This window comes from Aulostomus chinensis, chromosome 16, assembly GCF_037954235.1.
Source record: "Aulostomus chinensis isolate RoL2024-O1b breed Wild chromosome 16, RoL_Achi_v1.0, whole genome shotgun sequence".
Taxonomy (NCBI): domain Eukaryota; kingdom Metazoa; phylum Chordata; class Actinopteri; order Syngnathiformes; family Aulostomidae; genus Aulostomus; species Aulostomus chinensis.
Window position 1 is genome coordinate 18,012,001 of NC_141335.1, and position 72,089 is coordinate 18,084,089.

At 40.3% G+C, this 72,089-nt stretch overlaps 1 pseudogene; it reads left to right on the top strand.

Annotated features, from left to right (window-relative positions):
* Positions 1–51,508: 51,508 nt before the first annotated feature.
* On the top strand, positions 51,509–55,499 carry LOC147247721 (uncharacterized; annotated as a pseudogene).
* The last annotated feature ends 16,590 nt before the right edge of the window (positions 55,500–72,089 follow it).

The following is a 72,089-nucleotide window of genomic DNA, read 5'->3' on the forward strand; positions in this document are numbered from 1 at the left end:
AATGAGCAAATTTCCTGTAGAAATTGTATCTGTACATTAACATTACAGGGGGCACGGCTCAGAGGTAGAGTGGCTGTCTAGCAACTGAAGGGTCGCTGGTTCCATCCTCACTTCCCCTGGTGACCATGTCGAAGTATCCTTGAACAAGATACTGAACCCCTAATTGCTCCTGATGGTTCAGGAACAGACTGGCAACCCGTCCAGGGTGAACCCCGCCTCCAATGTCAGCTGGGATAGGCTCCAGCCCCAGCCCGCGACCCTTAACAGTTAAGCTGTATGGAAAATCAATGCATGGATGAGCATAAACATTACATTACAGTAATGATACTGAGGTAATATGTGTTGGTGCTGGTCCATGGGTGCATCAAGTCAAGATTGGGTATTCAAATAATCCAGATGTGCCAATGAAAATCGGGGAAAAGAGAGGAAGAGTAGGAGTAGAGGATAAAAGTGCCAGCAGAGCTGTAGAGGAAGGAGAGAAAATGGAAACGAAAAAGGAAAAAAGAGGGCAGTGGTACAGAGGAAGGGGTGCAAGAAATTACAACTACTTGGTGATGGAATGAAACTGGTTGTGACACATGTCAGCATGCCAACTTTATGCTTTCTGGTACTTAGTGGTCATTTCTTGTTTATTGCATGAGTAACCCTTATTTTGATGTGTTTCACTGAGTGATGTATTGCATTCAGTGGACAAATTTAAATGCAGATGGCCTCATGTTTCCACAAAAAAATACTCTATACAATCAGCACTTTTAAAAGAATATATATTTATGTACAAAGGTTTTTCGTAGCAACTTTAATTCCAAAATTTCAGGCTTGTAAAATTTTGTTCATATTTATTGTTTAGCCTAATTTTAAGAGTTTTGTGTCTATAATGTGAATTTCATTTATGTTCAGTGCTCCTCTTGATATTTTCAACTTAACATGATTGCAGCAAGGCAACTTGGTGGTGCAGTGGTTAGCACTGTCGTCTCATAGCAAGAAGTTTGCATGTTCTCCCTGTTCCTGTGTGGGTTCTCTCAGGGTACTCTGGCTTCTTCCCACAGTCCAAAGACATGCAAATGGGGACGAGGCTGATTGAATACTCTAAACTGACCGTAGGTATGAATGTGAGTGTGAATGGTTGTCTGTCTATATGTGTTGGCCCTGCGATGGACTGGCGACCTGTTCAGGGTGCACCCCGCCTCTCACCTGTAGCCGCTGGGATAGGCTCCAGCCCCCCTGCGATCCTTAACAGGATTAGTGGAAGAAAATGGATGGACTTTCTGTGTCTTGTTAGGTTCTTAACTCTGTTCCCCTGATATTACAGGACCTGTTAGAGTCCTAGGGCTCTGACAATCCCTAGGTGGCATTTTCAGCAATTTCTGTTCATTCAAATTTTAAGTGATGTTCTTATAGGCCCTGTCAGTAAAACCATTCGGCAACATTTTTGTATACATTTTTGTTGCTACTGGCACAACATGATCAGTGGTGGAGCGTTCTATCCCCCCATTCTCTCTCTATGCACTGTTACAGTGATGACAAAGACTAACAGTCCTTTCTTCCATACATGCTTTACTCTTTTCTAGTCACTTCCTCTCTTGATGCTGCCTTTTCACCCCCTACTCCTCTCTCTCCCTTTCTCTCTGTCCAATGCTGTGATCCTGCTGTGTTTCCTCTTTATTTACCACAGGAACTGGTGAGTTTTCCTGCAGGCCCTGACACTTTAGGCCCTGATGGATAGGCCTGCCAGCGCACAAGTGTGATAAATGGTAAGATGATGGATAGATCTGCTGGGGTGCTGGAGACATCAAAAAGCAGATTCACAGTTTTTCAGCTGCTTGCCAGGCAGCAAATAAGCCTGAGGGCAGCCATTTTGTGCCAAAAGACAGCCCACTAATGCAGGATGATTAGACAACCTAAAGAAAGGGGAGGGAGGAATGGACTGGTGTGACTGTATCAGAGTAGTCCAGAAACCCAGCAAAACTCTGATATTTATGAGGTTGTTTCTGATGGATTTGACCACTGCTATTTTCTTTACTTGAATATATTTTGACCTTGTGGTAGATTGCATATCAGTTCTGCTCTTGTGGTGTGTCAAAAATAGTCCTAATTGAAAAAGTAAAAGCAAGTGCAAAAATAAGATGTGAGTCACATTTTTATACCCTCTGAAATGATGAAAAAAAAAAATCAGTCATCACTTTTTTTTAATTACCAAAGAATTATGGTTTGGGAATGTAGAGGGTAGTCACCACACCGTTGTCTTGGACCAAATTTCTTTTCCCAGTGGTGAAGTGAAGATAGCCAGTTCACAGAATTAGAATTACAACTAGAAAAAGCACTTCCTTTTGAAAAAGGCATGAGAATTCTACAAACCGTTGCTCGACTGCAATACTGACTTGAAAAGTTGAATAAATTGAATAATGTATCAAAGATTTGGTTCCAAATGAAGGAAATTTAGCTGAAAAGAAGATGCCAAAATGCAATGCTGATTAAAATGTTAAAATGTGTTTAATGCCTCAAAATTTTCATCATGTCTGAATGAAAAATAAACAGACCCAAACAACATTTTGAAAAAATGTAAAATTTTGAAGATGACTTAAAAAGTGTCAATAATTGGATGTTTGAAAAATAGTCTAATAAGTGCAAGTTGTTCTGAAAAGTTGTATAAGTCAGAAAATGTATGAAAGTTATGAAAATAGTGTGTAGAGACTCTCTTGCTGAGAAAATGATTACTTAGGCCTAATAACAATCCAAAATTACAACAATGCAGTTGTAATCGCCATCAAATTTGCCTGTTATCATTGAATCTTTCCTTGTAATTTGAATAAATTCCCTGAAGACATCCCTGTGGCATCTATTTGGAATCAGGGTGAGCTCAAAACATTGTGGAGGTCAAAGCTAAAGGTCACCCCTCACGACTGCAATATTTGTTTCAAATTTGAGGAAATTCCTGGAATATCACAAATGTTTGAGGAGACAGTGGCATTTGACCTTCACCCCTAAACTTTTTTTGCCTATTTGAGTAGATTTATTAATGTTATATGTGACAGTTATGGTGTTTCCATAGTAAACCCTGACACTGCAGTTAGTTTGGAGCCAGAATGACAAAGCACCTGTCAAGTCATACAAGAGACTCAGTTAGGCTCAGAGCTCTTGACCGGTGCCCCTTTTCATCCAAACCATATCCGGTACTGAATCTGCTCCATTTTGTTCTTGTTTGAATACAAGCGCCTCCTGAATGCACCAAACTAGCCTACTTTATTGTGGGATCAAACTTATACTTATGGAGAGTAATAAAACAATTGGCATTTAGCTTTTGAGTCTGCAGTGCCAAGATTGGCTCCTCCTGCCACTTGGAGGCTCATCCAGAAAAATGTGTGACAATCCCAGTGTAAATAGTTACAACTGTGGGAACAATGAGAAGTTCTCCTGTGGTTATTATTATTTATTATGAATTATGTATATTGTATATGATAATTGCAAATGTAGTGGAGCAGTTACTTTTAGCCACAATTTATGAGCCAGCATTTCACTTAATGTCATATTGATAAAGAAATGAAAGACAAAAAAACAAGACCATCGACATGGCATATTATTATAAATGTTAACATAATATAAAAATTTGCATTCATGACAATGAGAAAATCTACCCAATATTGTTTTTAAACTAGAAATCCATCTGCACACACTAATAAAGTTGGAAACTCTAAAAAAATACTGACTGAAACAAACTGATTTCTTGGAAACAGAGTTGGACAGCAATTTCCCATCATGTCCTTAATGAGCTGAACATTTCCATATTGCCACTTTCTTAAAATAATTGCTTCATTTTTTGTCCATTTTTTGTGTGTGCCAAAAACAACTTCTTATGACGTTTTGTCTCCAGTTTTTTGTGTTTTCTGAAAAAAACGACTAGGCGATTATTTTAAGAAGGTGACAATATTTGAGTGATTTCTCTTCCTCAAAGTAGGAAGGAGTTGAAATATAAGGCAGGAAAAGTTTACCATTCAGACATTTTCTGATTTGATTTCTTATCTGTTTACAGTGGGGGGTGGGGGGGCTATCCGAGTTGACATCAGGCAAGAGGCCTGGACAGACTGCCTGTCCGTAGCAGGGCCAACACATATAGACAAACATTCACACTCACAGCCACACCTAGGATCAATTTAGAGTCGCCAACAACCTAACTTGTACGTCTTCGGATTGTGTGAGGAAGCCAGAGTACTGAGAGAGAAACCACGCAGGCACAGAACATGCAAACTCCACACAGAAAGACCCCAGGCTCAAACTGATGCTCGAACCCAGAACGTTCTTGCTGTCAGGAGACAGTACTAACCACTGCATCACTGTGCTGGAAAAAAACTTACCAAATTTTGAAAAAAAAAAGTTTTCAACATGTATAAAATTTACAATATCCAGAATGCACATTCATCAAGAAACAACCGTTCCAAATACTACAAGGCAATAAAGAGTTGAAAATGACTGAGGATAAACATGCAGAGGTTGGTGCAGATTATGGTGGAAACACCATGAACACCCATCCATCCATTTTCTACTGCTTATCCTGTTAAGGGTCACGGTGGGGGGGTGGGGATGGGGGTGTTGGAGCCTTTCCCAGCAGCCTTTGGACGTGTGGTGGGGTACACCCAACATATCTAGATAGACAACCATTCATACTCACAGATACACCTACGGTCAATTTAGAGTATTCAATTAGCCTAGTCCTCATGAGCATGTCTTTGGATTGTGGGAGGAAGCTGGAGTACCAGAGAGAACCCACGCAGGCACAGGGAGAACATGCAAACTCCACACAGAAAGATCCCGTGCCTGAGCTGGGATGCAAACCCGAAACCTTCTTCTGTCACCATGACCACTCCAACTGTGTCATCCCTTTTTTAATTCAAATATGTCATGGAGCAGAAAAAGAATGGGTGTGAGACCTTCTCAACACAGATGTCTGACAAGCGTGTTGACACTGACACAAGAATTGTTTGTCACAAGAAGACTCAGATCATGAGGGGGCCAGATGTTGACCAAAAAAAAAATCTGTCAAACTTAATGTTGATTCAATTTTTTTTTCAATTGCCAACTCAAGCATGACACAAACATACAGTGCTTGTGATATAGTTTTGCACTGAAAATGTATGAAAATGCACATCTACACAAATAGCAATCAGTTACCAACTTCAGTTTTTGATCTCACAATACTAATAGAGTAGTTTTGTAGAGAGTCCTTGAAAATGAACGACAAATTATGAAATTGCCTTGCCTTTTGAACTCAAATTCAGTCGTATACACTGTACACATTTATAAATCAAGGATTCTAGACACAAACAGCTGTATATTTACAAGTGCCCTTTTCAAGAATGTTCCTTAAAAGGTACAATTATTACCTCAAAAGTACAATTTTAGTTTTGAAGAAGTGCATCTTTGATTAAAAAGGTGTAAGTTGAACTGAAGGTTAACTTCAATATAACTTAATGCATGACTGACAACCCAGTGTGCAGACATAACACATAGCTATTTACATTCGTAGCAAAGTTGAACAAACTCTGGGAAAAACTGTCAAGGTTGTGACAAATTAAGGTCTTTCTGTTGGCACATGAATCAACACAAAGGGTGAAAGGTGAATAAGGTGGTGACTTATCTTCTTGTCAGGAGGTAAAAAAAATCCCTCTGTAAAGTTTTTGGTAAAGTCAAAACTTAAGTCATTCGATACAAATTATTCAATCATGTGACTTAAAAACTATTCAAGTTTAATGCATATGCAACTGCCGTGGTTATTATAAGTGTATGTAATAATGACAATTTGTCTGTCCTTTGTTTTCTGCATTTTAAAAAAAATGATTTCTCTTCGCCATAATCTGTCATTCAGGCAATGTCCTTGCCACTCCAGCCTTCACAGTTTCATTTTTATCCTCAAATTCAGGAAGAAAAATGTTGAACAGAATTAAAATCAAGACTTTGCCATGAATGAAATATCAATTTGGTTTGCTTCAATTTGTATCTATCTGTGTACCTCTTCCAGCTAGTTGCATTTACATTAAATGTCCAGAAGAGATCACTCTTGTCATGCATTTGGCCTGAATTTCTGGCCGCGTAATCACCTCACACATCACTCACTGTGTCTTGCTGCACATTTTATTCCAGATTTATGAGGGTACAAGAGCAATGAGATTGACAAAAAATGTCACTACAAGCAGGTGAGCAACTTACTTGTCAGTATTTAAAACCAGAGCTAAAATTTGATTCTGTTGTAACCTTCCAGGCTCTGGAATAAAAAGCCACTTATAATGACAATTTATACATGATAAATATCTTTCAGTGGAGCAGTATTTCACTGAGATATTGAGGAAATGTTTCTCCACTAATAAAACATCTTTGCAATATTCTAAAATAATCAAATCAGAACAACGAAAGCTCAAATTGAAATGCTGTACCTGATTTTCACATAAAAGTCAGTGAGACGCGGAAAATAATTTAAAGCTCAGTAGGTCTAGCAGCTCAGATTTGATGTAGAGACCACAATTTCTTAATAAACCATCACTATTTTGTGGAAAGAGGTGTCACTCAACATATTTATACATCCTCAACTCCTCCTATAAAGAGTCACTTTTCCAAACACTATGCTGATATCATTCTTACCACTATGGATCACTTATGAGATTGCTAATATCTAATAGCTCTTTTTACGTGTGACAGTCATAAACATGTCAGTCACATCAGATTTAATGTGATGATAACTTGGCTGCTGTGATAGGGAACTACAGTATTATCATCATCACCTTGCTGCAAAATGCTGCTGGATTCATGCTCTCAGCTGGCCACTTTAGTAAATGACTGTCAGAGGAACAGTAACCTCCTCCTGCACAGTTACTAAAGTTTCACATACTGATGAACAATTAAAAAAGTGAGTTAAAGAGTGAGAAATCAATAAAAATAAAACTAGAGAGTGCTAACAGTTAACAATTCATACACAGAAATCCTTGCTGATCTACATCCAAATATTTCTCTCAATCACATAATTCTCAAATTATGCAGGCAGAACGCACTGCACATACATTTTGATGACATGCGAACTAATAAGTCAGTCCTTCCAGAAAAATGCTTTTTTTGTGTGATTGTTGCAGGCAAAAATCTTTGATTATGTGGCATGTTTTCTTTAAAAATGGAATGGAAATGGAATATGTGGGATTTTTATGCAATGAAATTGAGTGAATTTGCAAAAATTGCGGGAACTTGCAAAAACTGCAGTTTGATGAATACGAGAAAAAAGTGATTTCCCAACACTGTTCTCACTAGGCTACTGCCTTAATGTAAAGAGTCGTTTCTAATGACTCCCTATGATAAACTAGCATACTACATTGCAGTAAGTGCTGGGAATAATTAAGTTCTTATCTTGTTTTATTTCAGACCTCAAAAACCACATGGCTCACACTTACAACACCTTGATGAGTCAAACAAGTTCCAAGCTTGTTTTTGTTGGCAAATGAGATAGATTTTCGACAGTTTCCCGATGACATCACTTCACAATGTTCCCAAGCAACAGGAGGAAAATGGCTGCTCTTGTGTGAAGTAAACTCAATATTTTTCAACTTTCTTTGAAGATATGTGATTTTTTGCATTGAAACTGCAAATCATGCAAGCCCCGCATATTTCACACATATTGGTTAATTATGTGTTGAAATATGAGATAGCATAATCACGTTTTTCTGGAGGGACTGATAAATTGAGGTCAGTAAGCAAGCATATTTCTCCAAATACTTCTATTAATATAAGGTTAGATGATAGTAAGAGCATTTACATGCACACAGTAATCCAATCATTGTTGATAATCCATTTATGGCTTCCATGTGTTTACTTTGATAATATGACATCTAAAAAATGCAAATGCAGACTAAGGCTAATTGGATACTCTAAATTGACCGTGGCTATGAGTATGAATGGTTGTCTGTCTATATATGTTGGCCCTGCAATGGACTGGCGACCTGTCCAGGGTGAACCTCGCCTCTCACCCGTAGCCGCTGGGATAGGCTCCAGCCCCCCCGTGACCCTTAACAGGAATAAGTGGAAGAAAATGGATGGATGGATGGATGGACATCTAAAAAAAAAAAACCTGTTTAAGTCAAGGCTCAGATTTCTCAAAAAAAAAAAAAGGTACAAATAATAAGCCTTAATGTCATGTTTCCAGTTATTTGTTTAACATCTGGCGAGTTTTTCACATTCTTCAACTTTGTTAGCATGAAGTTTGTCTCTTCTCGACATTTTAATGTTGCTGCTCACCATTAGAATTTCAACATTTGCTTTGTATCTCTTCTTCAATTCCAACAGCATGTCCACCCATGAGCAGATTCTTTTTTTTTTTTTTGCTGGTAATAAATCACATCTATCCATGTACTCAATTTGGGCTGAATAAAATTATCAGGCCTTTATGCCATACGAACTACTGAACTATTTACATGACCACTTAAATAATCCAGTATCTCCAAAAATCATGGCTTGATCAGTTTATTAGTGTTATTATACAAATGCACCCAGTTTTTTTTAATGTCTTTAATCACAGTTTTACATGAGAATGTTTGGATCATTTTGGAAATTTTCCATCTAAATTGAAATATACTATAAATACACCGGAAAGACGTTGGTGAGGATTCTTGGCAATCCAGGTCATCGTATTTCTGAAGTGCTGTCTTGTAGTCTTGTAGCAGCTTCAGTTTCCTTGAAGACATTTCGCCTCTCATTCAAGAGGCTTCTTCAGACTACAACACATCACTTAAGGTATACCAGATAGATAATCCCACCAGACACCTTTCTTTTAGTTTTCTTTCTGTCATGTTTATTCTTTTCATCTTTTTTTCCACCACATACCCCTTCCCCCACACGAGCGCTTTAGGACTGATCAGACACCCACAGAGAAATTCTGTCTCAAACACATACGCACACACACACCTACACACACTCACACACACATACATGCACGCTGTGTGTGATGAGGAGGTAACTTTTTTGTGGTGGCTCGATGTGAAAGGAGCCGCCTAATTAAAAAGATCATGAATATTCATGAGACACTTGTACTGCTGCAGCTAATTACATATTCAGAGAGTTTTGGTCGCCGGCGCAAGGGTAAGTGGTCTGATTCAACTCTGACACACTGACAACTCAATAAAGCACAACCAGCAGTGTTGAAACACTCTACAGATCAGCATCTGGACACAAATGACTCCCCAGGTGTTAATGTATTTGTAAATGTGTGGCATGCTAATTGGAGTTGGAGAAAACAAGAAATCAAAATGTACCTGAGTAATACCAGTCATTCCTGAAAACCAAACAAATACAGAGGCTTCAATTCAACCAAAGTACGACACTAAAATGTAATTATTGAACCTACGAATGCCTTTACATATTTGATATTTTGGTCAGTTGGGGGCCAAAGGCCCTCATAAGAATGCTGTTTGATTATCATGCTTTGCGAAGGTTTTTAGTCTGCCCAACCACTCGTTTCATGGAATGACAAGACATTCATATTTTTCTCTTTACTATAGTAAATAGAAATACTTTTGATGAGTTACTAGCAAATAAAAATTTATTCCATATTTGGACTGTTATGAAGTCCATCTGATGTCTGAAGTCAGAACTTGTGCTCAAACTGGTTTGCCAATGTGCATACAGTACTGAGTACTGTGTGTGTGTGTGTGTGTGTGTGTGTGTGTGTGTGTGTGTGTGTGTGACTGCAGTTAAAAGCCTATTGTTAACATTATTTCTTCTCATATATTAACTTTTCACTTGTGTGACTTCAAAGATACCAACAAATCTGAGGAAAATTGTTTTTTTTAACCTATAAAATGATCACTTGGTTTACAAACGTGATGTTATTATTAAATGAATATGTAAATGCATGACTATCAATAAATGTAAAACAAAGAATCGCTTGACATCGCGATTCATTTAACACAAAAAATTGTTTCTTCAAAGCACTAAAAATGATTCTTTTAAAATGTCTTTTTGAGATGAAATTTAACTTTGCTTGAGCAACTGGTCTATATGATGTTGACTGTGTTAAAGATCAGGGCACAATTCATCCATCCATTGTCTTCCTCTTATCCTGTCAAGGGTCGCTGGGGGCTGGAGCCTATCCCAGCAGCTCTCAGGCGAGAGGCAGGGTTCACCCTGGACGGGTCGCCAGTCCATCGCAGGGCCAACATAGAGACAGACAACCATTCACACCCACATTCATACCTACGGTCAATTGAGAGTATCCAGCTAGCCTTAGTCTATCAAATAGAAGAAACATTATAGAACATCATCATAGAAGAAACAACAAACTCATAACTAGCAAGCTACATAGCTGTTACCTTGCTAAATGGTGAAAATAATGAGGATCAGGGAAAAAAGTAGCTTGTTGTGTTATTTTTTCATTGAATAGTTTTGAAGAAATGATAATGAAGTTGACATTCAGTCCGAAGTCATGTTTTTGATTTATAGCCATAATGAATGAATTCTTTAATTATACATTTTTGTTTATATTTCTATGTAGTTTTTACTCAATTATTTCAATTGTATTCAAGATAGATATAGGACACATGGATTGATTCTATGATTTTATTGTTATATTTTAGTAATACAAAAACAGACATAGAGTTTCATTTTTCTGAGCCATTTTCACAGCATACATTTGGACATGAAATGATTTGTAAATACTAATGTTATCAATTCTGCAGCCAAGGGTTCTGTTTCATTAGGGTCAAATAATCGGAAGCTATTGTGCATGTTGGCTCACTGGAAAGGCTCTGTGATACTAAATAGAATGTATTTATTTGACCAAATATTTTATTTCAAAATGAAAAATGTTTCAAGTGACTAGTGTGTATGTGTATTTTTAGTGGCATTTAGCAGTGAGTTTGGAGAATAAAAAAAATCAAAATACGCCTCCTCTTATGATATAGCAACATTCTCTTGAATCACTTGTTTTGGTGAAGTGTCATCAGCTCAAAAGTAAATCTATTATCCATCCATTCATTCTCTATAATGCTTATCCATTAAGGGTTGAGGTGGGGGTGGAGCCTTTCCCAGCTGACATTGGACAAGAGGCAAGGTACACCCTGGATGGGTCCCCAGTCTGTCACAGGTCCATCAGGAGCAATTAAGGGCTCTGTATCTTGCTCAGGGATACATCAACAAGGTCACTGGGGGAAGTGGGGGAAGTGGGGATTGAACCAGTGACCCATCGGTTGCTAGACATACACTCTACCTCCAAGCCAGGCTGCCCCCTTATATAGTATTATTTGTAGTTTTATCTGAAAAAAGTTTATATAAAGTAATGTACTTGCTGTTTGTTTTAATCCACTTGAATTGTTTCAATGTATTTTATATCTACGGTGACAAAAATTCCTATTTGCTTGTCAGTGTTGTTATAATATTTCATTATTTAATATTTGTTTGAAATTTTTTTTTTCCTGTTGGAAAATGTTTTAAATTTAAACACGCCAAAATCTTTCTCTTGACTCCTGTTTAAGTTCATTTGAGTTTTATGACATGGTCAGAAAAAAATAAAAACCCTCACCCAATCAATCAAACAAACAAACCAATTTGAAATCTTTAAAATCATACATAAACACCTTAGTTTAACACAAAACAGTAAAGTACTTAACAGCACAAATTTCACAAAATCCAACCCCATCTCAAAAGCGTATTTTCATCATCAGCTTGAAATTAAAACCATTTTATTATAAATCACACGTCCACACAGTTGGTAAGACAATTAGGCAGCAATTCTCCTGACTGCTATTTTCAAAGCTGTGTGAAATACAAGGGCAGCCTGCTGATAGCCAAATGTGTGTACAAAGTAATAAAGATTGTAAAAATAAAAACACAAAAAAAGCAATTTTTATACTTTGTCATTATGTATGTTGAAGCGAAACATACTAGCACTCATTTAGATGACTACTATTAAAAAAGTTTAAGTTAATAAGCATAGAAAACTCATTCACTTTGTGAAGGAGGGATGAAGAGAAGGAAAAAAGAGGCAGTAATTTCATATAGCACAGAGAGGACAGAGGTAGGCATAAAGAGAATAAAAGAAGGAAAAATGAAAGAAGCATTAATGGGAATTACATTGCACAATCTGATGGGTCGGCTAATCACCACTTTGCCCTGCCTAATGTGGAGCCCCTGTGGCAACAGAGCATGTTTTATTCACTAACTTATTACATCCAAGTCCACACACTGATACAATAGTTCGCATTCAGCAGTTTGTGGTTAGCACAAGATAGTACTGGTGCCATTGCAGGAACATTTATTTTTACATAATAACACTTAAATACAAATGGGAGCCTTTAGATGCATACTGTGTAGTGCAATGAATACTACGGAGAGCTGTAAAGGCTAGAGCAGTAGTAAAACCACATCAGACACAATTTTCTAAACTACAAAGAGTATTTGTCAGCGGAGAAAAACAACAGATAGGAACATACATTATTATGCTACTAATATAAGTAAATTGTGTTGTTTTGCACGTATAATACTAAAATAGACACTATGAATTCTTTAAATAACAGTATCTTGATAGCCTTGGAGCAAGTAAAACTTTATGCAGAGCAAATAGGCAAGGGCCAATCAGTGCTCCAAGTTTGCCTTAAACTCTTTCTACAAGACACTCTTTCCAAGGGAATGTTTGTATGACAACCTTTGCTATACATGGTTGTGTATTGTTGGGATGAGGCTGGACAAGTCTATCTATGTTCAGTTACTATTAAGGGCTGTCAATTGCCGATTATAAAAGTGACACCTTGTATCTACACATGAGTCATCTAAAGTTTTACTCAGTAGTTTTCATAAACATAAGAGAGTAAGTAAGAGAAAACACAGCATAGTGTAAGAACTGGGGGGTTCTACACCATTCAAGGGATGGAGACATCGTTGGTCTTTGCTCTTTTTGTGGAGAACGCACGTTACAGCTCTTTAGCTCGCATTTCCTGGCAAAAAGTTCCTTTTTGACAGAAAACCTGGAGAAAGTTTTCTGTTAGAAAGCAAATTTCTCCTTTGTGGCCTATTCCTTTTACATAATCTGTCAAACACAAATCATTCCTGTCATGCACCCCCATCATGTTTAGGAACATTATTTCTCCTTTAACGTCATCAGTGATGGACAAAAATAGTTGGATCAATGCTAATGAATCCCAGTTGCTCTTAATGAGATCAAACTTCCTCATTTGAGACAACAGCACTTGAAAAGATCGATGGCACCAATAAATATCAGTGTTGTTGGCCTGACTGGGATGTTGGACACATTGGGGAGCTTTTTTGCACTTACAGTAAGGTCATCTCATGGGTTGTCATCCACTTGGGAAGTTTTGTTTTTCTCTTGTCATCTCATATCTCTGTGCTACACTAAAACACTTCACATCTACATATGTTTATGTCTGTGTGTTTCACTCACCGTGGGGTTTGTGTATGTGAGAAGACAACATTACCCAAGTAGATGACAACTCATGACATGGCTTTAAGTGCATAAAAGCTCCCCAATAAGTGACTAACATCCCAGTTAGAGGAAACATTGTTTTGTCTTTTGTTACTCACATGTGAAACTGAGCAGCCAGTACCATGTGCTTTAATTGCTCTGGGAAATAGCCTGCTCCTCACAGATACCTACAGAGCTTTCTACTATTGCTTCTTACCGTGAAGACTCCGTCAAACAAAAATGAAGATCTTATAGAAACATATCTAATCTAAATGGCAGACATAGTAAAGAAAGGCTCAGGAACTGACACTGGGCTTTAAAGAAACTAAGGCGAAATAAATGGTTGACAAAAATCTTCTTTTTAAAAAAAAAATCCCTTGCAAGAAAGATGCCAATGAAAAAAGTCCCAGAGCGAGCAAAAATGTGTGGGACAGAACAAAAGATGAAAATTGTAATTTAAGATGAGTCCCTTCTAAGTGATTCCCCTTTTTTTTTGAGCATGCACTAATTATTTTTGCTGTGTGTGTGTGTGTGTGTGTGTGTGTGTGTGTGTGTGTCAGAATGTGTACTCATTGGGCATTTTGAGGGGGACATGCTGGCCATATGGAAAAGACAATGAAGCAGAGTAATTAAAACAGAACAAAGAAGAGAAGCACTGGCACCATAATTAGAACACTGATTAATCAGCTGATAATTTTATCTTGATTAATGTGACTGATTTTCTCTTCATTTTGACCCTAGCCAGTCAGGCCCAGTCCAATTAAATTTAAATTATGCGTCGGAATCTGTCCGATCCACCCCCTCTCCTCCCTCCTCCCCAAACACACGGCCTCCTCAGCACACACATGCACACAACTGCATCAACGATACACACCCTCATACTTGAGTGCATGCGTTCATCCTCACACATACGCATACACTGTTTCTTTTGAATATTTGTTAAATTCCAACTCAAATGAAATCTGCAACTGACACATACAAACTGTACATCAAGTTGTACAGTGCGGTCATAGCTATCAAGTTTATTTTTGTTCTCAAACTATGCTGAACTCAAATTTGCAAAAAAATTGGCAAAAGAAGACAATTGGCCAGAATCCAGTAGTGGCCAGCTTATAAAGGGTGCATGTACACTAAAGAACCCCACCTGCAACAAGGTTTGATTCAGAGTCTGCAGGCTTGGTGAATTGTTTTTTTTTTTTTTTTTGTTTTTAAAATGCTTGATGCTTCAACTAAGTATAGAAATTGAGTTTTATTTTGTTCTAGTTTGAAATGAAATACAAAAATTTATTTTTTTCTTTCCTAATGGGTGATTTCATCAAAAATTCATACTTCTACACCATCCAAATGTAAAAGGGGAAGAGTTCCTCATAATGAAATAAAAAAGAGATACAAAGACATGCAAGAGTGATGGTCTGACACAAGGAAGGACCAGTTCATATGTCTGACAATATCAGCAATTATACGTTATCATTAGAGGCCACTCATATTGGGTCACACTGTTGCAGTCTTTAGACAGAAAATGTGGTGCAACATGTGAAATGAACATGATACATTTTCTCATTTTATTTCTGACTTTAATCAGCTTTTTGTTTCTAACTTGTGGTAGAACAACAACTTTGTAGGACAAACCTACGGACCTCACCTGCACCCTCACAGTCCAGCAGGTGGTGACAGTGTGACAAAAATGAGCAGCAATTGCAGAGTCCAATCAACAAGTTCAAAATGGAGTGTGAATGTCAACCCGTCCAGGGTGTACCCCACCACTCGTCCAATGTCAGCTGGGATAGGCTCCAGCCCTCCCCCCCACACACACACACACACACGCGCGCGCGCGCACACACACACCTCCCACCCCCACCCTTAATGGATAAGTGGTATAGAAAATGGATGGATGGATAGAATGTGAGTGTGTTATATTGTTCTGTTAATCCATCTATCTATTTTCTACAGCTTATCCTGTTCAGGGTCGCGAGGAGGTCTATCCCAGCAGGTACACCTTGGACAGATTGCCAGTTCATCGCAGGGCCAAAGAGACAGACAACCATTCACACTCACAGCCACACCTACGGTCAATTTAGAGTATCTGGTTAGCCTAGTCCCCTCTTGTATGTCAAGCTGGGGCTCGACCCCAGAACCTTTTTGCTGTGAGGCAACAGTGCTAACCACTGCACCACCGTGCTGCCTTGCACTGTTAATGTTAATTGTAAAAATTCAAGCATAATGCAGTGCAAGAAGCTTTTGTGTTTCAACTTATTGACTGGCTGGAGCCTTTCTGTGTGAAATTTATAGTTTCTCCCTATGTTCCTGGAGGTTCTCGCATGCCAGTCAGTTTCATTTTGGGCAATAAATTTCCCATAGATTTTGAACATTTTTCTCCATATATATGTCAGCCCTGTGATGGGCTGGCAAGCTGTCTAGGTCATGGATGTACCTCATCTAGCCTCCAACTCTCTGCAAGCCTGTGCAGCACGAGCACTATGGACAATGCATAAATTCAAACAAATACAAAATATTTTGTGTTGGTTTTGTTGGTGTTGATTGTTTGAATGCATGGTGAAAAAGATTCTATTAAATACAAGCTGAACTGGACGGAAGAGTATCAGGGCCACCCATGAGAGAAAAAAAAATGAGAGGAAGTAGTTTTTTTCCTCATGTTCTTTGAGGAAAAAGTGGAAATGTCAAGAAAAAAGTCAAAATACAATGTTGAGAATAAAGTCGACCTTATGAGACTATGACAACCAGCGCATGTGACAGCTTCTACAAAATGCCATGCAGGCAGTTAGATGAACTGGTGAAACTATACTTCGGACTCAGCTTTTGTAACAAAGAAAAACTTTTATCTTTTAGCTAACACAATGAGTTATCAGTATTAGGACTTCGAAGAGACTGTGCTGAAAACTGCGACTGTTCCAAAGGATAAATCACGCAAGCTTTCGACTTATTTCTGGAAGTGTGGGATGAAAAAAATCAACCTCTCTCATTTTTCATCTCACAGGCAGCATAAATACTCTTCCGTAGAACTGTTTAGTGGACTGTGCATGTTTGTAACAGTCATTCATAGTTGTTGTCAAAACCAAGTTAGACAACAATATTTTTAGTATTAAAGCAGTAAATCCCAATGCCCGTGGTCCCTTCCATGTAAATAATCACCAGCTGCAGCTACCACCAAAGTCACTATGCATTTCAGAGACGAACACATTAATTAACTACTTTGATACTTCCTCATTTTTAGGTAACAAAAGCAAAACATTGTTTTGGAAGCATCTAGAGATGCCACTGACAGCAAAACACAACTCAGTCAAGACAAGACATGATGGAATATGGTCATGAAGGAGGAGTTAAATATAAGTCTTGATGTAACAAATATGTGAATGAGTGTATGATATCATTAGGCAACATTTACTGACTTTTTGATCTGGTTTGATTGGTACTTTCTGGTTAAAGTAGCAACACAAGTAGGCAAACAATGACATTTCTGCAGGTCCACATTAGTTGGAAAGTCCACCGACAATCTTGAGTTTACATTCAGACGTGACGAACACGAGCTGGCTGTGGTAATCAATTTAGCATCAGAAAGACTTCAAATTAACATTTTAGTTGACAACAATCTGACTGACAAAAACTGAAAATAATAGCAGATGGATACCGGCCAGGGATTGTGTCTTAATGAGATATTTGGATGATTACTTTATTTTACAACAATTTATTTAATCTAAAACTGACAAAATAACTGCACTTGCTGTCTTCAATATTTACGTTAAACTGACCTCAGGATTAGAGGTTTTGTGGGTTCTTCCTTGGCCTGTGATTCTAGACTTATTTGAATTGCATGATACTGTTATATTATACTACAGACAAACAACTGGCCCCAAAAACAAAACCTTCTTGGTGGAGTTAATACAAGTTTTCAACTTAAGAAAATTAAGCACAGACAAATATGCTGAATTCTGAGATTAACCAAAATTTGGATGCTTCTATTTTGCCAGCTGTCATTTAGTTAGAGAGCTATTACAAGTTTAAGAGGGATAGAAAGCCAATATCACTAAGGAGGAATCACAAATTCATTTGCTTTTTGACATGATACCTTTTCATCACACTGGTTGCCAATTCTCTGTTTGCGTGGTCTACTTGGCATGAACTCCAATCATTTCTAAACATGTGGTTCAATTGTAATTACACATTTTGCAGTATCTTCAAATCAGCATCAGTGTTAGTTCACATTTTTAAAAGAAGCCAACATTTATGTAATAAATTACACACATGGTGAGTTGACAGCTATCTAATTCAAGAGGTTAAGATAATTTTTTGCATGTAGAAACAAGACTCAGGCAGAAAAGATTTGCAACTCTGCCATCAAGAAAATCAAGTCTGTTTAAACTCACTATAACTCACTTCTGACTAAATCAAGTGCACATTTAAGCATTTGCTTAAGAGTAAAAAACTAAATAAGGATTACACAGTAAGGGTTTGACCCTTGCTTTGTGCTCTTTCCTCCAATGTTCCCCCTCTGGTGTCTCTCTACAGGCAGCAAAACTCATTTCTGTGATGCCCCATAATGGCAGGTGCATTTATTCTGTCAATTAGAAGGAGAGGGAGAAAACAGTTGGTCGACTAAATGAAAGAGGAAATGCTGCTCTTCTTTTATCTCTCCTCATCTGTCTCTTGTTCCCTCCCTTCCTCTCTAGCTGTCTTTTTATTTCTGGCCTTGGCTCATCTGACTGGCTCCATGCCAGAGCCAGCCGAGTGACTTTGGGCGTGGCTGCCAATGCAAAAGAGCCTGTGCCACCCAGTCCTACTGAGCCCATCCTCATGTGCCAGCACTTGCAGGGGCACTGTGGGTAGAGGGCAACGCTGTGATTCACCCATGACCCAGATCCCATGGGAGACAGTAGACAGGGTGAAGGTGTTAATGCTTTCAGATCTGGTTAAGAACAGGGTGACAGCTCTGTTACCTGGGTGGAATGGGGAGGGGGGGGGAGTTGATGAGGATAGTAAAGGGCATTTACTTCCCTTCCCAAACTCAGGCAACCCACACAAAACATCACTCATATGAACACATATTTCTTCAACAGACTTTGAAGGAATGGACAGACGTTGAATACAAATACTTGGACATTACTGATGTAAATGTTTTTTTATGTTAAAAAGTGAGTGTAATGTAAAGTTATAAATCAAACTTCAAATTAGGAGTTGATATACTGCAAGATTACAATTTTCTAATGTTCCTAACTTCGATGTGATGTTTTTTTCATTGACAAATTTACAAGAAATTGTAATGCCTGTAAAAAGTCCAAATTTACAATTCTGAATAAATTCTATGATGCTTTTTTATACTTAGAGGATGAATGAGTTGTTCATCCATCCATGCATTTTCTTCCGCTATCTTGTTAAGGGTTGCAGAGGCGCTGGAGCCTATCCCAGCGGCTTTTGGGTGAGAGGTGGGGTTCACCCTGGACAGGTCGCCAGTCCATCACAGGGCCAACATATATAGACAAACAACCATTCACACTCACATTCATACCGACAGTCAGTTTAGAGTATCAATTAGCCTCGTCCCCAATTGGATGTCTTTGAGACTGTGGGAGGAAGCTGGAGTACCCGGAGAGAACCCACGCAGGCACAGGGAGAACATGCAGACTCCACACAGAAAGATCCCGTGCCCGAGCCGGGACTCAAACATGGAACGTTCCTGCTGTGAGGCGACAGTGCTAACCACTGCACCACCACCCTAAATCAGTTTTTTGTTTTTTTTAAGTACTGGCCCTATTTCCAATATTTTGTGTTCTACATGATTTATGGAAACAAATATTATATTAGGCCTTTGTTTATGTCCAAGCCTACCCACTAGAAGTGCTGTCATAGAAATGTGGGATATTGTTTTGTTGTCACAACTTGGACAAACACATACACTAGTTTTTGTTTTTTTTATCATGGAAAGCTTCAAATTCTACACTTCCCTCTTGTCTTTCCTTCTCCCAACTGTCCAACAACACACCACTCATACGACTTAAACACAAGACTTTTCTGTGAGGGAGTCGTCTGTGACATTTTACTTCCAGAGATCCTTTCAGTCTACCAGGTTTAATCCAAAAGAATTGGCCTTTAATGAAACCATGAAGAACCCATTACAAAATGAATTTACTGGAGTCAAAGGTGAATTTATTGAATGTATTAGTGTTTCAATTCATCATATGACCTTGTTGCACAAAAATACATAATTAAGTAGCACAGATTCCTAAACTTCTTCAACTGTGTGAAGATATCACATGTCCGATTTGGTGCCAGTGCCATTTTTACAGTTGTGCATGCATATTGTTCCGTTTTTGTGTGTATTCATTCTCTGTCTGATATTATGTGTCTTGTCTTTAAAATCTCAACACCTCAAATTTGTACTAAAATCATTATCAAACTAGAACAAAAACACATGTTTAAAAGGGGCGGTGAACTGTAATTGGTAAACCGCTTTATTAATCCAGGTAATGATTTAAGGATAACTTATGAGCCAATAAGAGGGGAAGCTTTTAAAGACCAGTGTCCCAGGATGGACTCAAATATGCCTGTTAGCTTGGCTATACATTACACTACTTAGCAAAAGACAAGCAGAATTTAAGCAACAAACTGACTGCAAAGTGTTTGTCAAGAGAAACTGCATGTTCTACGGCCAAGAGTCAAGCAGCAGCACATGCTTGGGATAAATAACTCATGCACAATGAGGTGGAGAATTGGGATAGTGTCACATCTTTCAATTCACATGCATTTCCACTTATGTAATTATTATTTGGCACATTTAAATAAACTTAGATGTATGTTGAAAAAAGGACTTTTGAACCAACCTCCAGATCTGTGTATGTCTACTTCTCTGTCTAGTTTCTGCATATCATTTGCTAGTGATTTTTACTGGAGTGTATCACCTCTGAAACTCAGGAAACTTAAGTCCCTTGGTTTATTGTCAGTTCAAGTCTCTGAATAGCAAAGACAACACAGTTATTTAGAGTTGGATGCATTTTAATTTATTAGAAAACCTCAGATTGAACTTTATACTTATTTGAATATTCACTCAACAACTTAAAAATGAATAATTAGTTCTATCTATGTGAAATTTTATGTAATTCATGACTCAACACATCCAATCCACCAAACTTTTTCCTGCTAAAGAGCATCTAGTGTATAGTTGTTTCATGGGGCAAAAGTTTATATTTGGAATGGCTTGTGCAGTGCCCTTATTTGAAGGTCTGGGCCATTGGTTGTGTAATGTCACAAAACCTCTCTGGCAGACACTGGCACTCACTGGCACTCACTCACTTTGATCACTGACATACATACTGAACATACATACAGACAGGGAGACAGAAAGGCAACATCAAAGCTGACCAGAATCCTGTCATCTTAGCCATTCTTACTGTCATCTCCTTCGCTCCAGAAGTCATCTCAAATCCCAAATATTTGTCCATGTTACAAAAAAGGGCCTGATGGATCCTTAAAACAAAGGATGTTTTGTAGTATCAGATGCTAAGTTTCCATTAATGGACAGACAAATTCCATTTGGTCAGCTCAAAAATATATACATATGTCAAGCAGCTAAACTATTCCCTATTTCATTTTATGCACAATGGTTTTAAAGTGAAAGGAAAAAGAAAGATGTATCTTTTGCTTCCATCACTGTTGGTGGTCAGCAGATTTTCCAGACATAATGTTGTTTTCTGTCAGTCTCTCGATGCTTATGGTCCAAGGTTCTTCTGTTGGTACCAGCCTGGCTGGGCGATAAATAAATGATGAAATGTGAAATGAATAAAAACATGAAGGACTGTGGCGATGACACTGTGTGACAGCTCAGACATGGGAATTAGAAGCCAAGTGCCTCTAAAGCTGGGTTATTGGGCAGGGGCCCTGCTAACGAGCCGTGAGATTGAGTTTGACATGTCAAAGAACAGGTGCTCGTTTATTCTCATTTATTATAAAAGGACTGTGCCAATGTGTTGCCCAACAACCTGCCTGTCCAAAAGTAAATAACATTGTAGAGCCTTAAACTGTTAAGGTTTTGTGATATTAAAACATCTCAATTAAAAAAGAAAACGTTTCTTCAGCACTAGTTGTTTTCATGTATCTGGCCATATAATCCAGCTTGATGCTATCCGTGACATTCTTCAGATGTTGTCAGACACCTTCCGGCGCCATACCGGCATTTTGCCGGGCGCAGGTGTGGCAGCATAGGCAATAACAAGCACTGAGTAATTACCACAGCCATATCCATAACAGCCCTAAACCCCCAAAGTGTGCTCAGGGTGCCCCTCTACCCCTCATCTCCTTTACCACCTACCGCCAACCTCCCCTCTCCTTCTATCTCCAGCTAAATCATTGAACTGGGCTCCGGTCCAGAGGCCTCGCTGCAACTGCCCCACTTCTGCTGGGGAGGGAAATAAAGCTGGACGGGCCTCTTGGGATCCTCTAATGTCTGCGTTAATTGTGAGTTATGGGGAAACATGGCGAGAGCTCAGGGGTCAGGCCTGTCAACAATCACACTTTTCAGGCGGAATTTACCACAACGCTTCCTGTTTATCCCCTTATCAATGGGGATGAATGTGAGGAAATTAGCATTAGCATGCCAATCTGTTTTCATTCCCCCCAAATGCCACTCCCTTTACTTTCCTTCTGTGTATCCACCTCTCTTTATCTTGCGATGTCACCCTCTTGGTTACAGCACAGTACAGGAAGTGGACCACAGTTTGAGAAGGAGTCCTTTTATTTCAGCAGCTTTGGGAAATATAAGATATTGTAACACCTCGGAACACTGCAATCTAGTGATGATATTCATTTAATGAGAAAAACAAAACTTCCTGACTCAAAGGCGGTATGAGAGCAATAACAGTTCTCATGATGGGCAATTTTTCTCAATGAGTCATTGCACAGTCTGAATATGGTGTCAGGGTCCCAGTATCTCATTAGAGTGTCAATATAAAGCCAGATTAGCTAAAACAGACGGTATCAGACTGTGGAGAGAGCCAGTGCTCAAAGCCATTAGGATGAAAGCCAGTTAAAAACACGATAAGGGAGGACTAATACCTGTTCAAATTAAAAATCAAAGCAAAGAGTGGTAGAAATGATAAAAGGGATCAGTGTTAGTTTGGCTCTGAACAATATACTGCTATTATAATTTATGTTTTAAGTGGTGTCATTGCTTTGGTTATATGGAATGACAGAAACATTCCATGAATTGAATGTTCTTTGGCTTCTCACTATTCCAAGAAGAAAAAGTTTGATGTTAAATTATTACAACATTTCGGCCTCTTGGTGGCAGTAGAATAAGTTGAATGAGTGTAAAATGAATAAGAGGTTGCTGGGGAAGTGAAATTGAGTCTAGAAGGACTGTATTTAGGGCATTCTGATGGGGTGAACAGCAATCGCCATAGGAAGTCCAGTAAGAACTAGAAGACATCCAATGTCCCAGTGCAGGTGGGTTTATACACACACATGCCCCTCATAAGTGATAATGAAAGTCAATCAAAAACAACAGAAGGGAACAGAAATATCAAAACATTGAGTACTTTTACATATGCATCCCCATCAGTATCACTGTATTAACAAGTTACCTGTGTCTAACACAAAATAAATAAATAAATAAATAGATAAGTGACATTGACGCATGCACATTGTGTAAATGGAATTAACAATACACTGGCAAATACATTAAAGTGAACGAGGTATCTGAATGTAGTGCTAAGCAGGAGTAATTACTGAGAGACATAATACCAGAAGAGATAACACAGACGAATAACTCTGAGCTAGGAACAGCAGAGCCAACCAAGTATAAAACAACCATGAAAATAAACAATTTACAGACACAATGATAATGACAGGAACTCACTTTTATTGGACACACAGTGGTGTTAGTTGCTGTGCTGAACAGCTGCCCCCAACTTGTTGTCTTTGATGTTAATAGGATATGTCCTGTGAGAGGGCTGGAAGTGTGATGAGTCGGCAATGGGTCAAGTGTATGTCCAATCCTTTACCTGGATCCAATGCAGTCCATACTCTGCTTTTGGCTGCTCTGGAGTGACTATTGTAATGTTTCCCACTGGCCATAGGGCATATGGAAGCTCCTGGTTGATGATCATGATGATGATGCCAACTTTGAGGTCATCCTTCTCCTCTTGCCATTTCCAGCGAGTCTGAAGTGAGGGCAGATAGTGCCTGATGAACCAGGCTCAGAACTGATCGGCAAAGGCTTGGCAATGTCTCCACCTGCAACGACTTAGGAGCTCAGTGCCTGAGTAGATGATGATGATGTAGCATGGTTAGTCTCGCCCACCCATCAGCAACATATTGGGAGTGATAGGATTAGCGTCTGTGATGTCTGATGAAGCGTAACCAAGGGGCTTTGAGTTGATGATGCCCTATACCTCAATGAACAGTCATCAGCACTTCCTCTGTGACAGTCTGCACTCTCAGGATGGTGTGGAGACAAGATTTAATTGAGCAAATCTCCCATTCCCAGGAACCACCAAGTGTGGGGTATTTGGATATCTGGACAGCAAAGCAATTCACGGGGCTTGCCTTGACAAGCAATGAAACACTGTAGCAGGATTAAAGTGTCATGCTGCCTTGCTAAGACCCTAATATAGATGCTGTGCATAGTGGGCTTGGGATGCTCTGTGAGGCTGGGCCAATTGGTGACGGTGTCAGACATGCAGTGCCAGATAGGCCCTAGTGTTCCCTCTTGTGGATCCACCACATCATGTGAAAGCCAGAGCACAAAGCTCTCTGTTCTGATGTCTGCAGGCATGTGACTGATGATGCCTGGCACATTGGTGACCCACTGGTGTAGCTCAGATCTAGTAAAGAGGAGGAGCAGCTACAGCTTGTTGATGGTTGTTTGACTTCTCATACTGATTTTAACACTTGAAGACAATGATGTTCTTGCAAGTATGATGGACCATATGATGGAGAATGTATCATGTACTGCTGCTTAATTGGACTGTGGCTGGATTAAGGCTGTTAACCATTTTCAGCATCCAGCAATTTCTTGATCTCATGGCAGTTTTACTCTGCTCTGGCTGGATCTAGAGATTGCCATTTCTCTGTCCCACATAAGTGGCCCAGAACTTTTGTCTTGGGTGCCCCAAGTGGTGGTATGTTGTCCTTCCACAGGAGGGGAGTTGCATACAGATATCCTTCAGTTGCCTGAAACTGGTTTGACCATGTGATGAGCCCCCCCTCTTGGGGTAGGGCATCCATCTGTCAGAGCTTAGACATGTGCTGGAGTAGTTCTGCAGACAGCAACAGAGTCCTGGCGAATAGACACTGAGATGTGGAGGACTGGTGTGGAAGGACTTTAGATGGGCTCTGAAATGTTCTCAGTGCAGTTGGCCTAACTGGAGGGTCTAAGTGCACTGGCACCACTTGAGTGACTAAGTGAGGGTAGTCCAAACCAATAAGCAGCAGTGGCTTGATAAAATTAGTGAAGAGGCACTCCCCTGAGGTGGTGGTAGGTCCTCAACTGAACTGAGTTGTCAAGCCCAGTTCTGCTGAAGTGAATGGCCGCTGTATCCAGTACTGCTCCTTTAGGTGATTGACTGAGATTGACTTTCCTGGCACTACTCTGAGGTCCTGGCAGATGATTCTACTTGCCAGGTCCTCACTCTCTCCCTGAAGGCCCAGCTCCTACGCAGTATGGTGAATGATGATGGTGTGATTTGACCCTTCCACCAAGATAGCAAAGGTCTCTTACTTCTTACTTCCATGATGACGACACATCTTCACCGTCGATGAGCAGCACACAACTGCAGGTAACATGTTACCGGCTGACTGTATGTGGGTGCTCTGTTGTCTGCCTTGGTGGGGCTGTTCACCTTGTGCAGAACCTTGAGATGAATACACTTGCATTTCTGGTAGCTGGCCTTGAGGTTACACTGCACTGCCTGCATTGCTTTCCAGCCTTAATAGTGGACAGCTTCCTGAATGCTGTGTTTGACTGAGGCTGGATGTCACTGTAGAGACAGTACTTCTTGGGCTTCTCTGTCCTGTTTTTCTTTGGGATTTTTGCTTGTTTAGTGGTGGTGGGCTCTGCTTGCTTGGCAGGGGGTCAAACAGAAGGACAAAGTGGACGGCTGGAGTCTGGTTTGCTCAAATGCTCTTCTGTCTATCTGCCCAATTTTCTGCCAATGCTGGAGGATGTCCAACTGTGACATCATCCCCCCACATTTGATTTTCATACTGCAGCCTCTTAGCAAAGTCCTGCATGGCCTATGAAGTTGGGGTGCAGGAATTTGTAGATTTAAGTGGCTCTTTCTGAACAGTATTAACCTCCTGAGACCCCAACAAAATTGAGCGATGCATTTTTGATTCCTTCTAGTTGTTTGGGATTATTAGAACCTAAGAAGTGTTAAAAAAAAGTATTATTAATATACCTGTTGTAGTTTTCTTAAAAAGTGATGTCCTCATATGAGGACGTTAGGAATTCATTTTACGAAAGTGGACAAAATATACACAATGATAAAACCATTGTGTGGCAACTAAGAACAATTTATTCGTCAAACTAGCAAAACATAAGAGCAAAAAGTGCAATCAAAAAAGTGCAATGAACATAGGAGCAAAAAGTGCAATCAAAAAAGTGCAAATAAACGTTTGTTATTCAGAGGGTATCACACAAAAAACAAAGAAAAAACATTGCACATGCTCAGAGATCTTTCAGTGCATATTTTTTTTGACAAATCTGGTATCAATTTTGAATAGATTTTGTTCTCTGCAACTTATTTTGACAATGTTATTTTAATTTTGAACACTACAACAATCCCCACACTCAAGTGTGTATTCATTTGAACTGATCAGTCTTTCATTTGAACACTTTGTTACTCTTCTGAACACTTTCACAGTCCCCACACTCAAGTGTGTATTCTACTTCTTAGCCATTTGTACTTCTGAACATGGTATTGATTCCTCATGTTGATTCTTTTGACACAGCCACAGTTTTTTACTTGGAGTGGAATGCTGCATAACAGTTGCGGCTAGTTTGTAAGCAAAGGTACACGTTGCAAGTGACACACCGGACACAAGACTTCCCAGTGCACTCCTTTATTCTGCAACTCATTGGATTCTTCAGGTCGACCATCTCCGGAAGATGTCCAGCAGAGGCAATGCGGACTGAAAGGGGGAAGTGGAGTGAAGCTACGGTCCGTGTGTGGTTCATCACCTTCCTGCTCCTGTTGGACTTCATCGCAGCCCTGCTTGGCTAAGTATGCGCTAGCCACTTCCATGCGGAACTCAAGGAACTGCATGATTCGCTTTTCTGGTTCTCGGCGTTGACGTTGGTCTTTGCGATACAAAAGCCAGCTATTGGCTAAGGCGAGATCAGTGAAGTGCATGGTCATTCGAAGTGGCCACTTCCTGGTTCGGGTCTTCATTCGGTGGTAGCTTATCATCCTGTCATTCAGGTCTACTCCACCCATCTTGGCATTGTACTCTCGCACTATGCTCGGTCGTATGACAGGTATATACCACCCCTCCTTTTTGCACCATCGCCGGCAGGTGTCTTGTGCCTCTTTAGCATGGACAGTGGAAAGCATCATGACTGGTTTGTTGTCATACTACTTCAGGAGACATGCCTTCCCGTCTTTCCTGGTAACATATGCAGTGGTGCCTCTTCCCTGTCGTTTCATGGTTTTGTCACTTGGTAGCTTCTTTGCAGCTGCTCTGATCCGGTTCTTCATTACTGTACCAGTGACGTACATCTTCTTCTCCAGCATACTATCCAGGGTTTTCACACTTGTGAAGAACCGATCACAGTAGACTTTTGTACCAGCAGGCAGAGTTTTAGCAAGATGTTCAACAACCAAGCTTCCCAAACCCAGTCTAGAGTCCTGGACCTGAGCAGCCAGTGCAGGTGCCCCTTGATAGACATCAAAGTCCAGTATGATGCCATCCGGTGAAGCCACCACAAAGTTCTTCAGGCCAACTGGATTGGGCTTTAGTGACACATACTGTCGATATGGACAAGCACCTGTGAATGGGATCATCTGCTCATTGATGGACACACTCTCTGGTCGATCCTGACGTAAGCAGCCATTGAGAATGCGAACCATAAAAGGCCTCACCTTCCAGAACGCATCGGCTTTTCTCTCCTCTTCGGAAATGTCATTATCAAAGACCACCTTCAGATTTTGCCTGAGTTTGAAGAATCTGTCACATGTCATTTTGTCACTAATGATGGTGAGTTTGAAAGCATTGGACCAGTACATTCGCACATGTGGGTAAGGCACACAAGACATGAAAATTGAGGCACCAAAGAAATGATAGAGCTCATCAGGGGAGGTGTTGAGATTTTTTCCGGTTCTTTTTAGGTACACAGCGTTTGACTTGTCAGCCAAGACTTTCATCAACTCTGTATCGATGTATTGCTCCATATAGTCCAGCGGTTGCCAGTCTTCTCGCTCCTCTTCCCCAATACCATCATCATCATCTTGAGCTGCAAACTTGACTAAGTTGGGAGTAAATTCCGCATTCGTCCAGACGTCTTGACGTCCAGGGCTGCTGGGTGGTGGACTGTCTTGTGGCTCACTTTCAGCAGACTCCATCTCATCCTCTTCTGGTGTCTCAGAGGGAACATAATCTTCATCACTTTCAGTTTCTCCATCTCCTTGTTCCACTCCTGGCTGAGTGCCATCATTGCTTGGTCCTGGCCCATCCTCATCACTTTCACGCCATGGACGTTTCCGTCCACGTCCACCACGCCCTTGTCCACTTGTTCCTGCCCTCCTCTGTCCTCTCCCACGTGCTCTGGCTCTACGTCCCCGTCCTCTGGACACAGATCTCGGCGGCTCAAAATCTTCATCACTGCTCTTCTGACCACTACTTTCACCGGGAGAAGATTCACCGTCACTGCTCTGCTAAGCAGCATCTTCTTTCTCGGAATCCTCCCTCTCTGGTAGGACAGGATCTCCTGTGTTTTGAGAATCCTCACCATCTGATAGGTCCTCCAGATCAGAGTTGCCGTCAGCAATGGCATTGAGCATTCGCTCACATTTTGAGAACCCTGAAACTGTAATTAGACATCTACTGCTAGTAATTTGATAATTCTTTGTTTTGCAAGAATTAAGTCCCCCAGTCCTCATGCGAGTACTTCCTGTTTAGCATTGTCGTAGCTAACAATACAAGCTAACTACAAGTTGAGACCTTGTGTCCTCATACGAGTACTGCAAGTTTACAAACCTCTCAGCTTTTACCTATTGCAAATATTTCTCAAAACATGGTTTCATTTTGAAGTTTAGATGCTTATCAACATAAATAAACAGGTTTCAACCATCCAATTCTACCATTACCCGTACCTTGGTGACGTTTAGTCAGGGAGCTTCCATAGAAGCATTTGGATGACATCTCTGCCATTTTGTGAGTGCAGCATGAGTTGTTTGGGTAAATATTCACCACTAGATGGATGCACCAGTCCTCCCCTGAGGACAGGAGGTCTTGGAGTAGAGCTAAATTACTTTGTTTGGTTTAGGGAAGTCAAAGAAGTATGTCCCCATATGTGACCCCAGGGTCCCAGGAGTGTAAACATGATTTAAAACTGATGTGGTGAACATTTAAGGAAACATCTGCCTTTTTGCATGTCCTGCTGACATAGAAAAACATACAACTTGAATTTGACTCGAGGAAGATGGTATACGCGAGGCTCTGTTCAAACCTGGCACCAACATGCAGTATAGGTAATCCGATCACTTTCATATTAACTGACACTAATTTAGTAGAACAGGGTCTGCTCCAGCTGCTTACAGGTGCATTACAATAAAATGTAGTTTTCTTTGTCTGTACCTGGAACATGCATATTTGTCATGTCATTGGAGCAGAGTAGGGTTTTTAAGCTGTTACACTGCATCTGTTGGTTTAGACCATCCCACAGCACAAATCCAGCCTTTTCCATTAGATAATGTCATTTTAAACTGATTACAGATGGAAAAATAAATGTGCCACTAGCTAATATTCTGGAGTCACAAATAAGTGATGCAGGAAGGAATAAGTCTTATCAAGGTTCAGGCAGGGAGGACTCAACACAGCAGACTGACACAAGGACTAAAGCTCAGGTCATTTGCAAAAGTCAGTACATGGTATGTCAGTCAGACAAGGCAAAGGTATCCAAAACATTGTATAAACACAGGTCAAAAATACTCACAGTCATAATTAAAACTGCACTAGAAAACACTCAGAAGAAAGGGTGCTGGAAAAAAAGGATGCTGGAGGACTGAGGTGTAACAAGGGTAACCACAGAAGAGGGAACAAGAATGAAGGGAGGAGGTAAACATTGCAACATAAGGGAAGACAACACTATCATCAAAATTAAACAGGAAGCAGAAAACACAGACAGTCATAAGCAGACTAACAGGACATGACCATTTGCTTCAGGTGGAAGGGTGTTGGGAGCACAAGCAGCAGAGACCAGTTTGTGACTCCTGATTGATGTGCTTCATCTGTCTGTTGGTTTCAGGGTGGTGACCAGAAGTAAGGCTGATAGAGGCACTGGTGAAGGTGTAGAAAGCAGTCCAGAATCTCACTGCAAGCTGGGGCCCCCGGGTAGACAGAATGTTTTTTGGGAATCCATGGATACAGAACACATCATGGAGCATAACCTCTGCTGATTCTTTGTGAAAAGGGTAGTTTGATCAACAGAATGAAATGAGCCATCTTAGAAAATCTGGTGACAACAATCACAATAGTGGTGTTACATCTGATGGGGGCAAATCAGAGACAAAGTCCAGGGATATGTCTTACCAAAGGTAATGAGGAACCAGCAAAGGTTGCAGCAATCCAGCTGGGGGTCTGTGTGGAGTCTTCTGCACAGCACAAACAGGGCAGGCAGCAGCGTGGATATCCCAGTATGGACTAGGCCACTAGAAACACTGTTGAATGACGAATTCCTTCCTGCAAGTCCCCGGACAACAGGACACAAGAGATGAGTGGCCCCAATGAATGACCTAGGAATGAAGTAAAGTTGGCACAAAAAGCTGGCTTGGGGGAACCCTTTCCGAACAATATCAAAGATAGCTTCTTTAACTCTCATCTCAACTTCCCAGGTACGAGTGCCCACAATACAGGTAGATGGCAGAACAGTGGTTTAAGGCAATTAATTCTCACTCTTACAATACAGTCGGGAGATGGTGTCAGGTTTGGTGTTTTGGGAATCTGAGTGATAGGAAAAAGCAAAGTTAAACCTGATGAAAAACAGAGCCCAACAGGCTCAATGCTCATGAGCATCCAGTACTGAGTACTCCAAGTTCTTACGATCTGTCCACATAATTAACAGTTCAGCAGTTCCCTCTAACCAGTGTCTCCATTCATCTAAAGCTATCTCAATAGCCAGGAGTTCCATATCACCAACATCATAGTTCTGTGGGACAGTTTCCTGGACAGAAAAAGACCAAAGGGTGAATCTTAACTTTTTCAGACCTCTAAGACAGTACAGTGACCATTCCTGCATCAGAGGCATCAACCTCAATGATCTAAAGGGAGGTGTCAACATAAGAACAGAGGCAGAGGAAAAGGCTCTTTTCAATTTACAAAGCAGTCACAGCATGAAGACACCAGGTGAAATGACTCAGGACAGAGCATGAAAGTCCACGGTAAGCAATGCAGGGTGTCAGCGACTTGTCCTTCCCAAAAAGAAACCTGTCTCCGCTGGAGATGAAGATGGGCTGATAATCCCCGCTGCTGGGTTAGGAATCAGTGTTGTCCAACATTGCATTTCAAGGACAGGGAGTAAAGGTGACCTCTAGGAGGATTTGAACCAGGGAGAAGATTTATGGTGCAGTCAGACAGACATTGAGGTAAAGAAGTGGCCTTGGCCTTGTTGAAAAGCCCCTTTAGATCTAAGTAGCACTCAGGAACCTTAGAGAGAGATCTGAATAATCCTAGGGATGATTCTTCTCCTCAGATGGCAACTTTAGCTCAGGAGACAGAGTAGATGAGGAGGAAACCAGCAGCAGAGGCAGATCCTGAGGAAAACCTAAGGAGTTGAAAATCCTGGAGGAGGGGCAGGAGCCTGGAAAGAGGGACTGAAATTTATTTTGTTATCTTGAGGGCCACAGCTGAAGCATTGTCCTGGAGATAAGTGTTTGCTCCCAAATCCACCTGGATATGTGAGGGAAAAAGAGTTGTTGAAAAACACAACCTCAGATAATTACTGGTCAAGAAATGACAATGAGGACCCTGAACTCACTAAACCCAACTGTCTCCAAGTCACTGGGGATGTCTTCATCTGTCACTAGCCACAACATACAATCAGGGTTTAGGCAGGGAGGACTCCACAAAACAAACTTACACAAGGACTAAAGTTCAGGTTGTTTATCCACAGAGGTCGGTACACATTAAGGCAGTCAGACAAGGCGAAGGTATCCAAAAATGTTGTGCTAACTCAGTGGTCAAAAAACACATTAGTTTAGGACTCCTAGAAAACACTTTTGTTGGAGAAGTTTCACTTTTATGTTTTCATTTTGGATGTTGTGCAACATGTAGCAACTTAGACTGATACATGTATACAGACTTAAAATGGATTACTGTTCACTTTAGTTCAAAAGTCTCCTTTTGGCTGGTCAGCACATTGCCCATCGTTGATGTGATGAATATGATGCCATTTGATATTTATCTTTGCATGGATTGGTACACACCAACAGAACCAGGGCATGTGTGTAGAGATGTATTAACCAGACAGGGATGCTACAGCATTCATGAATAAAACACAAAGGACATCATAGACCATACTGAACACACAACTCAGCTGCCCCTAATACACTCCACCTCCCTGCCCTGTTTTCCATAAATAATGCATTAAAAAGAGGAAGAGCATGTTTACTTGTAGTTTGGGTGGTTCTTTTCAGGCAAATTATTTTCTGCGGTTTGACTGATGGGTCTACATTACACAGGGTTGATACTCCATTCTAAATTTTTTCCCCTTTATTCAGATTTATGGTTTGTGTGTGTATCATATGGCAAAGAAATACAAAACTACAATAAATACCTCACAACCTGCAAATTGCAAGGTCTTTGCATTTCGAAGGCTGTCAAATGTTAATTCTCAAAAACGAGAGCTTTACCAGTTTGTATACCTCACCAGGTGCAATAAGAGCAAGCAGGAAAAGTATTTGGTCATGCCAAGACTTCAAATAAATTGCACTATTTTGTTTCTCCAGCAAAGTGTCGATGCAAAGCAAAAACGCAGTCACGCATGCAATATGTATACAGCAGCAAGAGACAATTAAAACCTCAATCTATAATGAATGAAATAGGAGTCTAATGAAGTGGCTCAGACGGAGTATCGCTGACCCTCTCTGACCTGCACATGAAAAGAGAAGCAGTCGGCAGAATGCCTACAAAGCTTTGTCCCTGCCTCTTTGAAGTGACATGGAAAACTCGCCATCTGGTGAGATCGTCACATTTTCACTTTGACAATCCTTGAATTCTCACACTTAAAGCCAGTGAGCTGTGGCAGCTTCCCTCTGCTTTGCCTTTTCTCCATAACACCTCAGACGTAACACAGCTCAGGCCTGCTGCTGGATTTGTGGCATATACTATTGTGTATCTTCAGTTGTTGAGCAGTGAAAATGACACACCCTTTAAATATAATTTTCTATGTAAACAGCTAATCACTGTCACTGCACACGACACACTTTATTAGTTGAATCAAAGGCATGCTGGTGCTGACAATCTCACAAGCCTTCACTGTGGAATGGCTGATGAATTGTAAACCATACTAAAATCAGCTTTAAAACTGTGTGACACATGATGATAAATAAGTTGATGCCTCTTTATGAGGTTTTGCGTCTATGACCAATAAATTGATCCACTGAGAAATAAAACACATAATTTATTTGTAACATGCTAAGACATGTTTTTGTCACTTTTTAACAAAATTTATTTTTTAACTTGCACGATACATTTGTTCCATCGTGTTCCCTATAGTAAAAATATATACATACAAAGACACACATGAAAAAACAAACCTTAAGAAAACTATTAACAGTGTGGCAAACACACCATATACTAGATCTTGCATAACATCACTTGAGGTTACAAGGTGGAACATTCTGTGTGTAAGGAAAGAAGAAGTAATCAAATAATTGAATGAAAGTGAAAAAAAACAAAGGTAATGAGACTGGCAAGTTAAATTGTGTTATTAAAAGAGCCCATCTTTTCAAAATGGCATCCTTCTTGTGTTCACCTGTTTTTTTTTCCATTGCATATCTTGTCATTAACCTATTACTCAATTAATAAATTGTAGATGGTGATACATCAAAACAAAGTTATCATTTTTCTAGCAACCAATAAAAGTGTGTCTATTAAATAATAATATGATGTAAAACAATGGATCTAAGGGCAAATCAATGCCCAGAATCCAAAGTAATTTTGTGTTGATACTGTCCCCTTATGTTTCCAGTTTGGGGCAGAAAATATCGTCATGATCTCCAATTTAATTACCCTACCCTAAATACCTTCAATATGAATTTGTTTTGCTCTGATCACAGTTAGATACAATCAAAACTATTCTAATACATCCAAGATTCAATGTCCCACTAAATTCTTTGCATAATGGACCATTAGTGAGTCTTTTGAGTACCTCTTCCCAATCTTCATCTATTATTATTCCCATTTTTCTCTTTTATTCAAGGAATTTCCTGCAATTTCTGTAAACATGAATATATTTGTGAAATTATCTTTCTTACCTTTCCTCTCTTCTGTTATTCTGAATAAAAGCAACTCCAGCAGAGTAGGTGGCTCTCCTTGAGTGTTCCACTCCTGATTTGTTGCAGATACAGGTATCTTTCAAAATCTGTGAAATTGAGGCCAAATCTTTCTTGTACTGTAATTGTTTGAATGATTTGACAATGTCTCCTTCAAATACTAGGTGGATCTCTATGAGTCTCTTCCCTAAAACCTACAAAACCATGGTGTCAAATATAAAGGTAAGAGGGCACAGAAGAGCTGAGCAGAAGTGCTTGAGCTTTCGTCTCGCCGGGGACCAGTTCACTTCTGTGACCAATAAAAATTAGTGCAGCTCACATGAACACAAAAAAGAGTAAATCTTTGCTGACAAGACCACTTAGCTCATTTAATATTACATTTTTTCATTTTTGATCATGATTATCGCATACGATGTGGTAACTTTGTATTTTGGGGAGGGTTGTTCCTCAGCTACTATGATAAGACTGTAATATACTGTATAAATCGGTTTTGCTGTCAAGCACTGATATATTCTAGGCAGTAAAAGTAATTTTATAAACAATCCACTTTGCATTTAGGAGAAGGATTTTTCTTCTTAAAAAAGAGAACAATCTCTATCCATAAAGGGCATTGGTAGTAGTAGTCTTAGTAGTAGATTCACTCCCCTTAATCTGTAAAATGACATAAGCAACAGTATGGCATGTCTACAGCAGATGCCCCAGGTTCTGTTAATTTAACCTCATTCTCTTAAGTATGTAAGATGCCACATCTCAGTGCATCTAAATGTGGTTTGTTAAATCAGGAGTGTTAAATATGCAGAGTAGAATCTTACATCTTACACTACCACTGGAGGTGAATGTGTCACTGTTATTGTCACGAGTATGTCCACCCAGACTGGAAAGTGTGACTTACACAGCCAACCCCTCAAGCTGGCAGCACAGAAGTGAGCTACTCACTTCAAGACCTATAAATTATTGACTCAGACAGCATGACAGCTCCGTCAAGTTTCCTTTCTGGACAGCCATGCTTGATGTTTCAGTGGCCAACAGCAGACTGGAACTCCACATTCTCTCCAATCACATGACCTCTATAGATTGTTATTGTGCCATTATAGTATCAGTTTCTTACCTTCCTCATTTAACCTCAGAACTTTTGGTCATCACCTGAAAATATATGGAAAAAGACAGGAAGTGACATGAGTTACCTGCCATAGAGAATTTGTAAGGTTCTAGAAAAAAATCAGAGTTGCTGAAGGATAAGAAGCCTGTCATTCCAAAATAAAGCTAAATATGGATACACCAAGATGTAAAGCATTTTATAACAAAAAGTAAAATATCATATATAACTGTCATAATGGTTTGTTGTCATGTATCAAAGATCTACCAGTCCCTCTATCTGTCTTCCTCCATCCCTGTCAATTTGTCTCTATTAGTCTTTTCCTCAGACTGTGTTTGCCTGTTGATGTCACTGCCTTTATGTTCCTCTTTAAACTGAATTACTTTATTGTTTGGATCTAGGCCCTTTCTGTTTGTCACAACTGGGTTATCTCCAGCCATTCTGTGATTGTGGGAAGTGGAGGTTTGTCTCTCAGTGGATTTGAAGGTTCATTTAGCATTTTAGTCCCCATGCAACTTGCAAAAACATGGGAACAATTTTTGACTTGTGACAAGACTGCTGGAGGTCTCCTCACTGCTGCCTGTGCTTGGAGCCCTTCAGTTCAAGCAAGACTGAACCCTGAAGGACAATTCACGGAGACAAACAACTTCTCTCTTGTATATAAGCACAGATGCAATACAGACAGCATCAGAGTATAATGGTGGGATGTTGGTATGAGGGCTTACGAGGTTTTTTTGCGTTAAGAATGGATGCCAAAGAATTTGGCCTTGTGTTATTGTGTGTTGAATGATCCACCTCCTGGATCCACCTCCAGCAGCTCACTCAGCAAATCTACATGTCTGCATTGTACGGTACAAGGAGGACACTTGTCTGTGAGAGGCCAATTTCCATCAGTCCTGTTGCAAGTGTTGTGCACCTGGACAAAAGGTTTTCTAGGCATGGATGAGTTTAATAGACATATACCTGAGTTCAATCTGAAATATGAACAACGTACGCACGCACATAAGTTACCTGACCACATGCTGCAGCCTTCATCTATTGAATGATACATGCACTAATGTGTCTTCAAGCTAGTTCTGAAAACAACATACTTCATGCTAACAAGAATTTATATTACATTAACATAAAACTGAAAATGTCCTGTAATGTTACAGATTCACACTGTTAGAAGTTACACTTGGGTTTGCTATTCCCTCATTGAAACCTGCAAGGCAGAATGGTGGAACACAACAGTAAAACTCTGCTCTATATAACATTTGAATACTACCTGTCCCTCATGATATCTTTGTGACTTTTTTTGTAACGCTATTACTGCTTTACTCACCTTAAATATGAACAGCACAGGCACAGGAGAGACATTACTGACCGTGCCACTGAAACAGAGCAAGATTGTAAGGCTGCTGCACAATTCATGATACCTCTGCAAAGTATTGTTTTCATTTTATTGTAAATATTCTGTTGTGATTTTCTATGCATATCAGGATGATTTCCACTAAAACTGACACAATTCACCATCACTCAATTTTCAGTGTTTTTTCAGATCAGATTGGCAGCTGATCTCTGGGCTCCTAAAGTTCTTTTTCAACAGAATCAGAATCAGAATCCGCTTTATTGGCCAAGTTTGTAGCCCAAACAAAGAATTTGACTACTATTACTAAGGTCTCTTTGAAAAAATTTAAAAAAGTTATGAATAGGTTTATACAGAATAAAGATAATACAATAAGATAAAATAAAAATAAAGATGTCAAATTATTAGAACAATATATACAAGCCAACCAATGTACAACATATAAATAGTAAGTAAGTATGTATATGAGTGAATACTGCAAATTCAACAGTATACGAGCGAGGTGGTGCAAATTTGCACAAGAGGTGTTCGTTGTAGTGGTTCTTCTGACACTCTGTGACTGTTAAGAGTTCATCAGAGCGACAGCCTGGGGAAAGATACTGTCCCTGTGTCGGCTGGTTTTGGTGAACAGTTCCCTGTAACGCCTGCCAGAGGGAAGGAGCTTGAACAGTCTGTGTCCGGAATGTGAGGGGCTGCAGAGATGTTGGCTGCCCGTTTCCTGACCTGGACCAGTACAAGTCGTGGATGGAGGGAAAGTCAGCACCAATGATCCTCTCTGCAACACTGATTGTCCGTTGCAGTCTGGACCTTAGTGGCTGATCCAAACCAGACAGTGATGGAGGTGCAAAGGAGAGACTGGATGATGGCAGTGTAGAAGGTGGTCAGCAGCTCCTGTGGTAGGTTAAACTTCCTGAGCCATGGGAAGTACAATCTCTGCTGGGCCTTCACTCGGACAGTGTCTGTGTGGGAAGTCCACTTCAGGTCCAGAGAGAGAGAGCATCCAAGAAACCTGAAGGTATCCACAGTAGACACTATGTTGTTGAGGATGGTGAGAGGAGAGCGTGTCGGGGGGCTTCTCCTAAAGTCCACTGTCATCTCCATAGTCTTGAGCGGATTAAGCTCCAGGTGGTTCTGACTACACCAGTGGACAAGCTGTTCCACCTCCTGTCTGTAAGCAGACTTGTCACTTTCCCGGATCAGACCAATGACAGTGGTGTCGTCCGCAGACTTCAGGAGTTTCACAGAAGGGTCCCATGATGTGTAGTCATTTGTGTAGAGGGAGAAGAGCAGCGGGGAGAGGACACACCCCTGGGGGGCGCCAGTGCTGATGGTCCGGATTATTGATGTGATGCTGCCCAGCTTCACCTGCTGCTGCCTGTCAGTCAGAAAAATGGTAATCCACTGACAGGTGGAGGCAGGCACTGTGAGCTGGGCAAGCTTCCGGTGGAGGATTTCAGGGATGATGGTTTTGAAGGCTGAGCTGAAGTCCACAAACAAGACCCTTGCATATGTCCCTGGGGAGTCGAGGTGATGCAGCATGAAGTGTATTTCTTCTCTATCCAATCCAACAGTACTTTGTTTATATCTCCACTGCCAAATTTTAACACACACACACACACACACACACACACACACACACACACACACTATTTAATTATTTGTCACATTAGCACATGTGAATGTGGTCCTCATACATACACATATTACGTTACTCTTTTAAATCACACCTCAAAACCCACCTCTTCAGACAGACCTATGAATCTGTGTAGTTTGCTCTGCTCCAAAATGATTGTTGCTTTTTTCATTTTGCTTGTATGCTTTGCACTGTTTTGCTGTGTTTTGCACTGTTTGCCCTGTTTTTAACCTTGTACGGCGACCTTGAGTGTCCTGAAAGGCGCCTTAAATAAAATGTATTATTATTATTATTATTACTGATATGATTTTTGCCTACTGGGTGTCATTGCAATGAGTGTCTATGGCCATCTTCCAATCGATATTACTAGAAGGAACTTGGGATTAGTTTGGAAATAAAAGTCTGACAAGAGATGGTTGTGTCTGCATGTATGTGTAAGGGTGTGTTTCAACCATTTTATTGTTCAAGTGTGTTGCCATTTGTGGCATCTTTAAAATCTCATACACATTGCTGTGGGCATTGTGTGCATGAGTGCTTTTCTGCATGCATGTGTGGGTGCGTGCGTTCATGCATGTGTGCATGTGTGTGTGTGTGTGTGTGTGTGTGTGTGTGTGTGTCACGTACGCCGCCGGTCACAGGTGAGTGTCATGTGTGATGATCATTATTGCCATACACCTGCTCCGCTCCCGCAATTAACTTTGCCGATGCAAATGAGCTTTATTGCATCACTGAGGCCTAGCCTCCTCCCCAACAGACTAGACGATGTTCATCTGCTGGATCTAATTAAGGTAATGAGAGAGGGAGGGAGAGTTGGAGGGAAGGATGGAGTTGAGGAGCACAAGAGAGAGATGGGGACACAGAGGGTGGAAAAACAGAGAAAAGAGGAGGATAAAAGTTGGCACCAGGATAGGAAGGGAAGGAAGACTGGACACAGTGGTGGACCTTTTTCTCTGCCTGTGTGTGTGTGTGTGTGTGTGTGTGTGTGTGCATTTGCATATGCAAGTGTGTGCACTTGTCCCTGCATGTACCAAAAACCAGGATGCCACTGTATGTTATGCTTTGAGGGATCAGAAAATTTTGGTTCTCACAATCACTGATTGGGCGGCACAGTGGTGCAGTGGTTTGCACTGTCACCTCACAGCAAGAAGGTTCCGGGTTCTAAACCTGGCTCAGGGATGAGCTCTTTCTGTGTGGATCTTGCATGTTCTCCCTGTGCCTGCGTGGCTTCTCTCCTGGTACTCCGACTTCCTCCCACTGTTCAAAGACATGCAATTGGGACGAGGTTAACTGGGTACTCTAAATTGACCGTAGGCGTGGCTGTGAGTGTAAATAGTTGTCCGTCTGTAGATGTTGGTCCTGTGATGGACTGGCGACCTGTTCAGGGTGAACTCCGCCTCTTGCCCAATAGCTGCTGGGTTAGGCTCCAGCCCCCGTGACCCTTAACAGGATGATCAGTAGAAAATGGATGGATGGATGAACAAGCTTAGATATTAGCGTTAAGACTTAGTTTTTAATATTTTATTGTCCTTTGACTTGTTCAAAAATGGGCAGCAAGGCTCAGAGGTAGTGGCCATCAAGTAACCAAAGGGTCACTGATTCGACCCTCACTTCCCCCAGAGATCATGTCAAGTATCCTTGGGCGAGATACAGAGCCTTTAATTGCTCCTAATGGTCCTGCAACGGACTGGCAACCCATCCAGGGTGTGCCCCACCTCTCACCCAATGTCAGCTGAGATAAGCTCCAATACCCTTCATCCCCCACCCTCCACAACCCTTAACGGATAAGCTGTATTGAAAATGGATGGATGGAGTGACTTTTGCAAACTCAACTGTTAAAAATGTTAAAAAAGGTCAAAGGTGACACCAAATCTTCAAGCATTTAGCCACCAGGGGGAGCCAAGAGCATCATGGGATATCTGCAGGCTTGGTTCATGGCACGGACAAAAAAAACATCCGGACAAACGTCCCAAAAATAAATCTTTTCTTTAAAACCATCAACCAGGCAAAAAGCCATACTTCCTGAATAATGGATTTTTAAAATTAAAATTGAATTTTAGAAAAATAAATAGATGAAAGTTAGTTACCCCAGCATGCTCACAACTCTTTTCTACTCCAGATTGTAAACACTCACATCTTTATTTCCACACTGTTCAGAAATCTTTCAAATTATTTCAATATTCACAGTCTACACATTTCTCTCACTGACGTGTGTTTGTGTGTGCATGTATGCAAGAGTATGTGTGTGTCTGTATATGTGTGCACACACTTGTTTTCCTTTGCAGAATTTGAAGTCATGGCAGAGTAGTCAGTCTAATTGTGAGGTGAAAATTGCATGGCTTCATCTCTCAATTGGTGATGTATGGCTTGTCTTGCTGGGTAAAAGAGTTTTAGCACAGCAGGGTGAAGTCAAGTTGTGGTGCAGGAGTGTTTGCTTCTGTCCGCTCCTGTATGAAAGTATTTCAAGGAGGGAGCACAACAGGCCATTAAAAAATAGAGCACAACAGCCATTTGGTGAATTGTCCCTCAAAGGTGACCTCTACGTCTCCTAAAGACAAAAAAAAATTGCATGTTCATTTATTGGCATTATCAATGACTCCATTAAATTTAGGTAAACAAAATCAGTGAGTCAAGGATCCTGGAAATGGTTAACTTAAACTGACTTTGGCCATCAATAGTTTCAGTTTCTTCTCTCCAACCCGGAACCTTCTTTCTGTGAGGCGACAGTGCTAACCACTGCACCACCATGCCACCTAAAACATAAACATGTAAAAAAGTCTCAAGAAGTACAACAGCCCCAGGTTCTTTTGACAAAACTGTTGCAAGGAACTTAACAGCATTGTGAACTGACTCATCCCAGCTCAACTCAAGCCACCTGCAACTCAGCTCTACAGTCAGAGGATACCAGAGATAAAAAAAAAACCCAAAACAAAACCATATACCGTGGAAGAGAAAAGTTGTTCGTCTCAGTGAATTATTGTCCTTCAGGGTTCAATCCTGCTTGGACTGAAGGGCTCCAAGCGCACAGTTGTGACAGTGTCGACAGGTTTCAGACCAGCGTGTTGAAAAATGTTGCTAGTTTCAAATAGTCTCAGTGCATATCTTTGCTGTACACTGGGCTTGACACTGTACTATCCTTATATCCATGCCTGAGTCTAATCTGACCACCAAAATGTTTTGAAAATGGAGAACACAGAATCTTTTTGTGTTTGTTTGAGATCTTTGTGTTCAGCTTATTTCAGAAACAATTTTATTCATCTCCGCTGGTCGACAGTGCCTTTCATCTGCTGCTTTCAACTTGCTGTAAAGACAATTGTCCCTGCTGATTTTAATAGTAATTTACACAAAACTTAAAGATTTATCACGCAGTGCATTCTATGAGTGCTCAGATGTGTCAGAATGGCATGCTACAGTGTATTGTATGAACCTCCAGGTGGTGTTCTTATCATTCATCTGGTAAACAGAACTGAACCCAAAGTCACTCTAATCAGCTATGAGCCAGGTGTCTATTTACCAAAACTGTATCTACCACTGAGAGATTTCTGATGAGTAGTATGTTTCACAGCATTTTTTCTTCCTCAGCTGTTCTCTCCTCAAAATCTCTTTTCTGTACTGGTTTTTCTTTCTTTTTGTTGACCTCCTTTGGGTCTAATCTGACTAGCTGCTGTGATGACTGATTGTCCAGTGAATGAGCTGTTTATTGGATGCAAGAGAAACAAATTGCAGTTTGACATATTTCCTGAGTTGTTTAATGAGTGCCAGGATGAAGTATATACCGCTCAGCATGGGCTTAACCCAAAACAAGCTTTGGGCTTCTGCCAGGGTGATCTCAATCATATGGATGCACAAACAAGCTAACAATGTGTTTGTGTGTGTATATACATTTGCTTAAGATGTGAAAAAGTGTAAATACTACCCTCTGCTTTCGATGAGTAGTCAAAGTGACATATAGAATGTTGTGACAGAATTTAATCCCCCCCGTCACTGAATATTTCCATTGTAGGATTACACAGTATTGCCCTTCTTTTTCATAAAGTATGTAAACTGAACATAATCTTTGATGTACTAAATATTTCTTTCTTATTACCTATTAAACTGAAATTGAATTCTTCTCATTCTTGTCAGCATATTTTATCAAAATTTCCATTTTGAAGGAACTCACTGAATGATTCACAGAGATGAAGTGTCAGATACTTGGAAGATACTTGGACAATTCAGAAAAATCTACTTTGGGACTTCAAGAATAAATAAGTAATTTTCTTCTCAAAAAGTTGTATATTATTAGAATAGAGGCAGAATTTTACGAGGAAAAATGTATGAGCAGCCTCCTTGGCAATCAGTCTTTGGTTTCTTGCGTAGGTTATTTTGAAGTCCTGTTACTGATGATAACATGGTGTGGATGTGCCAAAAAATGAAGTATCGCCTTATTTTTTAAACCAATACTGAAGAACAATTGCACGAAGTGCTCCATGACCCTCATTTTAATGACGGGGGCTGTTCTTCTGATATCTCTCTTCTGAAATAAGAGATTAAAATTATAAATCTATTCTCATAAAATTACAACTTTAATCTCTTAAATTTAAGATTTTATTCATGAAATCTCAGAATCATTTTTATGGTGTGACCCTATTACTCCATTGCGATCATGGAATTTAATTACTTGCAAAATCTTTTCTAAGTGTCTAAAATCAAGCAGTGTGAGAAGTTACAAAGCCTTAGTATTAGATTTCCACCAGTTAGAGAACAATATATACTATATGCTAAATTCCACTGTTGCTTTTCCTTCTGAGATCATACTTTTGTTATGTGCTGTTTAAAGTTTGAGGAAATCTTCCTTGTCTTTTCCTGTCAATCTTCCCTGCTCAGATGTATGATTCAGATTATGTCATTTTGGTAGCAACTGAGTTCAGAGTTCAAATAATTAGAATTTTTGGCACAGAACTTGATGACAGATTGAGGCTTTCACACTAAGGGTAACACTTCCACCTTGCAGAGCACCACTGCTCTCCTGACAGAAGAACAATGGCACAGCCACAACAGTAGTTTCACTGCTGATCAGCACATCTTAATAAATAGGCTGGCACATAACCTCAAGTGAAACCATGATCTTATGATTTTTCAAATAAATGTATTGAAGAGGAGGCATCTTCCCACAGCCAAAAGACATGCAAGAGGGGAGTAGGCTAATTGAATACTCTAAATTAACTGTAGGTATGACTGTGACTGTGAATGGTTGTCTGTCTTTGTGTTGGCCCTGTGATGGACTGTTGACACGTCAAGGGTGAACCACGCCTTTCGCCCAAAGGCAGCTGGAATAGGCTCCAGCACCCCACAACCCTTAACAGGATAAGCGGAAGAAAATGGATGAATGGATGGATGTATTGAATAAGATGTACTATGCTGATTTGTAAGCTAGTAGTATTAGAAGGCAGTTTTAGTTACTTTTGGTCAGAGTAGTGCAAAGGACAAGCAAAAAAAAAATTCTTAAAGCTATAGTACATCATATTTTCAAAAAAGGAATATCCTTTGAAATTAAGTGCTTGACAAATGAGTTCACACAATGCTCATTAAACTCATCATGGCCTGGTAAATCTCTACATTTCACACTAGATGGCATTTGTGGATGTGGCGACATTGCCACGTTGGGAGAAGGTATACTGCACATGCTGTATCAGTAAAACTGGCTACCTCCAGTTCACCTTCTTATAATCTTTATGAACAGATTTTGCATGCAAATACAGAAAATATGAGCAAGGGAGATATTTTCAGTTTTCCATATGAGTAGTTTTGACCAATTAAATTTGAAATGGCTTTGGTTGCATCTCAGTAAAAAGTTTGTGTGGATTGCAAAAGAGATGGAATGCACTGAGCAAAATGTAAAGTTGACAAAAATCTTGGAACCAGTTGTATTAAGTATCTGAATTCATATGCAGAATCTGTTTATAGGGCAGCATCGTGGTGCAGTGGTTAGCACTGTTGCCTCATAGCAAGAATGTTCCGGGTTTGAGCCCCGGCTCGGGCACGGGATCTTTCTGTGTAGAGTTTGCATGTTCTTCCTGTGCCTGCGTGGGTTCTCTCTGGATTCCGGCTTCCTCCCACAGTCCAAAGACATCCAAATGTGGACAAGGCTGATTGATACTCTAAATTGACTGTAGGCGTGGCTGTGAGTGTGAATGGTTGTCTGTTTTTAATGTGTTGGCCCTGCAATGGATTGGTAACCCATTAAGTCATCAGACATAATCCATGGGTTCCAGTATTGGCCCTCTTGTAATTTGAATAAAGACTTGCTGATTTCCCAAATGTAGTTGGACCAAATGGATTAAATCATGATAAAGAGTCTGGCCATTTCATGGTAGTTGCATGATGCTCATAAGAATTGATCCACCACTTTATAGCCAGAACAGCAAATATTTGGATGACCACCTCCATGAGCTCTAGATTATGAATAGGGTTACATAATTTAATGGTTTGGTTATCATAATTTTTCAACTAATCACACCAAATGAGTCAAATTGCAACAGTAAGAAGTCATCTTGTGGAAGCTATGTAGCTATCAACAATTTATTCACCATTTCTACTGCCAGAACATTGATGACAGCTAGCTTCTACAAGCAAGGCATGCAAGTTTTTGCACTGTGTTGAGCTCTCCTGACAATCTTTACATGTGCACTCTGAGTTTCAAATGTAGCAGACAAATGGGTTGCGATTCAAAGGGAGCATCCTAGGCTTCTGTTGACAGACCCAGAAAATGTAAACGTTCACTATAAAACTCAAATTGTACATTTGTGCCAGCATTATGCCCATATGGGTCACACCATTCATACAGAGATGCAACCAGACAGATACTGCTCTCCCCATGCAGGGTTATGGCTCAGAGATTGGCCAAATGGGAGTACTAGGTACTTGTATTGTGTATTGTGAAACGCCAACTTCAGATATTCCCGATGTAGAGAATGTGTGTGGATGTAGAAATAAAGTAAAGGACATTACTGTCAATTTCTTACCAGGCTTAGACATTACCACAAAAGTGTAGGATGGCCTAGAGGCCCATCTCAGGTGTCATATTGGCTGGTTTAGACAAATCCTACTTCTGACAGACAACTCAATTAGTGGTTTTAGTGTGGTTTGTTTCTTATTTTCACCGCTGGATAGATGCTTCCAAACAGGTTCATTACAGTTTTGATGGATTGAGTTCATCAGGTTTGCTCAGCATGTGGCCAAGACAGTCCACATGTAGAATGATTAGGTAACACATTGAGCTCAAAACTACATCATTATTTATAATTGTCTCAAAATATGAACAATGCAATTATGGCTATCAGGTAAGTCAATAAATAAACCTTTTATTTAACATGGCAAGATAAAACCACACAAAAGTGGTCATAAATGCACTTCTTATTTGATCCATACACATCAAGTTAATTGTTAGTGTGCCTACTCCAGTCACATCCCTTCATGGTGACCAGTTGAGTATGACTATTTCACAGTTAAGATTTAGTATTCATGCGTCGTGCTGCAGGATGGTAGCACACTCATAAAAGCTCAGCCTGAGTCCATCACCAAACAAATGGGAGCTGGGTGTTTTTCTGATTTATTAGAGAAGCCCTCCCTTCTTGTTCTCCTTCTCCTTCTCTTAATCTTCTGTCATTCTCTCTCTCTCTCTCCCCTCCTCTCCGTCTGTGTTACAGTGTGACACTTGTGTGTATTTATCTGCCAGTGTTGCTGTCATTGTCATTGTGTATGCATGAGTGCAAACATGACGAGTGTGTGCATGTGCAAGGATGTCACATGATGTCCTTAATGACAAACTGTCTGTGATCTCACATTTCTCCCCTTAGCTTCTCCTGCTGATGAAGCATGATGCTTCCCTTTTGTTGCCCTTAATGGAGGCTTAACGTCTCTACTCACAGATCAATATAACTGTATGAATTATTTGCTCCGTGACTGTTTTCTTTTTCTTTCTCTTTTTTTTCAAACAGGGGGCTACACTTTCTCATTAGCCCGCTGTCTTTATTATCCAAGGCCACCAATGTCTAGTTCCACTTGTATATGTGTATGTGTGTGTGCCCATGTGTGCATGCATGTGTGTACTTTTAGGTGATGTGTGTATAAATTGTGCTGTAATTAATCTGCTGGCCCTCAGCTCTGATTAAGCTCAGATTCTTCCACACAGCTGAACACTCCACCTCCCATCCTTTTGGCTTCTGCTCATCAACATGCTGTGAAATACACAGTCCAATAGGATGATTTATGTTTCCAAGTGTGACAATAAATTGAGAGAGCGATGAAGGAAGAAGAGACAAAACACTTTTGATTGGAATTTGAGCAGTTTTTCAAAATACGATTTCAGATTTGTCCTCAAGGTCATCCCTGATTGCTGTAAAATGTCCTAACTTTTCATCGAAATATAAAAATTAATTTTCCTGTTTATATAAAATAAACAACTGAAAAAGGCAGGTCAGGGGGTTGTCTGGCATATACACTAAAAAACAGAAATAGAAAAAAAAGCAGAACTATAATTCCCTTATTTCATGGATGTTGCCCTTTAGCTGATATAAAAAGTGATTTTCTACTGATCTAAAAAAAAAAGCTGCTTTATATGAGTGGCTGTTTATGTTTTAAAGGGTGAGTGTGATAATTGTAGCACTAATCATTTTTCAAACAGAGGAAAAGGTCAAGTCTACTGTAGGAGGTTAATATGGGAGGATTGAGAAGAACGAAGACACCAACAGAGGAGAGCTGTACACAAAAATGACAAGAATGAAAGGAGAAAAGAAAAAAGGAAATGTGAGAGTAGTGTGCTACCATCTTTCACCACTAGTCTCTGCTGTTGCACTGTGGATGAATAATCTTTCTCATATGACTGGACCCTGCACACTTACTTTTCTTTCTGTCTTTCTTGGAAACCTGTCTTCCAGGCAGCGCTGAATTCTTGCCTAATGACACTTGGAGCCTGTGCTGAAAGCTGTATTGTTTCAGTGCAGGGGAAAAGGATGTTGTTCACAACAACTGAGCTCCACCAACCATGTTTTCTATGGAGAACAAAGGTGACACTACTTATGTGGAGCATTATGCAGCATAGGTTGTTACATAATATTTACAGTGTGCCCGTTCTCTTTTCACAGTGGGCTTATTAAGTCAGGATGAAGTGGGGGATAAAAGCACCTTTACATGATCTACTAACCTTTTAGAGCAAGATGAAATATTTGTTTTTCAACAAATCTCTATGGAGCACTTTTTCATGCAAGGTGTGCATTCATTTGTGTCCAGGAATGTTTTCTAGCATATTTTTGGCCGACTATAACCAATTATTTAATGGTCAGGGACACTTCTAGACCCCCTTCCATGGGCCAGGTCCCTGAGACTGACCCCAATACACCCCATGTCAGCTGCCCTGTTTTTCTGTGAAATAAATAGGTTTCATCAGTGATTTAATAAATTCAATTACTCAGTCTCCATACCATGACAGGGCATCATTTTAGCAGCATCATCCAGAAAGGAAATGTGATGTTAATTATGTTATTGGCTTTAGCATTATTGTAATTAACATCTTACGCTAATATTTAAACTAAAATTTTAACTTTACTTTTTAGTAATAAATAACCTTTTGGCTGCCATAATATGCAGTATAAAAGTCTTATATTTGAATGTTGTTGTTTTTTTAACCTTTATTTTACCAGGTAGTCACTTGAGATCAGGTGATCTCTTTTCCGAGGGAGACCTGGCCAGTGTTAAATGGGTTTCATTAATACAGAGTCAAGTCAAAACTTTTTGTAACAGCATGAATATGAAATATGGAGTTTATGAATCAGCTTAATTTTTTCTTATATGTATTGTTCATACATACTTGCGGTTACTAATAAAACCGTGTGATTTGCATCCAAAGTGGACCAAACCCCAAATGCCAGGAGTTTTGAAGATATTTATGAACAAATTTAGAACCTTTCTCGAAAATGATGTGTGCATGAGCATAGACAATTCAAAAAAAGATTTTTGTGTGTAATTGTACTGTACATCAGCTATTAGATACATCAGTCTTTAACTGTTTGGACACAAGGTGTTGAAGCTTCATAAAATCAGTTGACATTGACAGAATTTAAAAAAAAATTAACTCTACTACCTGCATTTTCCATTACAAAAAAAAAAAAATTAACTTCACAATTTCAGACTTTAGGAGATGAAGGAACTCTCCAAATGTGAGTTCATTTCATATACTCCATAAATGTCAATACCATTTAATCTGACACCACATGCTTGATTGTGCTGATGGTGGTTTCCAAAATACAGCCATTTTCTAATTAGAACATATTTAGTCTTTGGACATATGGGTCTGCTTTTGGTGTTTTTTCTTTATTTTTTTTCTTTGTTTTTTTCTGTATTAATATGAAAGTAGAATAAGCAACACTGTTCCTTGATCTTCAGTTTGTGTTAAAGGAGGAAAGAGATAAACAGAACTATTTTTCTTACTCAGCAGGTCATTCTCCCTTCGTGTCATACAGGTTCAATGGATTTTCAGGAAGGAAATGGGTTCAAATTTGCATTACAGCAATCCCAGAGAACCCTTCCACCAAAAGAAATTTGAAAATCAACTTTTGCTTCAATTCTTACAATAATAGGATTCTTCACAGGATTCTTTTCTGAGATAATGCTTGTAAATTAGATTTGAAACATACTATCCCGATAAGGAAGAAAATTGCACCAAAAGTGGCTTAGATGAATAGCAAAATACAGTAAATACATAATAAATGTTCTAGTTTGCATTGTTATTTGTGCTTTTGGGATGCTGCTGTGTTTCTGCAATTTTCAAATAATTCCATTTTGTGTTTCCTGACATGAATCAAAATTCCTCAAATGGAGAACTAAGGATGAATTCTGACATCAAATCCCTAGACATTAATTGTGTTTTCTTTTCGAGACAGTCATGATGGGTGCTCTGAGTCTCAGATTTCTTTCCATTGTGTCAAATTATTTCCCCACGGAGCTGCAGATAAATGGGTCATCACAGATTAGCAGCAGGGATAAACTCTTTAAGTCGCTTTATATGGGTTCTGACAGCAGTGAATATGTAGAAATGCATTGCGATCTTGTTTTGAAGATAGCTTGTGCATTAAACTGAACTCATTTGGTGAAGCTGGAGCCTGTCATGCTGGTGGTATTCTTTTCCTGCACAACTTAAAATAATTGGATGTCACAGACAAACGATGCAATCCCATTCACCCTGATTACATGATGGGAAAAAGAATGTTTTGCTCACCTGTATGCATGAACAACTGTGAAAAAGTTTGGTTGATTCTGAGTTTCTGATTATCTCCTGATGGACTTGACTAATACACCTTGTGTGTTTGTTGGGCTTCTAATAAAATAAAAACAAAATAGAACAAAATAAGATAAAATAAAAAAGATGGTATAATTGGAGAAAAGTCCCAAACTATGCCAAATTATTTGGACGATCTGAAAATGAAAAAAACTTTCACAGCTCAGGAGAAGCTATGGAAAAGTTTCCAACCTATGATGTGCAGCTAGATATATAAGCAGATTATTTAACATAGTGTTTATCTGTCGTAAGAGTGTATATAAAAGCCTATATAAATGTCAGAACAATTGATAAAGAACTTATTAGTGGAGGGAGGGGAAATAGTGGGGAACTTGAGGGGGAAGAAAATGTACGGTATAATATAACTGGAATTAAGAAATGACGTTTGAAGTTAAGGAGAGGCTAATGCTCGGTTCATCTTACTAAATCTCAGATTTTTTTTCAAAGTTGGTGTTTGTCACACTTTGTTGTTATTTAAACATTGTTTGCGTACAGCCTGGTCTTCCATTTTCTTTGGCAGCATGGCTCAGAGGCAGAGTGGCTGTCTAGCAACCAAAGTGTTGCTGGCTTATTTCTCACTTCCCCTGTTGACCATGTCAAAGTGTCTTTGAGCAAGATAATCAACCCATAATTGCTCCTGATGAGTAAGATGGCAGGTTCCATCAGTGTATGTGTGTGTGTGTGTGTGTGCGTGTGTGTGTGTATGTGTGTGTGAATGGATGAATGAGATGACACTGTAAAATCCTTTGAGTACTTCTAAGGTAGAAAGGTGCTATATAAGAATGAGTCCATCTTCAAAACCTATTTTGATGATCCCTTATCAAAAGGGTATTGTGGACTGCATCAGACCTGACTTCTCAAAGTTGTAAAATTTGAATTGCAGCCATTTTGTATTTTGATCTGAAATTGCTCCTACTTTTTGTGTGAGCTGGAGCAATACGAGTGCGTTATTGTGCGCAAATCAGCATAATCGATTGCCAAAAAATACTATGTAAGGTCAGTTGTGTGTCATAGATGAGATTCATTCATGAAAATCACATGGAAACAAGGACAAACAACTTTACTTCCACTGCATTTGAGGTCCTGCTCCCAGAAATAGAAAAATATATTTAGTTGTGGAAGTAAATGGATTCATTTCAATATAACTTTCTACCTTAGCAGTACTCAAAGCACTTTACAAAGTTATTTCGTTCACTCATTGACATACACACACACTGCTATTCATCATGAGCAATAAGGGGTTCAGTATTTTGCTCAAGGACATTTCAGTTCAGTCATCAGGGGAAGTGAGTTTCAGACCAGTAACCCTTCAGCTGCTAGACAGCCACTCTACCACGCCACCCCAATAGTGAATAGAGCAAGTTGTGAAATTAGGGTCCAGAGAAAGCCAAAGAACAACAAAAATGGCTAAGCCTGTGATCGCATCCCAAGTGTTTTTTGTGTGCGCCATCACAGCATGTGGTGTTGTGTGCACATGGCAAGAAATAAAAAAGACATGCAGAAGAATGCCAAAAAATGAAGCAAGGAGATCTATGACAGTAATAAGAGGAGTCAAGAGGACACAGTTAACACGGACTAAAGAGAGTGTATGTAGTATAACTGAGAATGTAAGTGTTTTATGACTGTTGAACCTCTGGAGAGTGATTTGATGCCTGTTGCAACATGAGACGACAAGGGTAAGAAACATTTAACTAGCTAGTGTAGATTCACAAAAATAATCACAGCAGAGGTGTTTGTGATGCTGTGCTCTCAAGTCTGGTCAGTGAGTTGGAGAGGAGTCAAACTATAGTCAAAGCTTTGGAGTCAAACCATAACCTTGATAATATCACCATGGTTATAAATTCCAATACATAATTTATGTATTCAAACTAAAAATGTCTTCAGAGGCCAGCACCAGTTTGATGAAGATGTTGATGCTACCCTTGAGCATCATTCTGAGGGGAAGCTGACCAATGTCTGCAGCTGATGAGGACATTGATCATCAGCATTGGCACTGAGAAATGTGGCATCAAACAACCAAAGGCCCAGAAGATCACCAGACCAAACCAGCACAAGAGCTAGATCTCCCAGCTCAGGAAAGAACTGAAGGCCCTAAAACAGCAGTACAAGAGGGGATCGAGGAGGAGACACCAGCCCTGACTAAGCTCTGGGACATGTTGAGGCAGAAGATCAACTCTTTCCAATGCGCTGAGTGTCACAAGAGAAGGGGCAGAAAGAGGGCTTGCAAGCACACTGCCATCATAGCAAATACCTTTTGATTTACTCAGCAGCTGCTGGGGCAGAAACAGAGTGGGACCTGGGTATGCTTGGAAGAGCAGATCAACCAGCACCTCAGTGACACATACAGTGACAGCAGAAGAGAGGACGATCTGTACCCCCTGCAGAGAGCTACCTACACCACCAGAGCCTGCCTTCTAGTTCATCAGTATCACACAAAGTATACAAGCATTGTCCGTGACTCCTGGAGAGGCTGTGGAGACCCATCAGCGTAGAAGGGCGGAGAGGTACGGTAGCCAAGCAATGGCGATGTGCAAAGGGCACCTGGATACCAAAAGAGGAGAACACAAGTGACATCGAGCAGTTCTGCAAAATCTCCTTGCTCAACATGGAAGGCAAAATCTTTTTCAAGATTCTCGTCAACTGGCTAACTGAGTACCTCCTGAGGAATTCCTACATTGACACCACAGTGCAGAAGGGAGGAGTCTCAGGCATGCCAGGTTGTTTGGAACACACAGGGGTGGTCACCCAGCTGATCTGGAGGTAAAAGAAAGCCAAGAAGACCTGGCAGTCCTCTGGCTTGACCTTGCCAACGCTTACGGATCTATTTGAAACAAGCTTGTGAGAACAGCTTTGATGACCCACCACGTTCCAGAGAAGATCACCAAACTCATACAGGACTACTACAGCAGAGATTGACCTCTAGGACAACATTTGCACGGCACCACCTGGAGGAGGGCATTATCCTGTGTAAACCTGTGTACCGTATCACTGGCGCTGTTTGCCCGAGTGATGTATAGGCTGGTCAAGGCAGCAGAAGTGGAATGTAGGGGCCCCCTGTCCAGATCCGGCATTTGCCAACCTCCAATCCAAGCCTTAATGGGCAATCTGACTGTCACAGTAGCATCAGTGACAGGGTGCAAGTGGCTCAACTTCTCCAGTCCAGGTCCCTGGTCCTGAGAAAGGGGAGGGTGTAACAATAGTAATAATGATAATAATAACGATAATAATAAACTTTATTTTTAAAGCACTTTTCAAAACAAAGTTTCAAAGTTCTTTACAGAACAAGATAAAATAATACATGCAATAGACCATCATAAAAAACATGACATAAGACCTGATCTGTTTTACAGGAGAAGATAAAACAGAATCAAGATAAAACTATTATTAAAACATAGAGCGTAAGACCTGATAAAGGAAGGTATATAACAAAAGTTGATGAAATAAAAGCTGACAGACCACAGATTTACTCTAAAAAGGCCTTCCTGTAAAAACAAGTTTTAAGGTGAGTTTTAAAAGAATACACTGAGTTAGCTTACCGAAGATCCTCACATGGGGAGTTCACAGCCATGGGGCTCTAACTGAAAATGCCTGGTTGCCTTTAGTGACAAGGTGGGTTGCTTGCTAGGAGGGTCCTGTCTGAGGAGCACAGACAGCGGCTAGGCTCATAGGGTTTGAGCAGAACTGTAAAGTAAGAAGGAGCAAGGCCATTTAGGGCTTTAAAAGTAATTACTAAAAGTTTAAAATCAATCCTGTTCTTCATGGGTAGCCAGTGTAGTGTGGCAAGAATGGGTGTGATGTGGTCTTGTCTCTTTGAGTTAGTCAGATGTCTGGCCACTGAATTTTGGACGAGGATGGCCAGAGGATGGAGAAAGATGACCTTTTGACTAAGTCCTGAATACATAGAGTTACAGTAATCAAGTTGTGAGGAAATAAAAGCATGGGTAACTGTCAAAACAAACTGAGTTGTAAAAAACAGGATTGCACTACTTTAGTGATTTGTAAATTAAAACAGAGATTGGAGTCAAAGATTATGCCGAGATCATGAGCAGAGTGCTGAACATTGGAAGACAGCTACACAAGCTTGTTCTTCAGATCACCAGTTAGGTTGGGGGGCCTGAATAAAAGGACCTCTGACTTAGACTCATTAAGCTGAAGAAAATATTGAGACATCCATTTGATGTCAGCGAGACAAGCCGTAATGTGTGATAGTTCAGTTGCATTGCTACTAGCAAGCGGGACATAAAGTTGAGTGCCGTCCATGCAACAGTGGAAATTGATATTGAAGTTATGGATTATCTGGCCCAAGGGAAGCATGTGAATGGAGAATAAAATTGGACCAAGAATTGATCCCTGAGGCACACAAGTGAGAGGGGCTGGCCGTGAGGAGAAATCGCCCAAGGCAGTGAAGGACAAACTCCACTTGAATTTGAGTGAAGTCCCCATTCCATCAGTGTCAGAGAAACCTGTGAAGAGCCTTGGTAAGATATTTGACAGCATCCTAAAGGACAAGGCAGTCTGCCCACTTGGAGTTGAAGACCTGGCTATTAGCTGGGATGAGTTGGGACTCCCAGTTTAAGGCATGGATATACCAGCATGGTATCCTGATAAGACTCCTTTGACCACTATTGATTTACAAAGTCCCTTTGAATGTAACATCAGCCAGTACCTGTGCAGATGGCTGGGCTTCCTGAAGAGCCTAAGCAGCATCACCCCTTATGGGTGCACCATCAAGCTGCAGTTTCCCTTCATCGGCCTGACAGAAGAGTTCAAAGTCACCAGAGCCAGGGAGATGCTGCTTTACAGAGACTCAGCTGACACCAGAGTCTCCTCCGCAGGCATCAAGTTCAGAACAGGGAGGAAGTGGCAGGCGTAAGAGGCAGTCGACAAGGCAGAAGCAAGGCTGAGGCATGGTGTCTGAGTAGGTTCCGTGGCAATTGGACAAGCTGGTCTTGGTAGCCACACAAAACTGCACTACGACACAGCCTAGGGACAAGAGCAATGTCAGGTGGTGCAGGGAGAGATCTGTGCAGAGGTGGAGAAAGAATGCCAAAGGACAGTGCCCATGTGCCAGCAAGGAGCCTGGACCACTTTGGACTACCCATCTCCTCTGAAGATCACCTGGTCAGACCTTTGGAAGTCAGAACCAACCAGACTCAGTTTCTTGACCGAGTCAGTGTATGATGTGCTCCCAAGTTCATCTTCATTGCTGGGGGCTAGCAGGATACTCTGGATGTCTGTTGTGCTCGGCATGGGGTTCCCTGGAGCATATCTTGAGCTGCTGCCCTAAAGCCCTGAGAGAGGGGAGGTACACATGGAGCCATGACCAGGTGATAAAGGCAGCAGCAGACACCATCTTCACTGGAGTCCAACAGAACTAACATTAGCTGGGAATAACAGAAATAACAGATAGGAATAACATCGCCTTTGTCAGGGTAGGAGAAACCTCAGGCAGGACATAAGGCTCCAACTAGTCTGCTGGCAACGGCCCATGACGGGCAGTTGCACTGGACCTCAGGAGGCAGCTGAAGTTTCCAGAGCACATAGCAAGGACGCCACTGAGGCCAGACCTGGTCTTAACATCTGACTCAACAAAGCAAGTGGTGCTGCTGGAACTTACAGTCCCCTGGGAAAACCAGATAGAGGAGGCCCATGAGCGGAAGAAGGCCAAATACCTTGAGATGGTTGAGGCATGCAGCAAGAGTGGCTGGAAGGCCTGCTGTGAGCCAATAGATGTGGGCTGCAGGGGCTTTCCAGGGCAATCAGTGCATCAAGCACTCAGACTCCTTGGCATCAGAGGGTTGCCAAAAAGAAGAGCCACCAGAAACATCAGGGAGGCTGTTGAAAAACCTAGAGGTGGCTGTGGATCAAGAGGGGAAATGCATTGAGTAGCACGCTGCTTGGACACAAACTGGGGTCTTATCACCCCCGGTTGGGTCACCTAGGTGAGAGTGTCTGAAGATCAAAGACCCGAAATACCCGATGACCCTGGGTCCATCACTGAAGATGTGTCCAAGCTGTACTTTCGAGGTGCTCCATTAATCTATCAGAGTGAAGAAAATGCTGCTTGAAAGTATGCAAAGCTAACTTGAAACTCAGTACAGTACAGGATGTTACAATGTGTTACTATAGTGTGGTTCTCTGCCAATTTTCAATGGATTTCCTGTATTTTACCACCAAGCCCTTGCTCAGTAAATGTACATAGTATTGCTTTAAAAATACCCACACTATAAATTTTCAAGTTCTAACATTGTTACTGCCTATTCCCCTGATTTCACATCTTGTTTTCTTGCAAATTTTTGGTTTGATATATAATTTACAGGTAAATCACTTGTTGAAAATTTAGAATACTCAGGCTATAAATTTGGCAAGGCAAGGCAAGGCAATTTTATTTGTATAGCCTGTTTTCACAAACAGTTTGTCTAAAAGGGCTTCACATGGCATCATAGCAACATCCTCTGCCCTTAGACCCTCACATCGACTGAGGAAAAACTCCATAGAAAACCATAGAAAAAAGTGTCTGCCTCTCTGACCCATGGAGAGAGCTGGTTCCACAGTAGAGGAGCCCGGTAACTAAGTCTGTTTTTATTGATACTGGGAATCACTAAAAGACCTGCATTCTGGGAGCGGAGTGCTCTGGTCGGACAGTATGGACTAATGAGCTCTTTCAAATAGGATGTAGCTTTATCATTGAGAGCCTTATAAGTCAGCAGAAGGACTTTGAAGTCGATTCTAGATCCTACAGGAAGCCAGTGGAGAGAAGCTAAAGTGGGAGAGATGTGTTCTCTCTTCTTAACTCCCGTCAAAACCCTCGCTGCAGCGTTCTGGACCAGCTGGAGACTCTTTAGGGAGTATTTAGGACATCCTGACAGGAGAGAGTTGCAGTAGTCCAGCCGAGAAGTGATAAATGCATGCACCAGTTTTTCAGCATCACTCTGGGAAAGGATATTCCTAATCTTAGCGATACTTCGCAGATGGAAGAAGGCGGTCCTAGTCACATGCTTTATGTGGGAGCTGAAGGAAAGGTCCTGGTCAAAAATGACCCCAAGTTTCCTTGCAGTTGTACTCGGAGTTAGGGTGATGCCATCTAGAGTAGAGATCCAATTCAAGAGTGTGTCCCTGAGGTGTTTAGGTCCAAAAATGATTACCTCAGTTTTGGGGTTATTATCTAAATCTTTACAAACATGAAAGGGCATGGTTTTAATAGTTTTTATGGTTTTAAAACATGGTTGTCACAGGAAAGCAACAAAACACCAAACCTTTGCTATTAGCAGCATTGATTTTTTTTTTAAATTATGCTGGTGCCCAATAGAATGTTTTACATATTATATCGGATAAATATGTGAAAATGGTATTACACAGAATTGTATAATAAAGCAAGGGAATACAAATTCTGTATTTATTGATATCTTATGTAAATTCAGTGGGCGGCATGGTGGTTAAGTGCAGGACTGTCACCTCACAGCAAGAAGGTTCTGGGTTTGAGCACTGGCTCGGTCATGGATTTTTTCTGTGTGGAGTTTGCATGTTCTACCTGTGCCTGCGTGGGTGCTCTCTGGGTACTCCGGCCTCCTCCCACAATCCAAAGACATGCAAGAGGGGACTAGGTTAATCAATACTCTAAATTGACTGTAGGTGTGGCTGTGAGAGCAAATGGTTGGCTGTCAACATGTGCTGGCCCTGCAATGGACATTCAGGATGTACCCTGCCTCTCGCCCGAAGGCAGCTCCAGCCCCCCACAAACTTTAAAAGACTAAGCTGTAGAAAATGGATGCATGGATGGATAGATGTTCTTCCTGTAATGTCCATAACTCAATGCATTTTGTTCATTTCTAAGTAAGAATATTATTCATTTCACTCACACACACACACACACACACACACACACACACACAAACACACACACTTTTTTTCTTGCAATTCCTGTCTCTCTACACCTTTTTTGACTTAGAAACTTCCACAACACTGTGACAGAATGACTTTTAATAACAATTTCAAAGTAAACTTCTGTGACGTGCTAAGAAAAGAAAAAAAAAAAACAACAGGCAAATATCACACAGCGCTGATTCACCGTGTGACCAAACACTGAGCCCAGGTTGAGACTAATGAAGTCTTTAATTTGGTTATAGTTTATTAATGTCAGAGACACTCCGCCATTAATCATATTATAATGCCCCTGAGTGCGTGTGTTCGCATAAATGTGTGCATAGCCTGCATGTGTGTGTGTGTGTGTGTGTTTTCCAGTGCAGTTGAGCATATGTCTGTGATTCAGGATGGGTGCCGGGATGAAGTGACTGTGGGGGCAGTTAATAATGGCATGGGGGCAAGTCTTTTTTTATAAAGTATAATGGTAGGTTATCATCCTGGTTTTGATGGAAGGAGTCCCAATCCTTACCCTTTTCATTGTGTTTGCGCATCATGAACTTAAAATGAAGTAGAAATGTTTACAGCGGATACCTGGATTGCCACCTAGAAGGGTCCGATTGTAGGTTTAATGAAATTCATTGTGCAGTAGCTTCAGAAAGGCTAAGAAATGACAAACTATTTTATTTCACAGCAGGGATGCAGAATGCAATAAATTCGAGCATCCTCACACAATTTAGGAATTCATAGCACTCAAAACATGAATCTATGAATGACAGAAGAGACTTTGAGATCTCCTTCTCTCTAATTGGCTGAAATACAACTTCTTTGTTGTTTCCATTCTATACATTACTACACTGAAATGAATACAATTACAGCAAAAGTTCAATTTATGAATAAAACAGCAAGCATTGTGTAACCAAAGTGTTGTGTTTCATCTACTTCTCCACACCAATCAGTGCTCAGTGAGTGCTTAGGTCAGCCTCACTTGGCCTGAGATGCAAATAACTTAAACATATCCATCTGCAACATACCAAACCATGCTGCCATGTTACCAGCAAATGTTTACAGTGTCATAGAATTGCTTTTCACCCTTAATTATCATGGTTCAAGAATGAATAAATTCTTTGACTACATCACCATAGTAGCATATATACTGTAGAGATCACCTTGTCTGCTCTTGTCTGATATGCATGTATGCCACTTATTCACACACATCCTAGATATTTTTTGGTCTGTGTTACGGATAGTGTAGTTTGTTCATATTTTAGTGTTGTTTTTTCCTGTTTCTCTGTAAGTTGTGCTGTGGTCTGTGAGTGCTTGCACATGTGCTAGTGATGTGTGTGTGTGTGGGGGGGGGTAGTGAGAGAGAGAGCAAGAGAGAGAGAGAGAGAGAGACAAGTCTGCAACTCTCCAACAATATAATAATATTGCATACATTTTAAAGGACCGTCATTATCGCCGTGGGTTACCCCGTGGCCCCCCATCACAAACCCCACAAACCATTTTCATTCCAAATTCATTAATATGCAAACTTATTCAAATGAGATTGTAATTAAGCATCTACTGAGTGGGAACCCTTTTCATGATAATTTATGATAAACTCCTCGCCACCTTTGATTGAGATTGATTTTTGGCGCAGGCAAGCCGACCTGAATACAAAGCTACACCTGAGAGACCTGGAGGGAGAATAACACTTTTAAAACAGCAAACTTATTTCATGGCTGATTGTGCCACAATCATCTTGGAGGAGTAACAAAGATCTATTTGAATAATGCATTCCCACTGTGCAAGAGATGTGCTAAAAAAAAAAAAAAAAACACTAGGGCATATCTGTTCTTGGCATCAACATTAAAAAATGATGTGTGTGCATATGTGTGTGTGTGTATATGTGTGTTCTGGCGGAAGGTGAACCAAGCATAACTCAGTTTACCCTGGGTTTTACTGGAATCATTACAACATTTTGAAAGTACACTTGACGTTTCATTAAACATAATTGGATGAGTAGGTCCGGCAGCCTTATCCTGCATGTACACATAATATAATGTTCCTCAAACACAAAACCCCAGAGAAATTATTTTTCCCACCATAAGAGACATACTGTATATGAGGGAGACACATGTTCATAGTAAAATGATGGAAAAAGGATTGTTTTGATGATTTTCCATTTCTCGAAGCTGTAGTCCAGCTGTCTTTGAAAAATGGTCAAACTCAAGGTATCAGAGGCTGAGATATACTTGTAGTCCCAAGTACATTACTCCAATGTCTTTCAAACCAGTGATTCTCATACTGTGGTACATGAGCTCTCTCAATTGGTACACAGAGGAATCCCAGAAAATCTCTTTGAAAATCAAACAAGTCAAAAACCTTTTAAACCAAGAACATTATCAAGTGTTCATACTTACAGTAGGAATGAAAATACATTAGCTTCAAAATAAGTTTTGTATTTATTGTAATATTTCTATGCCAGACAGCCACATGCAACTGGAATGCCATCCATGCGCCTGCTGCTGCAAATGTAAGCAACACACAACAAGACGCTATGAAGCCATGACTTCAGTTGTACTGATGAAGAGTCGAGGCCCCAGTGTGTGGTATGTGGTAAAGTTCGCAGTGAATGAAACAATGCACCTCAGACAGCACCATTGAAACAAACACCAAGGACTGAAAAATAAACTTGTCATGAATGGCAGTGGTGATGGCAGAACCCAAATGCAGAGATATGGAGAGCAGGTAAGGCATAACTAAATTACAACTCCAGATTTATTTAATAAACAAATGCAATTTACCTTTACTGTGAAATGGAGCACTGCAATCCAACACTTACCCACAAGGGATTATAAAGGATTTCTGATTCTGATTCTAAACTGAGAAAGTAACTAAAAAAAAACTCAGAGTTCTGGGAAACAAATAGGCTAGAAAACAGGTGAGGTGACAATAGCAGGCCATGACGTGATGCAATACGACAAAGTGCAAGAGTCTGACACAGAACACCAAAATGAAATACACTTAACCATAAAAAAAAAACAAGAAACAGGTGTGAGAACACAACAGCAGGGAAGAAGTTGATAGGGAGAGAGACACTAGGAACATGGCTGTGACTTGCAAGGCCTGATTCACTGACAAGACACAGGTGAAGCACTCAAAAAAGGTGGGAAACAGTAAAAGGCAGTAAATGACAATTACACAAAGACACAGAGGGAAAAGTTACTAATATTAAACAGGAACAGAATGGATAGAACAAACATAAAAACACAAACTAGACAACACTGGTAAACAAGAAACACATGAACTACAAAACTAAAGAATCAGAATACAAACTAAAAAGTCCAAAACTAGTAGTCCATAACTGAAACTACACACAGTCCAGATGGGGCCATGAAAAAAACTGAGGAATAGTAAGAAGTGTAAGAGCCAGTCTATCAACAGACATGATAATCTACTTTGCACAGCACCTAATTTGAAGTCCTCCTCAGAGCTTTGTGTAGCCAACATTAGGATTTGGGAATCCCTGGTTAGGATGAGGGGTGGTACTGTAATGGTCTTCTTAATTAACACACTGATCACCAATGGGGATGAAGATACAGGAGGCCTTGTTGTTTGAGATGCAACATCAAAGTCTAAAAGTAGTCTCAAGCAAATGATAGTTGTGTAATTACCCTGCAGTACCTGCAAGCATCATGACCATACTCTCCAAGCTAGTTAGGAGCCCCAGGTGAGAGAACAGTATGGCTGGATAGCTGCATCTCTTGTAGTCCGTGCGGACACACACACACACACAAACACAGATGCACACCTACATAAACTGGGGGAAAACTCAGAGATGCTTTTGTATTTTCACGAGTACATTGTTTATTGGGGTCAGAATGAGATAGGGGTGGGACTTGGGTTGAAACAAAAGGAAAGCAAAGTGATGTTTGTTGTGAAACTCTAGTTAACATAGAGAATAAATCAATAAACTCCTCTCTGCCAGAAGTGTTGCTTTGTTGTTGTTGTTTTTTTTTTTTTCAAAGCAGGTTTATGTTGGACAGTGCTGTGAGGAGGGAAAGTAGGTGAGTCTTGTTAGTGAGTAGCTCACAGGCCAGCAGCTTCTCTCATGTTCAGGAGGTGTGTGAAGCAGCTTATGTACAGGGTACCTGTCATTTGGAATGTGTAAAAAACAAGCACCCTTTTACAGATTTTAGATTTACAGATCAGATTGTGTTTGGTGAGGTTCTTTTTAGATCTGCAATTTTTATTTAATCTTGATGCTGATGATATCCTTCCATTCTTTATACACATTTCTTCAATTCCATGTGCTTGTGCAAGAAGAAAAATGTTTCCCATGGAGATACAAGATGTTTCTTAAATTCATATATTCATAAAAAAATAACATCTGCATATTAGGCAGCCTGAGTTTTAAGTAGATAATAAATACCTGGGGTCTGAAGTCAAAGAATTTGTCTTTTATGAACCATTCGTGGAGGCTGCACGGTGGTGCAGTGGTTAGCACTGTGGCCTCACAGCAAGAAGGTTCCGGGTTCAAGTCCCGGCTCGGGCACGGGATCTTTCTGTGTGGAGTTTGCATGTTCTCCCCGTGTCTGCATGGGTTCTCTCCGGGTACTCTGGCTTCTTCCCACCATCCAGCACATGCAATACTCTAAATTGACCCTAGGTGTGAATGGTTGTTCATGTCTCTATGTTGGCCCTGCGATGGACTGGCGACCTGTCCAGGGTGAACCCTGCCTCTGGGATAGGCTCCAGCCCCCCCGCGACCCTTAATGTGTAGGAATAAGCGGAAGATGACGATGGATGGAACCATTCGTGAGCTCTGTGCAGGTAGTGACATGACGGTGGACTGGCAGGTCAGAGGTTTATTGGACTGGTAATTTGAATGCTGTAGTTTGTGGTCCTGAAACTGGGTTTACTGGTTAGTGTATCTAATATTTTGTCCATCCCATGTATTTGAATTAAGGCAACAAAATATGAGTCACAGCCCCCAGTATAGGTCTGTACTGTTCAACAGTACAACTAATCACAGCTTCTGATACTAATAATTAGTTAAGCAACGGTTCCTATTGATGACACCTCATGTGGGTCATACATCAAGCACCAAGCACCATGGGTTTTAAGCTTTTGGAGTTAATAGCTCATGTAAGGAATGAAAAGCTGATTCAAGATAAAAGTAATGATCAGTAGGCAACCAAATCTAACATAATTAAAAGTAGTACTCTTTCTTTCCAGATACATGAAAAGTAAAAGTTTGTTGTATTAAAAATATTCCTTCAAGAGCAATTTATCCAAATAGTGACTTAACATAGGAAAAATACTGTTTCTCCACACCTTTTGAAACATCCGAGTTTGTGGAACTAAGTTCTTAGAATAATCAAATGGTCATGTCCAAATCTATTTTGCCCCAAGAAGTATAATCAAAGAGTTTAGTTCTAAGACAAATTGTTCTGATTACATGGGAATAAAGTCCCAGGAACTTCTGGTCAGAAGGGGGCTTGTGTGGTAAAAATGTACATGGTACCAACGGGTCAGGTAGGCTGACCCTTTTATTCATTTTGCTCAGGACTCCAGGGAGCTCTGAACCAGCTCTGTAAACACACAGGTGGGCGCACACACACAAAATTCCGTGTTCCGGGTTGGAGTCCTGGCTCGGGCACAGGATCTTTCTGTGTGGAGTTTGCATGTTCTCCCTGTGCCTGTGTCAGTTCTCTCCAGGTAGTCCGGCTTCCTCCCACAGTAAAAAAGACATGCAATTGGGACTTGGCTAATTGGATACTCTAAATTGACCGTAGGCGTGACTGTGAGTGTGAGAGTGTGAATAGTTGTCTGTCTGTATGTGTTGGCCCTGTGATGGACTGGCGACCTGTCCAGGATGTACCCCTGAGTAGACACACCAACCAAAGGGTTAAAACATGCTGTTTGCTAGGGGGTCGGGTTAGATAGGCGGGGACTTGTATAATTTTCTACCTTTTACTTTATTTAACAATATACTCGCTTCCAAGTTAAACTTACCTATGGCTCCAGTCACTTTTGTGTGTGTGTCATTTAACTCTTTACAATCCTCCCAAAGTCAAACCCACATGCTTGGGGCCATACCTCATAGCCTTATTATCTGTTATAAAACTTTAATTACACTAATTGGGCTCTATAAACAAAGAGGCGGTTACAGTATTTTTTTTTTGCCTAGTTTTGTGAAGAGAGCTGCCCTGTCTATTAAAGTGGTAGAGGCCAGGTCAATTACCAGTGTAGGCTACATGAGACTGCCATTTTCCATCATTATTTGTTGCTGATAGGATCTCACACTGCTTGGGTCCACTGTTTTTTTGTATGTTTAAGTATTGCCCATTATGTCTTAATGTGGGTGAAAATAAACACATCATTGATCTGCACAAAACATCAGCTTCTGTTTAAATCCAGCTGCTATGCAGCCATCCCAGCACCGATCAATCCAGGCATACAGAATGTATGTAAATGTGAACATTGAGGCATTTCACATATTTCATACGTAAAAATCAGCATTGTAGACTGGCGTCAGAATTTTAATGGTACAAACCTTCATTTGTTCCACATCTGTAATGCATTATTCATATTCATCTTTTCAAGTAACCATTGCAGTCTAGCATCAGCTTGGCAAGCTTTCGCTTCACAGTCATGCTGCAGTTTTTTTCAGAAACTTTTTGCAGAAACTAAATTCTTATTTATCAATGATCTTCCATACATTATTTGCTCCTTCATACTTTCAGTTACAGACATGTCCAAAAATAAAAATATTAAGATCGTTAAAGGCATTATCAGGTGCATATTTCAGATTTCTCGCATTTATGCTTTCTTTTTTACAAAATCACTCTTGTCAACTTAGTTTTTTTTTAACAATGGCAAGAAGTGACTGGAGAAATTCTAAAGCTCTTTCATTTCATATTTTTGATGTTTCAACTTTGTTTTGCCAGTCTAATCCTGTATCCACGGGTTAACTGTTCTTCTTTCGTTATATGGCAAATATATGTTCAAAAAAAAAAATCTGAATCGGATTATTTTAATGCCAAAGACTGTCTTTTATCTTCCTGAAAAAAAACAATTTGTTTGGTGACATCCATAGTCTCTGACAGAAATGGGAAGCATTGAGGGGACTTAATGCTACAAGAATTATTCTGAAGGTTATTTCTTAAATGTGTTTGCATTTTATTTGTTTTTTTGTTACTTTTTTGGTATTTTCTATGATCCTTCAACCATGAAGTGTCATTGCAACCAGTTAGTAAAGGACTGTGTTTAAAAAACTGTGAGGTGTGTTGAAAAAATACTTTTTGAATGTTGCTACTTCACCAAGAAAACGCACCGAAAAAAATCATACTGAGTATATTAAAAGGTAAATAATCATTGTTTATTTGTTTGTCATTGCTTTAGAACAGAATGATCACACATTGGGCCGGTCAAATTCAGTGGCCAACAGGGACTGTGGTGTTTCAGGACGACACTTCTGCAGTGGCGCAAGAGGCTGAGGCTGGCACTAAGCCGCAGGAGCTGCAGAGACATCTGATGACTTTCTTCTCTTCTCTTTTCTCCCTCCATAAGATAACATCTCCCTCATACTGTCAGTCATCTCTGCGGGTGCCTCATCATAGGTCAAAAGGTTGTCTTCCTCAGGGCCTTCCAGGCTAGCAGTGAACTGCTGCAAGGTTTGGTAGGTGTGGTATGATGTGTCCATCTCATTGTCTGTCACCTCTGTGGTCACAAGCGTCACAAGATTACCTTGCCCAAATTGCATCAGCTCATCCGCGGTCTGGAACACTATGTCCAAGTCAACATCCATGCTCATCTCAGATGTCATGTGTCCTGCAGGTCCTGATCATAGTTCAGCAGGTCTGTAGAAATGCAAAGCAAAGACAAATATATTTGATCATTGAACTGTGATGATAAAGCATTTTTTTTTAGAGATGGGTGTCAGCTGGGTGTCACTGTTGATGGTAAATGTTAGGGGTTGGTCTTGCGCAATGTCTGCATCTACTTACCATCATGCTTTCTGTCTCCTGAATACGTCCCCAGATATTTAGCTGGCTGCAGAGAAGCTTCCTCTCGTTTTCGCTTGCCGTCCACCACAGGTACTTTCTCTGCTGTTTTTGTAAATATGACAGAATTGCAGCTGATAGTGATACTTGATATCAGCAACAGTGTATTCTGTCACCAATAACAAATTGAATTGCTGACTGTGGAGTCACCTCCATTGCTCCTTACAGATTAATCCAAATTCCGAGTCTTCCATCTCATAATTCTAATCAAAGAGAATTCCAGCTTGTGACTTTGATCTCAGAGCTCAAGTCAAATTCACAAAATCAAGGAGGTCAAAGGGAAGACAGAGAAACTGGCTCTTGGAAGTTAACTGTTGCAGCATTTTCTTTCTGGTCCAGAGTGAATAATGCCCTCTCAGAACCTTTATAAATTAGCCTGGTTTGAGACACATGTCCCAAACTTTACTGTATTCATTCATAATCTATATATTTCTGAAAGTGTTTCATCTTCATACTGTCAGATATTCAATCTCAAACTCAAGGTCTCGGCAAAAAGTCAGACTCTTTTCTAGGGAGTTGGCCTACACCAAGGTTGGCCTGGTCACTAATCCTGTTTTTGATTTCCATGAACAGGATTTTGAGGTGTAATCAGGGTGGTGGGGGGTCGTAGTCAGGTGGGCTGAGGATTACATCACTGCTATTTGTGGATGATGTGCTCCTGTAGGCATCATTGGTCTGTGACCTTCTGCTCTCACTGGATAAGTTCTCAGCCGAGCGTGAAGCGGCTGGGATGATATGAACCTCTAAATCTGAGGCAATGGTTTTCAGCTGGAAAATGATGGATTGTTCACTTCAGGTAGGGAATGAGTCCCTAGCTAGTGAAGGAGTTTAAGTATTTTAGGGTCCTGTTCTCTAGTGAGTGAACTTAGAACATGAGATGGGCTGTAGAATTGGAGCAGTGGGAGCAGTCTCACATTTGCTCTGTTGCACCTCTCTTAAGAAAAGAGAGCTGTGCAAGAAGTCAAAGCATTTAATCTATCGGTCAGTCTTCATTCCTCCTCTCACCTGTGATCATTAAGTATGGGTCCTGACCGAAAGAACGAGATTATGAACCGAGTGGCAAAAATGGGTCTCCTCGATAAAGTGGCTGTCATCTCCGTTAAGGATAAGGCTGTGGTACAGACTGAAGACTTGCCGGCCAGTCACTCTGCAGGGCTATCAAGATGTTGGGAATAAGGGGACTGCACAGCAAAAAAGCTGTCAGAAACACCACTGATGCTGCTGAAAAGGCATCAAGATGGCTGTGAATCAAGAGGGGTGATCCGTGGGGCACACAAACTACCTAGACACAAGCGGGGGACTGATCACCCACGGCTGGGTTGCCTTGGCAAAGGATGTTGAAAGACCCGAAACACCTGATCACCTCAGGTTACATCACTGATGATGTGTCTAGGTTGCACCAGGAGGTGTATAATAAACCAAGACTAGGTGGAGGGATTACATCGCCACACTAGCCAGGGAACACCTCTGGATATTCCAGTCAAAGCTGGTCAATGTGTTCAGGAAAGGGGAAGCTTGGGGTTCCTTCCTGGAGACGTTACAACCACCAATTCATTTCAGTTAAGTGGTTGAAGATGGATGAATGGACTTTTGGTTACAAAATGATTTGAATATAAAAATACTTAGAACTTCCAGTTGACTATAGGTTGTAAACATTTAGATTTTTTTTCTAACATCATACTTTTTTTTCTTTTTTGTATGATAAAAGGAAGTGAATGGAGATATTGCAAAGGTCTTTCAGGTCATAGCTTCATTGTTTCAACTTTGTTTCCCTAATTTAATCCTGGTTCCCTGAGTTAATTTTTCAATTATCTTTCTAACAAATATGTCAAATACATGTAGGAAAAAAATCTGTAACAGTGATTTAATGACTTATCCTTCCTGATTGCTAATGACAATACAACTACATTTCCCACTTCTGTATCCCTTGCAATACTTTTTAATAGAATATTCTAGACTGATTCAGTTTGCAAGGATTGTTTGTGGTTGTTTTTTTTTAAGGTATTTTCATTGACATTTCATTTGAATTACACTATGACACCACTTTATCCTTAAACCTGGGAGACCTTTGATACTGATGTTTGGCCCAGACATACTCTATAACGGACTACTTTTCTCCCAATGACCTTCACAAACTCAGTACAACAGTTTCTTCTTCGAAACTGTCTCCTAAACCCCATCCCAACTAAAATGTTTAAAAGCACTTTACCCCTAGTTAGCACCACTCTTTCAAATATGATCAATCTGTTGCTGTCACCAGGTTATGTTCCACAGTGCTTTAAAGTAGCGGTAATTAAACCTCTTTTCAAAAAAACGGCTTTAGATCCACTAGTTCTGGCCAATTATCACCCAATGTCAAATCTTCCTTTCCTCTCCAAGATTCTTGAAAAGCAGTTGCTAAACAGCTCTATGACTTCATTCAAAGCAATAGCTTATTTGAGGACTTCCTCTCAGGTTCCAGGGTTCATCATAGCACAGAAACAGCATTAGCCAAAGTTACTACTGGCATCAGATGAGGGACTCGTCTCTGTGCTGGTCTTGTTAGATCTTTGTGCAGCTTTTGAGACTATCGACCATTACATCCTATTACAAAGACTGCAAGAAATAACTGGTATTAAAGGAACCGCACTAAGTTGGTTTAAGTCATGTTTACCAAGTTGATCTCAGTTCTTACCCATTTATGACAATTCTTCGGTGACCATTGCAGTTAGCTATGGTGTCAACAAGGGTCTATGCCTGGATCAAACTCTCACACAAACTCCATGTCTGTAGTCTCGGTTCGCTTTGTCTCTGCTCTCCCTCTCTTGCTGTTTGCCATCCCTATTTCCTGTCTACCACCTTCTCTTTTTCATTGGATGTTGGCAACACATGTTTGCAGTTGGGTCGGTAATCAGTTCACGCCATCCAGTGAGTCCAGATACAGCTCAAAAATTTCAAGCATATTTGATAGGAGGTCTGACTTAAGTCGAGTCGGCTCTCTTTCTCTTACACACTTGCAGATTTGCATTTTCACCCCTCACACACTGACAGGTTTTTGTGCCAACTAGCCATGCCAACTGTCCCAAACTAGTACAGACTGGTGCAGACTTTGCCCAACTGGGAATCGTTGGTAAAATCTGGCAAAAAATCTTGTAGTATTTCCTCAGATATAGACACCTTATCTAATGAAGTAGGTACACTGGCTGGCATTACCTTGACCTCCAGCACTACCGTAAGGAATCTGAGAGTTTTTTTAATTATAATCTGTCCCACATAAAACAAATCTCTCAGCTTTGTTATGTAAATAAAAGAAGGCACTCTAGAATCAACACATCCTGTCTCAAAAAGATGCAGGAAAACTTGTCCATGCTTTTGTCACTTCCAGGCTGAATTATTGCAATTCCCTCCTATCAGGCTGCACCAGTAAGCCTCTAAAGACTCGCCAGCTGGTCCAAAATGCTGCTGCCTTTATATTGACAGGAACTAAAAGAAGAGATAATACTTCTCCTGTTCTGGCTTCTATGCGTTGGCTCCCTGTCAAATTCAGAATAGAATAAAGAATATTTCATTTCACAATGATAGCCCTGAGATTCAGGAATCATTTCACTACAATTGGAATATAAAGAAAATTAAATATCTGGGTGTTACCATCACAAAAGGACTATCTAAACTTTTCAAAGCGAATGATAATAAAATCAGTCAAGAGATACAAAAAGACATTGAAAGTTGGTCTACTTTACCCTTAGATCTTAACTCAAGAATTGAGACAATCAAAATAAATATGCAACTCAGACTTCTTTTTTTTTTTTACTGCTGCTGTACATAGTGTGTCATAAACAAACAACTGTGCTTTGTAAATAGTTTATTCTTACTCTTAATGTTATTTCTTAAAGTCTGCACTTTGCTAATTATTGTAATTTGTAATTTAAAAAAAAATGTATGGTACTTTCAAGAGCAAGTTTAAAAACTGTAACAACAGAATTTCCCCCCTGGGGATTAATAAAATATTCTGATTCTGATTCTGATTTATTTATTCCAGACCCTACCAATAGAGGTCTCCCAAATGCAATTGGTGACCTGAGACAAGAAAATATCAAGGTTCATTTGGGGAGGCAAAAAACCTAGAGTTCGGTATGAACCTCAAGCTGCCAAAAGATAAAGGGGTATGGGCCCCATAAACTGAAAGAATACTTTTATGTTCCCCAATAAAGGCATATTATATGCTGGTGCACATAAGATTATGCAGCTAAATGGAAAGACAGAGAGAGTTTGGAAAAAACTCAGAGCATTTTTGGTGATGAAGTCACCAAAATATTAGAAATTATATGGATTCAATTAAAGTGTTTTTTCTATGGTTCAGAGTACTAAAAAAACAACAGGACAAAGAACGAAACAAATGTGCTCAGATGGGTAGCATTTGAATTTTAAGCCAGCGGTGGATGATAAAGTATTCAAACACTGGGTAAACAAGCGAGTCCCAGCATGGTACACTTTACAGTGTATTTCCAGAATATGAAAGACAGACATGATGTAGGTAAGCTTGAGTTCTACAAGTACCTACAATTAAGAGGTTATTACAAAAAAGGAATAAGGGTAGATCCCTCGGTGGAAATGAATGGTGTGATACAAATTATGATAAATTCCTACAATGGAATAAAAATTAAAATCATATCTGCCTTATATCAAAAAGACAATGAATAAACATTCAATTAAAAGTATGTAAAAAATGGTCGTCAAAATTTAATGGGAAAATCTCTGATGAAGATTGGCAAGATATGTGGTAAACTCAGGACATCCACCGATTCGTGGATATGGAGGGAATTTTTTTGGAAAAATTTTATCCTTTTTTTTTTTTTTTGATTACACCCAAGGTCAAGAATAAGTATAGGGGTACAGACTTGCCATGTTGGAGGAAATGTGGAGTATTGGATGCAGACCACTCATATTTTGGAAATGCCATAAAATACTGAAGTCTTGGAGAATCATACACAGAACTATACAAAAGATACTGGGGTATGATATTTTTACAAGCTACATGGTTCTATACCTCTGAAATTTTAATTCTATTAGACAATAAAAGTAAGGGAGAGGTTTTCGATCAAAATACTGTTGTTAGCCAGTCAGAAAGCTATTATAAGGAAATGGGGTAAAGTGGATCCTCCTTGTGAGGATCAGTGGATTCGGATAGTTGAAGAAATCTACACAACTGAAAAAACTGAAACATCACCTGAGATTACAAAAAACACAGCTGGAATAAAAGTGGGGAAAATTGACATTTTTCAAATCCAAGACAGTGGAGAAGACTACGGACAGAACCAGACGATTTAGATAAAGACAAGATGACAAAGGATGAACTGCTGGAAATGTACTCTAAACAAATATTGTTCTTGTTTTGTGTTGTTTTGGTTCGTTTGTTCATGTATGACTTGTATGTGTTTGGATGTGGAAATTATCAATAAAAATGTAAGTGATTTTACTTGACCTTTATATATTACAGAGCTCAGGTTCCCTACTGCCCTGCAAGAGCCCTCAGCTCCAGGATGCAGGGTTATGTGTGGCTCCTAGGGTCTCCGAACGTAGAATGGGAGCCAGAGCCATCTGTCTCCCAGTTTCAGTCCGGGACACAGACACCCTCTCCACATTTAAGAGTAGACTTAAGACCAAAGTCAAAGTCAAATTTTTCATCCCACAAGGGGAAATTAAGTTGCGGCAAGATATTTTAGAAACACACAACCAACGACACAACACACCAGATAATAAATAGCACTGAGAACAATCGCAACACAGATTGACGAGGACCAGAACATAAAATATAATAAAACAACCTAAACAGAAAGCATATACTGGAGACTGTAATACCTAATGTTGGAGACGTGGGCTTCAGGGAGCTAATCACTGGCATATTTTCTGGGAATGCCAAGTGATACAACCCATCTGGGTGGAGCTTCACAGAATATTGAAAACATATTCAATGCCAATCTGACTTTAGAATTTTCTGCGCTATTTCTAGGAAAAGCCAACGTTCTGGTGGGATGGACGGATGACTATCTATTTGGTGTTTTAATAATTGCTGCTAAAAAAGCGCTCACAAGGAGATGGAGTCCCCCACAATACAGGAGTGGATGGATATAGTGAATGATATTTACATAATGGAAAAGATCACATTCTGCCTCCGTCTTCAGAAAAATGTATTTATTAAATTTTGGACAAGATGGGTTGAATATGCGAAACCTTTACGCCTGGAGTTTGTGGAGGTATTAGATAAATGAACCTCGTTTTGCTGTCGCCCCTTCCCTCTCACTTTCTTGAATGGCTGCAGATTGACACATACTGTTCCATTAATATTGTGATCCCATCCTCCACACCCCCCATCCACCTTTTCCCTGCCCTGCACTGGGAACTGCTTCCTCCAAGACTACACATACACCCCCGTCTCCCACCACCGAACTCATACGGATCACTTCTCTCCCATATGGACTTTTATGTGCATGCCTTATCCCTCCCAAACTGTACAAAGTTCTCTGTAGTTTCTTTGTTTTCCTTCTTTCTCTTTTTTCCTCTCTCTCTTATTTTATTACTATTTTTGTATGCTTATTTACTTACAATTTACTTAAAATGTAAAAACTGGATGGCTGAGAAAGATGGCATACTGT